This window comes from Podarcis gaigeae (genome assembly GCF_964106915.1).
Source record: "Podarcis gaigeae genome assembly, chromosome: 18".
Classification (NCBI taxonomy): domain Eukaryota; kingdom Metazoa; phylum Chordata; class Lepidosauria; order Squamata; family Lacertidae; genus Podarcis; species Podarcis gaigeae.
The window spans coordinates 144247-213088 of record NC_139696.1 but is presented as its reverse complement, the minus strand read 5'-3'; the positions used below and the strand labels follow the sequence as shown (position 1 = coordinate 213088).

The window sequence follows — 68842 nt, the reverse complement described above, 5'->3', positions numbered from 1 at the left end:
CAGCCCTGCATCTCTTTGGGGGAGCCCCTCACATTTCCCTCTCCTTGTCATCTTTCCTTTTTTGCCGCATCTTCCCTCCTCCGGCTGCGACTTGGCAGGGGAGAGGAGCTGGCGGATGGCTAGGGCTGCTGCGTAAGAAAAACTATTTACACCAGGGGAGAGATTTAAATCGAAAGCAGCGCCAGCAGCGGCCTCTGTGGCGTAGCAGGTTTTTTAAGCAGCTCGGCTTGGGTGCCTGTTAATCTTGGCCTGGTGCGGAGCGCTGAATCACCAGCTTGGCCCATAAATATATTTGCATGCTAGCTGGGAGGGAAGGCAGGCCTGCAGGAGCAGCTGGGAGGGGTGTGGGCTGCTAGCTATGAGCCTGGCCCCCCCTTGGCTCCCCATTGAGGTCACCAGGGCCTCTGAGCCAAAAGGCTCTGGTGTGCGGCCGGCCTTAACCCTTTGTGAGCCAGAGAGAAAGCAAACAAACACACAGAGCTTCAGATCTCTTGCCTTTCTTTTTTAAAAAAATCCTTCCCCCTTTTCTTCCTAATGCAACCCTAATGTCTCAACAAATGAAACTGATCTGTAGAAAATGCAGCTGGAAAAAAGAGACAGTGCACATACGTCTAAGCTAAACAGGCTCTAGCTTAGGGCCCCACTCCCTTGGGGCCCCCCAAAAATTTAAAGGCAAAAAACCCCTGGATGTACATTTCTAAAATATAAGATAAAAAATGAATAAAATAAAACCTACATACAGCAACAGTGTTTTGTGTTGTGTAGGCTCCTGTTTGTTATGTGCAAATGGCTTGAGATACCTATTCGGTCCATAAATTACCATATAGCATATATTTAACATAAAAAACAGCTACAGTTTGTTGTTGACAAAGAACAGCTGGACATAGAAAGGGCCCCATTACCTTCAGGAGCTGAGGGCCGCATCAAACCTAAATCCGGCCCTGCACATACTTTTGTAAACCAAGAAATCTTTAATAATAAAAGGGGGGATCCACAATGAGGTGGTCAGTTAAGCAGATGAAAACATTGGCAGGATTTTAATCTCATTTGCAGTGTAATACTACGGACAAGATGGGTAGACATAAAATACAGATGTTTTATTACCCTCACATCAACCCTGTGAGGTGGGCTGGGCTGAGAGGCGGTGACTGGTCCGGGTCTCTCTCCTGGGTCCTTGTCCCGCATGCTAACCACTGCTCCACACGGGATTTTGCAAGGATTTTGTGCATGTTACCAGCTGCTGTTCCACCCCAGTCTGCAAAAGACAGTCTTACAAAGCTCAGAGGTGCCCTTGGTGTAAGCGCAGAGGCACTCTTGTCAGGGCCATTGCCGCAGGCCAGTCTGCAGATTGAGTCAAAGCAGGAGGGACATTTCCCCTTTTTAAAAGTCAGCAATGCCTGAGGGGCAGGAAGGGAAAAGATAAAGAGGCGAGCCTGACATTCCTCCCCCTAACAGTCCTCCTGTGTCTTTGAAAGCCGGGCGACAGGCAGATATTCAAAGGGTGCAGTTCTTGCCTATCCACCATGCTGGGGAAAAACTTCGCCTGGTAGACTTATTCCTTGCTGTTGTTGTTTCACAAATGCCTCAAGGGCATCGCAGCCTGAAGTTGTCAGAGGTCTACACAATATAAAAATAAGGTGGAATGAGTCAACATGATTACGGTATTTTCCCCTGTATAAGACTATATTTCCCCCCAAATTTTTTGAGTTAAAAATTAGGGGTGGTCTTATACATGGAAGGGACGCAGGTGGCGCTGTGGGTTAAAGCCTCAGCGCCTAGGACTTGCCGATTGAAAGGTCGGCGGTTCGAATCCCCACGGCGGGGTGCGCTCCCGCTGCTCGGTCCCAGCGCCTGCCAACCTAGCAGTTCGAAAGCACCTCCGGGTGCAAGTAGATAAATAGGGACCGCTTAGCAGCGGGAAGGTAAACGGCGTTTCCGTGTGCGGCTCTGGCTCGCCAGAGCAGCGATGTCACGCTGGCCACGTGACCCGGAAGTGTCTCCGGACAGCGCTGGCCCCTGGCCTCTTGAGTGAGATGGGCGCACAACCCCAGAGTCTGTCAAGACTGGCCCGTTCGGGCAGGGGTACCTTTACCTTTACCTATACATGGAATGTTGCAATTATTTGTTTCTTAATTTTGGGCTCCAAAAATAGGGGTTGTCTTATACATGGGGTGTCTTATACACAGAAAAATACAGTATTTTTTTTTTTTTAAGTAGAAAGATCATTTCTACGTACTTTTACATCCTGGCACAGCCAGGCCAGAGGTGTATAAAGAGGGTGGCAAAAAACAAGGAGATGGAATCCAACAGGTGAAGCATTCAGCAGAGACTTCACCTGATGAACTTCTGCAAACTTAAAAAAGAAGAATAAAGTAGAGGAGATTACAAATTGGAAGGGGGCCCGAAGAGGGAAGGATCCTGCGACTCAGCTGGGGAGGGGTGGGAGATGTTCTGTTTTTGCTCTATTATTTCTCATCTTCCCAGTTTAATGGAAAAAGAGAAATGACAAACGAAAGCGAGGCGACCGGGCAGGAAGGGGTTAAGGCGGCTGGGCGCGCGTCACGGGCGAGGGGGTGGGGGAGCGCGTCAGCAGTGACGTCAGGGGCCGGGCTGGTGCGGGGGAGGCGCGCAAGGGAAAGTGTCCTCCCCCGCCCACTTAGCATCGCCCCTTCCTCATTTGAAAGCCCCTTTCATTTCGGTTTCCTCCGCCTTTGGCATTTCGAGACTCCCGAGTAAACCCATCCAGCCCCAATGGACGGGGCTCACTTAGGCCCCCTTAAATTTGCAATGGGCTTCCTCTGGAGTAGCGCTTGATTGGAGGCATTAGCAAATTATTACAGATCAGTGCTTTTTTCCCTAAAAAAATATGGGTCCTCTCATTTTGACTCAAGAAAATCACCATTTTATAGTTCAAATCGGGGAAAATAAAAACAGTAAATGGATGAAAGATTCACAAAAGGTTTAGGGGTCTGCGTACCCCCAGAAAAAAAAGGCATTTTCCATCTTAGCCAATTATTATTATTATTACTGATTGCATTTATATATCCCTTTCTTCTCCCCGGCGAGTTTCCCCCCTCCTCCTTTAATCCCCACCCCAGCCTTGTTGGGTCTCTTCCAGTCCCAGCCCAACACTACTCGCCCTGCAGTCCTCAAAAGCCTTTTTCTTTGGGCATAATCTTAAAATAAGAACAATCCTGCAATAGCTTTTCCAGGGGGCGTGTGATGGCAGTGGGCGGGGCAACCATTCAAAACATTGCCTTTGGGACACTTCAGGTTTGTTTCTGGCCCCATTGGCGCAGAGCCCCTCGCTGTCCTCAGGCGGGCAAGCAAAGGGGGCTGGAAAAGATGTCCCTTGGGGGTCCCTTCCAACTCTGCAATTCCACGGGGCATGAGCAGAGCGCAAGGGCAGCCCGTTTGCAGCCAAGGAGAAGATGCGAAGGAGGGCTGGCGAGGCGGGTGGCCTGCGAGAGGGAAATTGGGGGGGGGACTTTTGGCCTCCCCACCCCTTTGCTGTGTTGGGGGGCAGGTCCCTCCCTTCTCAAAAGTGGGGGCCCTGCAGTTGTGCCCCCAAAGCCCTGCCCTCGCTGGCTGCCCCCTGCCATCCCAGGGGGCTCCTCGCCCAGGCAGGAGCAAAGAGACCTGGCCTGCCCTCTGCCAGCCTCACCCCCTGCCAGCAGGGCAGGAACGCCCCACGGCTGGGTGGGGGCGAGAGATTGGATCGCAGTGGGGCTGGCTGGCTGGCCGGCCGGTCTGCAGCAGCAGCAGCAGCAGCAGCAGAAACTGGCTTGTATCCCAAGCAGCACACGCCCAGGTTGGAGGGAGGGAAAATCCAGGCGCCAGATGGAAAAGAGGCCTGTGCCCACCCCAGGGCGAGAGCGGAGGGCAAACCCTCCTTGTGGTTTCACATGTCACTTGTGAATGCCACCAGGGTAAGGGAAGCTGGCTTGGAAATGGATTTATTATTATTCCCCCTGAGATCTCCTCTCTCCTCTCAGTCCCCTCCTTCTGAGGCTAAACATCCCCAGCTCCTTCGACCGTTCCTCATCAGGCTTCCAGACCCTGGACCATCTCGGTCTCCCTCCTCTGCCCACCTTCCAGCTTCTCAACATCCTCCTTAAATTGTGGTACCCAGAATTGGACACAGGACTGACCAAGGAAGCAGCTGGCGCCTCTCCTCAGATGGGGGAAGGAGAAACCTTCATCCCTCGGCTGTTGCTGAACTCCCAGCATGTGTGGAAGCAACACTCGGAGGGTCACAGGTGTCCCCCACAGGCCTCCTGTTTTGGGAAGAATTTGCCTGTTGTGGATCACATTTTGGCTTTTGTGAGCAGGCGCCTTGGGCAGCTTTGCTGGGCTCCCAGGAGTTCTCAATTTGCAGAGAGAATGGGGAAGGGAGGGAACCCCAGTCGCCAAAGATGAAGGCGAGGTTTGCTCAAGGCCGTGAGTCTGGGCGGGGCGCCTCGGGTGTTCTCCTCTGGGTCCTCCTTTGCTCCCTCCGCAGAAACCTTTCCCCTTGCAAATCAGATTGGAAACCCTCCCCCTTATGGGTCTGGCAGGCCTCCTCCCAGTGAGGGTCTCTTGCAGGGGGTGCCCTCCTGTGGGGCATAAGGAGGGCGGCACACCCAGTGCAGCCCCAGCCAGAGCCAAGGAGTCCCAGCTTCTAATTTGAGCTCTTTCCAAAGCCCTGCCCACGTTCCATGCAAGACTCCGTCAACCCCGTAATTAGTGGGACGGGACAGGTTTTGCGGCCGGACCGACTGGTTCAGACTTTCCGTGTTGATGAGACGCTCCTTCTTCGGATTCCGAACCATCATATCTACGTAGCTTGTGAACTGAAAGGTGACTTTCCTCCACCACAGGCCCCCAACCTAGAAGGGGTCCTCTCTGCCAGACCCTCCAGGTGTCCCCATTTTCCAGGGCAGTCCTGGATTTACAGGAGCCTTCCCGGTTCCTCATTTGATCCTGTTTTTCCTTAGGACGCCCCTGTTTTCACTGGAGAAAGGTTGGAGGTATAGGTTTGTCGTCAGCAAAGGTGCTGGATGCGATCCTCCTGCCCAAGGCACAGCAAAGTGGAGAAGATCCATAACTGGGGGAACCCAATTTTGGCCTCACACAGGGCACACCGTATTATGAAAGATGACCAAAGTCCGTCTGTCCCCCGTTAGCAATATGTTTTGGGAAAGCTCTCTGTGCATGCTCAGAGGCATGCGCCTTCGTTGTCGCACACTGCATTCAGCCAAAGGGGACAAACGGCCGTGCTTTAGAAATGATTGAAGCAATGGCAACTCTCGCACACAGAACAACTCGAGGCTCCCAGCAGAGAGCCTGGGCCAGGCTTGGGTGGCACTGCGATGGCAGCATTGTCCCTGCGCGGTCAAAGCTAGCTCTGATTCCCAGCGCCCTCAAACTACAGTTCCCAGGATGCGTGGCTGGGCTGTGTGTGTGTGTGGTTCTGCTCAATTTGGTCGCAGCCCCTGAAAAAGCCTTCAGCTGGGTGCCTCCCCACCCAGGGGAGCCTCTCCCCCTTTCACCTGGCCTGGATCTGGCCCCCTCTTCTGGGGTTGCCCCCCCATCTCTTTCCCAGCGGAGGAGGCTGCAAAATTAAAAGCAGCCTTCCAGGGCTTTCTAATCCATCCCAGGCCTCTCTCTGCTTTGGCGCTGTCCCAGGAGGGGGGAGCGAGGGAGAGCAGCCCTTCCCGGCTAGGGACGCAGCCAGAGCCGGCCTTGGCCTAACCCTGCTGGAGACTGCAGAGGCACCTGGCAATTAAAGAAGGGGGGGGCGAAGCACACGCAGCTCAGGCGCTCCCTCTCCGCTGCCCCCAGGTGCCCTTGGAAACCAGGGAAGGTGTCCTAGGCAACCGCAGGTTGTGACGCTGGGGCTTCACGCAGGTTTTGCACAGGGATGCAGGCCTCTGCGAATCTCATTTTTAAAAGAACATCGGAGAGGAACAAAGCAGAACAAAAGCTGTCAAGGAAGGAAAAGCTTAGTACAGATTTGTTTTTTGGGGAGGAAGATGAGGGTCAGGAGATGTCTTACACTTAAGGATGTTGAGTCGGAATCTCACTTGCAACTTGAAGCCACGGTTTGAGTCCAGCCCTCCAGAGCAGGAGAAAACCGACTCATGCGCTTAGAAAGTTGGCGTCTTCCATGCGGCAGGCCTTGAGATGTCTCTCCTCTCAGGCTCCTCTTTTCCAGGCTAAACACGCCCAGCTCCTTCAACCGTTCCTCATCAGGTTCCCAGACCCTTGATCATCTCGGTCACTCTTCTCTGCCCACCTTCCAGCTTGTCAAATTCAAATTCAAAATCCTTTATTAGGCATAGCACCCCACACATTAACACACAAACATTATATAAAAACTGTATAAAATACGGGTACCGCAAACACAATTTATCCTAGTCATATTCTAGAAATTAACCAGTGTACATAAATAACATAATACAGTATAATATAAAATAATAATACAACGCAACATCATCACCTACCATTAACAACCACTAAGTCTCCTTATCATGGCCCAGTCTCCTTATCACGGCCCAAACTTCCAGCTTGTCAACATCCTTCTTAAATTGTGATGGCCAGAACTGGACACAGGATTCCAGATGTGGTCTGACCAAGGCAGAATAGAGGGAGGACTTTCCTTGCTCTGGACCCCAGATGTTTAGTGTCCTCTTGATGCAGCCTAGAATAACATTGGCTTTTTTTACTGCTGCATCACACTGTTGGCTCGTGTTCAGACCCCCTAGGATCCTTTTCACATGTCCTGCTAGTGAGCCAGGTGTCCCCTATCCTATATTTGCACACCTAAGTGCAGAACTTGACATTTGTCCCTATGGAAATCCAGTTTGCTAGCTTGAGCCTGGTTCTCCAATCTGTTAAAGTCATTTCAAATCCCAATTCTGTCTTCTGCGGCATTAGCTACCCCTCCCAGTTTGGTGTCGTCTGCAAATTATACTTGACCCCACCCAGGAACAGCTGTGTCGCAGGATTCCTCAGGGGTCCCTAACAAATGGGCAGATCTGTGGTTCTAGCCCTGACCACTGAGCCTGCTGGCTCTTGTGAGGGTTCAGGTCCACACCTGCAAAGCTACAAGGGAAGAGGAGCTGCCGCTTCTCTGTTTACTCCTGAACATGTCTCTCTTTCCACCCCCCACTGTTTGGCCGCTACCATTTTTAATTGTATTTTTTTATTTCCCCTCCAATTTTTTTTGGGGGGGGGAATCAGAGCTCCCTCCCTGCATCCCAGCCCAGATTCTTCCAGGGGGCCTCAGAAGCCGTTGACCGTGACATCTCAGGGGAAAAGGAAACCTTAATAAAAAGAATATATAAAGGAGAGGCAACAGTGGGGGGAGCAGAGATTATTTTTATCCGCTGAGCAAAGGCCTGGAAGCATTTCTTCTGCTCCGCTTGGTGTGCAGCTATTCCGGAGTCGAGTGGCGGGGGCTGCCGTGACTCACGGCTCTGGAAGAGGAGAAGCGCGTCTCCCAGAGGGAGGGGGAGAGAGACACTTTGGCTCCCATGGGTGCTGGCATGAAACACCCGCTTCCACCCCACGGAAAAGGCCGTCTTGCCTGCTCACAAGGGCTAAGGGGAAAGAGCGTTCAGAGATAGTAGCGAGCGAGTTAGGGGGAGAGGGCTGTCCTGCCCTCCAGCCTGCAACCAGGAGACACAAGATCAAAGGAAAAAGGTTCAGGAGGGAAGAGGAAATGCTCAAGCTCATCACGTTCCAGGCCTAGCTAGCTCAGTATTGTCCAGACAGACTGGCAGCAGAGGCTCTCCAGGGTTTCAGGCAGGGGATGAGACCCCCTGTATGCACAACAGATTCTCTATATCGGCTGCCGCAAGTGAGGAAAGATGCCCTGCATGGGGGCTTTGCTTTGGGGGTGCCTGGCTGGCCTGGGTGAGACAGCTGCCTCAGGGCTCTTTGGATAATGATAATAATAATTTCTTATTTATACCCTGCTCATCTGGCTGGGTTTCCCCAGCCACTCTGTGTGGTTCCCAACATAATATTACTACTGATAATAATAAAGCAATAAAACATCAAACATTAAAAGCTTCCCTAAACAGGGCTGCCTTTAGATGTCTTCTAAAAGTCAGATAGTTGCTTATTTCATTGACATCTGATGGGAGGGTGTTCCACAGGGTGGGCACCACCACTGAGAAGGCCCTCTGCTTGGTTTCCTGTAACCTCACTTCTCGCAGGGAGGGAACCGCCAGAAGGCCTTCAGGAGAGGGACCCCGGTGTCTGGGCTGAATGATGGGATCCTGGGCCGTTTGGGGCTTTTAAGGTCAGCACTGACCCTTTGAATTGTGCTCAGAAACGTCCTGGGATGTCCTCATCCATTTAAGAAATATTTCAAAAACAAGCTTTGCCTGGGAATCCAAGCGCCACACCCGCCTCTGGATCCGGCCAGCTTCCAGAACCAAATTTCGCAAAGGGCAAAGTGTTCCAGGGTAGGAGCTGCCTGTGGGTGGAGGGGGCTGGGACAGGCCACTTCCACTAGCAGACTGGCCGCTCCTTGAGCCTGCCAGCTCAGGCGGGGCACTGCCATGATACGGATTTCTTGCAAGATAGTGAAACAGCAAAAGCAGATTTGCAAGCTGTGTTTTGAGAACCGAAGGGGAACGGGAGCTCTCTGGGGCCCCTCCGGCAGAAACGCAGACACCGAACAGCTGATTCCAAGTTTATTCTGCTCGTAAACTTAAAACTGGGTTACAAAGCACGTTTTTTTATTTTAAAAAAGGAGAAGAAAAGGAAAGAATGGTTGCAGCTCGTTTGTTCTGGCTCCGACCAACTGCTGGTGATATCATGGAGGCGGCCGATGCAGTCTCCCGAGAGATTCTCAGAAGGGTCACACAAACGGGATGCTTTAGATCTGAGGCTGAGGCAACAAATTCCACCTGGGAGGGAAATGGGTGTGTGGAGAATTTGGAAGCAGAGATTAGCCCGACTCCCTCCAGATGTTGCTGGATTGGAGTTCCCATCAGCATCCCAGAATATCGGCTGTGCGGATGGGAGTCGGAGTCCGGTAACATCCTGGGGGATGAATGGACGCAGATCACCTCCTGGTCACCAAACATCCCTGGGAAATATCGGGGGGGGGGGGCAATGGGCTGGGGGGAAGGGCTGAACAAGAGAGACAGGAGCAGAGGGAGGCTGGGAGACTGAACTCCGGCTGAAAAGGTATGTTCCCACAGGTGTGATGAGAGCCCAGGTGGAAGCAGCAGAATTCCCTGGCCCAGCGACACCTTCTCATCCAACCCCGCTCCCCAAAAACTGAACCCGGAGCTGAAGTTGCCTTCGACAAGTCCCATTTCCTAATAAAAAGAAAGCTACATCGTTTAATCCTGACACTCTGAGCGGAGAGCCTCGCTCGCCCTCTCAGTTACTGTCGTTCCAAAGGCTGGCAAAGCGTTTCTCTTGCCAAAACGATTCCAAAAAACAAAAAAGGGAAGAGGCGAAGTCAAATCGCCCCTCCAAAAGGTTACCTGGATTCTCAAATTAAGAGCTAAACTGTGTGTATGCGCTCGGGGGAGACGCTTTAAACACTCATTTCTAATAACTGGAACTTAAAAGCAAAAAGAGACCAAAACGTGAGGCCAGTGGCTTCCGTCTCCCCCGAGGCGCATGGAAACAGAGGGACCTAAGAGTTTCTTTTGTGGGTGAAGAGGGACGGCAGACCAGCCTTCCTGACATGGCACTTGAGTCCGGGGCGCCATCTTCGGCTCCTCACTGCTTGGCTGCCTGACGCCCGGGCTTCTTCTCCTGCTGCCCTCCTCGGCCGCTGCCTGGGATCCCCCCTCGTCCACGGCCGCCAAACACACCTGGGGGGGGGGGAGAAGAAAAGAGGAAGGGGCTGAGCTCAGGGGAATCCCTTTGCCACTCACCCAGCCACTCTGGGCGGCTCCCAACCGAATATTAAAAACACAATACAGCATTAAACCTTAAAAACTTCCCAAGACAGGGCTGCCTTCAGATGTCTGCCACGGGGGCCGGATTAAATTGACTGGTGGGCCAGATTAGGCCCCCGATACGGAGTTTGGACAAGACTGTGGCGTCTTTATTCTCTTAGGAGGGATTCAAGGGGTTTTACCAGGAAAATATTAGAAGGCATTTCAGTCGGAAGAAGCCAGACTGAATTGTGTATTTTCTGAAGAAACTCACACGAGTTTGCAACGAGTTTTCTGCTGCGTAAGAAGGGGAATGTACTCTGCGAAGTGGGGGAACTTGCTAGCATGAGTTAGGAAGGATATTAATAAACAACATCTCAAGGCTGGGAGCCCCCTGAAGTGGGAGATTCCCCTGCCGCCCCCGAGCTCCGGAGAGGGGCTCACCCCGGCCAGTGCCCCCAACTCCGCGCCCCTTCTGCTGCTTCTGCTGCTGCATCCCGCCGCGGCCTCTCCCCTTGGACACCACCTCCTCCTTGACCATGTCGATGATCTCATCCGGGATGCGAAGGTACTTGATGGTGCTGCCGCGGATGTAGCACTCCGGCATCCGCCAGAACTTGTCTCCGTCCTGCCCGAGAGAAAAGGGAGAACGGGGGAAACCAGGACCAAAAGAGATTAAAAAAGAAGACGACTCAAGACAGAAATAGACTGAAAAGAGCGAGTTCAATAATACAGTGGTATCTTGGTTCCCAAACGCCTTGGTTCTCAAACTCCAAAAACCTGGAAGTGTTCTGGTTTTCGAGCAATTTTTGGAGGCAGAACATTCGATGCAACTGTTGGCATTATTTCCAGGGTGCCTGCACCAATCAGAAGCCATGCCTTGGTTTTCGAACATTTCAGAAGTCACACAGACTTCCAGAACAGATTACGTTGGCGCTTTTGTTTTTGCTCTTTATTTTGCCTTTTTGTTTTTAAGTTGTTTTCGGTTCATTTGTTTTTGTGACTGACTGATTGATCGTGTGACCGTGGAAATGGATAAAAGCCCCCCATCCAAACCATGACTATCATTGTTTTTTTATCATCTACAATACTGTCCTATTTATTTTATGATACAGTGCATTGATTATTGCATTCACTTTATGGAGCAATGGTCTTGTTAGATAGTAAAATTCACGTTAAATGGCTGTTTTAGGGGTTGTTTATAAAAGTCTGGAACGGATTAATCCGTTTTGCATTACTTTCTATGGCACAAAAGTACACCTTGGTTTGGGAGCACTTTGCAACGGACTTCCGGAGCGGATTAAGTCTGAGACCAAAGGGACCAATGTACTGCTCTCTCCCTATCTTTCTTCCTTTGGACGTTTTCCTGCCCAACTGGAGGCAATCTCAGGCAGGCTGCCTACAGCCCCTTTGTTTTGGAAGCTTCGTGCTTCTTGTTGCAAAACCGGCTGACACAAACGCTGTCTTTTTAAAGCTGAAGGGGAAACCCCATTTCTAATCCTGCCCCCAGTGTGGTTTCTGCCAACCTGCTTAGCTCTGCGCTAACATTTACCTCCCTCTCTTCCGGAGGAGACTTGAGTTTTGTGCAAAAAGTGGCTCCTCCCCTGCTGAGCTGAAAAATAAAAGGAGTTTTCCCCCGCCCGCTTGCGACTGAAGTCTCGCCAACGCCAGAGCCCGGCCCTCCCATCTCCGAGAAGGTTGGGCTGAAAGGCAGCGCCACCTAATGGACAGCGGGCAAACAGCACCCCACCAAAAGGCAGAAAAGGGATGCTGGTTTGCAAGGCAGTGTGGCGCAGGGGTTAGAGAGGGGTTCCCAAATTTGTCAGAGCGCTCCCTGGGATGGCGGGATTGTGCTAAGAGGCCCCTAATGGGCTGGCGCCAAAGGTTTGGATGACCCTCAGACTGGGTTTTTTCTGCTTTTAACTTACCTTATTGAACTTTAAAAAATAACAACACAAAATGAAAATTATCCGTAACATCCATTGCCTGCTCTCAAACTTCTGCACCACACTTTTGGAATAAAAATCTGCTTGTGCCACAGTCATTCTCAAAATCATTATTATGGATAAGAAATACATTGGAAAACAAAGGGAGCAGCTCCTAGCTCTGCTTGATTTACAACGTAGAGCACAACTGCGTTATAAAATGGCCATTTGAAAAGTATTAAGCAATGCAATGCATCAGTCCCAAAATAAAATTATAAACAAGCCTCTTACATGTGTACCTTAAGGAGGTACACAAGCACAGGGAGAAGTTTGAGCTTGCAGCATCGCTTGAAGCTCTCATTTGGAAGATAATAGTAGTAATAATAAAAATAGTAATAATGCTCACCCTGGACGTGCAGATGACTTCGCGCAGGTTAATGTTCATCCAGTTATCACAGCTGACCAGGTGACCGTTGTAGGTCTCCCCATTCTTCAGCTCCACCAGCTGGAAAGAGAAGGCGGGAGATGAGATGAAGGAACTGGGCACCCAGAGCTCCAAGATATTGGGGAGGAGGGATGGGGGAAACACCTGGGGCCCTCCAGGGGTCGGGCAACAACCCCCCTCCGCATTCCAAAAACACCTCTCCGATCTAAAGAGGCATTTCCCTTCCTTCTCTCACAGCCCTGGAGGCCTTTTGGGCAACATTTGACACCCCCACAGCCCTTGCTTTGCCTTCCCAAAGCCCAGGACAGTGGGACCTTGGTTCTCAAATGCCTAAAAAACCCGGACGTGTTCTGGTTCCTCAACGTTTTTCAGAAGTGGAACATCTGATGTCAACGATTGTTTCCCAGGCACCTGCGCCAATCAGAACCCGTGCCTTGGTTTCCGAACAGTTTCCGAAAACAAAAATGCAAAATAAAGAGCAAAAACAAAAGTGCCAAACTTAATCCGTTCCGGAAGTCCGTTTGACTTCCAAAATGTTCAAAAACCACTGGGCTAAACTTTACTGCATGTAATGCTTTGAAAGAAAATATAATGAAAATGATATACAGATGGTACATGACCCCAGTTAAGCTTGCCAAAATATACCACTCGTCTGACAATAAATGTTGGAAATGTAAAGAAAATGAAGGAACATTCTTTCACCTCTGGTGGACTTGCCCTAAAGGGAAGGCCTTCTGGGAAATGATATATAATGAACTGAAAAAGGTATTTAAGTATACTTTCACTAAGAAACCAGAGGCCTTCCTTCTGGGTATTGTCGGCCAGAAGGTGTCAAAGAAGGACAGAACTTTCTTTATGTATGCAACAACGGCAGCAAGGATACTCATCGCAAAGAACTGGAAAACTCAAGATCTACCCACGCTGGAAGAATGGCAGATGCAGCTGATGGACTATATGCAGCTGGCGGAAATGACTGGCAGAATTCGAGACCTGGGAGAAGAAAGGATTGAAGAAGACTGGAAGAAATTTAAGATTTATTTACAAAATTATTGTAATTTGATGGAATGCTAAGAAGGATGCTTGATTATAAACAATTGGCCATCACTAAATTAGATGAGTATTATTAGACTATATTGTAATGATTGGTTATAAGATTACAAATAAGATGGTAATTTGCTTGAAAAATTTTATGAACAATGTAAGTGCGAGCGGATGACGCGAGGAAGTCCAAAGATGTTATGAAATTTTGTAAAGACACAAACAATGCTGTTTTTCATTTTTGTATCTCTTTTATTAAAAAAACCTAATAAAAATTTTGGAAAAAAAAACAAAAAACCAAAATGTTCAAAAACCAAGGCACAGCTTCTGATTGCTGCTTCTGATTGGTGCAGGCGTCCCGGAAACAAGAGCTGGCAGCCACATCGGATGTTCGGCTTCCAATTTTTTTAATCAAAAACTGGAAAACTTACTTCTGGGTTTTTGGAGTTTGAGAACCAAGGTCCCACTGTATACCCCACCTTTACTCATAGTCCTCCCCCCTTAAAAGGCAGGCTAGTCCAAGAGGGGAGATTTGAAACCTGGTTTCCCAGGTTTCAGTTCAATACTCTAACCGCTACACATCGCTGGCTCTGGTTTGGTTCTAGATTAGTCTCTTCCCCCTCAAAAGCCAGTTTTCTGTATGCAGGGATTTAAAAATGAATAAAACTGGAGGTGCATCCAGCCACAGTCTGAAATTGTACAGCTCAGCAGCGCGTCAGCCTCCTCCTCTGCAGTTTGACTGAAGGCTAGACGAGACCCGGACTCACCATGGGGTGGTTCTGCGCCGTCTTCAGCAAGGAGAGCGGAAGCTGCAAGAGGGGGGCAAATTGGGCAGGTTGAGAAACACACCAGGCAGGTAAAGGAGTCTTCACAGTCGAGCCGACCTTAATGGTTGCCATGCTTTTCAGAACCTAAGGAGAGCCCTGCTGGATCAAGCCAAAGGGTCCTGTCCTCACACTGCCCACCCAGACACCCCAAAGGGAAGCCCCCCATCAGGACTTGAGCATGCAGCCGCAACTCTCCCCGCTCGAACTGCCCTGAGACCTCCGGGTATAGGGCGGTATATAAATTCAATAAATAAGAAGAAATAAGAATAATTGTGATTCCCAGCTGAACCTAACCCTCAGCTTACCGGGCATCTAGGGAGCGCAGCAGCCCCCCCTTGGAGGAAGGGAAATAAGCCCCCCTTCCATTGCCTTCCTCTAGCAATCTTACCCCAGTAAAATACCTGGAAGATGTGGGGAGCGAACCACCTTGACTGTATCCAAGGGGGAGGCGCACAAACCCCCCTTCATTGCTTCACACTAATGCTGCAATCTGGTAAATGCTCAACGGGTCTCATCCCTAAAGGGGAGGCGGGGAGGAGCGAACCCCTTTTGCTTGACCCTAGCCCCCTCCCCGCGTGAAACCCCCACCTCCTGGTTTGACATTTGCACCGCCATCCAAAGCACATGCCTACTTGGGGCATTGAGCTGAATGGGTCCTGAGCGACGCGGCTTACCTGGGCAGGGGCAGCAAGAGGGAGCCCCCATTGCCTTATCTGGGGTGGGGAGAGAGAGGCTGCTCCATTGCCTTCCTCTAGCCCCCCAGGCTAGAGGATTCCCACTTTCCCCCTCCCAGGACACTCCATTGAGCTGAATGGGTCCTGCCCCATAGCCAATCCCCGTGTGAGCCCCCCCTGGGGCGGAAAAGCGCTTCCCCCGGGCTTACTCCCGAGTAGACCCTCCCGAGCCCCCTCCCCCTTTGCCCGGCCTCACCATCTTCCTTCCCGCTCACGTTGCTGCTGCTGCTGCTGCTGCTGCTGCTCCACCGCCCCAGCAACGTCGACTTCCGCTTCCGGCTTCCGCCCGCCGAAGGCTTCGGCCTCAGCGCCCGTCCAATGGGGAGCCTCCTGAGCGGCGGCCGTAAAGCGACGTCGGGAGCGGCGGGCGCGACAGTGTCGCAAAAACGCCGCTTTACCCAGCAGGCCCCGCGGCGGAGAAAGGGGCGCCTGGCCCACAATGCAGCGCGGCGGCTGCTTCTGCCTCTGGCAAAGAGGAGGAAATAGCCAATAAATCTTGGCCTCCTTTGATTTTGTGGTGCGGGGTTTCCTTAATAAAAAAAACAACTAAAATAAAAAATACTCCTACTTGGCATGAGCTCAGCTCATTTTCTTTTCTAAATACTTTTCAAGTAAAACCACAATTTCACTTTTTAGTGTGTTGCAAAATGGAAAAAAAATATGCACTACTGCATCATTGTGTGTGTGATTTTCATAGTTGTTTGGCTTTTTTGCAAGCGGCTTCCCATTGTTTTCTGCAGAAAAAGCAGGAAAATCACCATCATCATTTTTAATTTGTATACCGCCTTTCTATCTTGCAATACTCAAGGCAGTTTGCAAGCTGAAGAAACAAAAAATGCACATCTTATCCCAATCTAATGCAATACAAAAATGTGATAAAACACCTTTAAAATAGGCAGCCTACATCAAAAAAAGTAACATTCATCAATTAGAATAGTATAAAATATCAACATATAAAAGTGAAACAGAAATCCACTCAACAGTTACAATAATATCTAAACTAGAATCAATAAACATAAAACAATACAATACCCATGGAGAGGAGAAGCGGAGGGTGGGGCAAGGCAGGTGGAAGGAGGCCTTGCCTGAGGGAGTCTCACAAATCACAATACTGGATTGAATGTATCTCCCCCTCCTGTTTCAGTAGCAAACAGTGGCTGGCAGGGATGACCTGGGCTTGAATTCAAGGAAGGATAGACGGAGCGATATCCATCGGCCTTGAGCAGCAAGCAGGCGAGGGAGAGAGGAAAAGGACAAGGCTGACTCATGCTGTAAACAAAAAAAATGCCCTTCTTCCCTTATGGGGTATCCAAGAGCCCATATAGAGTCCTTACATAGGTTCCCTATTGGTAGGAGAGAATAACAGAGGCCAAGCAGAGAATATTGAGAAGCAAAGCGGCTAGTAAGCTTGATCTTTATTGATCTGTTGCAACAGGGTGCTCCCCTCACACGCAGGAGAGAGGAGGGACCCCGAAAAATGGCGAAAAATGACTTTTGAAATTGCCACCCTGTAGATCAAGACCACCCCCAGAAACATCATACATACATCACAGAAGGGGTGTAACCTAAGACCACCCCTCATATACATCATACCTACATCACAGAAACGGAGGTCTTAAAACAGAAATTTGAATGTTGTTGATCTCCTGTCTGGCAGGTTCCTTGATTGGATTGCCTGGGGAGCCTGGCCTGTCTTTTGTAGTGATAAATACTTAGTTCCTGGCCAGGTCACAGGCTCACACCCTATTCATATCTTAAATGTATCCTGAAGACAGGATTTGTGAGGAAAGAGACAATGGGGAGGTTTCCCACTTTGACCTTGCAGAGAAAACATTTGCTCAGTTTAGGAATCAAAATGGTTCCAGGTTGGTCTTCCTGTGCTGATCTATGTACGTGCTCGGTTGGTACACTTAGGAACATACCATATATCTAAGACCATAAAATTCCTATCACACTCACGCCAATTTAATGGCACCCAGAAAAGAACCCCACCTTTGCCGTGGGGCCTGGCACCTGCTGCCTGTCCTCTGCCAAACTGACTCCGCTGCCCTTTCGACTTAAGCGGCTCAGATAGTGGGCAAAGGTCTGCTGCCCTTGTGCTTGAATTATAATATTGACTGGATGAGAACTCTGGCAGCTCCCCTCAGCGGAAGGATGGAAATAATTCTGGATTGGCGTTCTTGTATAGTGGCAGAGGTACCAGCCATAGCTGTCAAGCGTCCCTTATTTGGTGGGACAGTCCCTTATTCCAGGGCCATGTCCCGCTGCTGTCCCTTATTGATGATGTCCCTTAAATAAGCTACTGAAGGTAATGGGGCCCTTTCTATGTCCATCTGTGCTTTGTCAACCACAAATTGTTGCTGTTTTTTTCTGTTGAATATATTTTTGCTTGCTTGCTTAGTCGTTTAGTGGTGTCCGACTCTTCGTGACCCCCTGGACCAGAGCTCGCCAGGCAATCCGCAGTTTGGTCAAACTCATCCTGGTAGCTTTGAGAACACTGTCCCACCATCTCATCCTCTGTCGTCCCCTTCTCCTTGTGCCCTCCATCTTTCCCAACATCAGGGTCTTTTCCAGGGAGTCTTTTGTTCTCCTGAGGTGGCCAAAGTCTTGGAGCCTCAGCTTCACGATCTGTCCTTCCAGTGAGCACTCAGGGCTGCTTTCCTTCAGAATGGAGAGGTTTGATCTTCTTGCAGTCCATGGGACTCTCAAGAGTCTCCTCCAGCACCAGAATTCAAAAGCATCCATTCTTCGGCCATCAGCCTTCTTGATGGTCCAGTTCTCACTTCCATACATCACTACTGGGAAAACCAGAGCTTTAACTACACGGACCTTTGTTGGCAAGGTGATGTCTCTGCTTTTTAAGATGCTGTCTAAGTTTGCCATCGCCTTTCTCCCAAGGAGCAGGCGTCTCTTAATTTCGTGGCTGCTGTCACCATCTGCAGTGATCATGGAGCCCAAGAAAGTAAAATCTGTCACTGCTTCCATTTATTCCCCTTCTATTTGCCAGGAGGTGATGGGCCCAGTGGCCATGATCTTCGTTTTTTTTGATGTTGAGCTTCAGACCATATTTTGCGCTCTCCTCTTTCACCCTCATTAAAAGGTTATTTAATTCCTCCTCACTTTCTGCCATCAAGGTTGTGTCATCTGCATATCTGAGGTTGTTGATATTTCTTCCGGCAATCTTAATTCCGGCTAGGGATTCATCCAACCCAGCCTTTCGCATGATGAATTCTGCATATAAGTTAAATAAGCAGGGAGACAATATACAGCCTTGCCGTAATCCTTTCCCAATTTTGAACCACCTTTCCCAATTTTGAACCAGTTGAATATATGCTATATGGTAATTTATGGACCTAATAGGTATCTCAAACCATTTGCACGCAACAAAATATGTATTTTATAAAAGTAATTGTTGATCCCTTATTTTGGCTGCTGATCCCTAATTTTTGAGGCTTCTGGTCCCTTATTTTCAAATCTGTAAGTTGACAGCGATGGACGCAAGGGAGAGGGAGACATGAAAAGGGAAGAGTGACACAGAATGCACACGCCCTCAGACGTAAATAGTGATGGGTTCTGGGTAGGGAAAGGGCTGTAAGGGAGGATAGAGGTAGGAAAAGGGTAGAGGGGTCTCTGAGGTAGGAAAGGGGTAGAGCTCTGTGGCCCCTCTGCCCCTTTTCTACTTCTGAGGCCGCTCTACCCTTTTCATAGTTCTGTGGCCCCTCTACCCCTTTCCTGCCTCTGAGGCTCCTCTACCCTTTTCTACATCTGAGACGCCTCTACACTTTTCATCACTCTGTGGCCCCTGTACCCCTGAGGCCCCTCTACCCTTTTCATAGCTCTGTGGCCCCTCTACCCTTTTCTACCTCTGAGGCCCCTCTACCCTTTTCATAGTTCTGTGGCCCTTCTACCCCTTTCCTGCCTCTGAGGACCCTCTACCCTTTTCTACATCTGAGATGCCTCTACACTTTTCATAGCTCTGTGGCCCCTCTACCCCTGAGGCCCCTCTACCCTTTTCATAGCTATGTGCCCCCTCTACCCTTTTCTATCTCTGTGGCCCCTCTACCCTTTTCATAGTTCTGTGGCCCCTCTACCCCTTTCCTGCCTCTGAGGCCCGTCTACCATTTTCTACATCTGAGATGCCTCTACACTTTTTATAGTTCTGTGGCCCCTCTACCCCTGGGGCCCCTCTACCCTTTTCCTAGCTCTATGGCCCCTATACCCCTTTCTTGCCTCCGAGGCCCCTCTACCCTTTTCATAGCTCTGTGGCTCCTCTACCCCTGAGGCCCCTCTACGATTTTCATAGCTCTGTGGCCCCTCTACCCCATTTCTACCTCTGAAACGCCTCCACTCTTTCATAGCTCTGTGGCCCCTCTACCCCATTCTACCTCTGTGGCCCCTCTACCCTTTTCATAGCTCTATGGCCCCTCTACCCCATTCCTACCTCTGAGACACCTCTACCCTTTTCCTAGCTCTGTGGCCCCTCTACCCCATTCCTACCTCTGAGACCCCTCTACCCTTTTCCTAGCTCTATGGCCCCCTCTACCCCCTGTTCCTACCTCTGAGACCCCTCTACACTTTTCATAGCTCTATGGCCCCCTCTACCCCCCATTCCTACCTCTGAGACCCCTCTACCCTTTTCCTAGCTCTATGGCCCCCTCTACCCCCCATTCCTACCTCTGAGACCCCTCTACACTTTTCATAGCTCTATGTTCCCCTCCAACCCTATTCGACCTCTGAGACCCCTCTACCCTTTTCCTAGCTCTATGGCCCCCTCTACCCCCCATTCCTACCTCTGAGACCCCTCTACACTTTTCATAGCTCTATGTTCCCCTCCAACCCTATTCGACCTCTGAGACACCTCTACACTTTTCATAGCTCTAAGGGTAGAGGGGGCCATAGAGCTATGAAAAGTGTAGAGAGGCCACAGAGGTAGAATTGGGGGCCATAGAGCTATGAAAAGTGTAGAGGTGTCTCAGAGGTAGAATTGGGTTGGAGGGGAACATAGAGCTATGAAAAGTGTAGAGGGGTCTCAGAGGTAGGAATGGGGTAGAGGGGCCATAGAGCTATGAAAAGGGTAGAGGGGCCTCAGAGGTAGGAACAGGGGGTAGAGGGGGCCATAGAGCTAGGAAAAGGTAGAGGGGTCTCAGAGGTAGGAATGGGGTAGAGGGGCCACAGAGCTAGGAAAAGATAATTACAATAAGGCGTAAATTTAAAAAGGAAAGATGTTTGGGAGTTGCTGGGAGCCGCTCTGGCCCTCCCCTCTCTATGGTGAAGCCGGAAAGAGGAAGCTGGCGGGGAGACCATCGAGAGGGGCGCTCGGGTGCCGCTCTAGGCTTCCCTCTCGCCGCGTCCTCCTCGGGGGCGGTCACGTGCGGGGGCGGGGCCTGGCCCGGCGGGGCGGGGCGCGGCTGGCTGGCTGGCTCAGTCGCCTCAAGTTGGCCGGGCAGGAGGGAGGCCGGCGGGGCAGGAGCCATGGAGAAGCCGCGGCGGCTCGTGGTGGTGACGGGTAAGGGCGGCGGCCTGGAGCCAGAGGAGGGGGCCGGGTTGGGTTTTTAGGGGGGGGGGCGAATTCCTGAGGGGGGGAAGCATTTAAGGGCCGAACTTTGTCCCCCCTGGAAATGCGCCCCCCACCTCCCGCGACCCCCGCCTCTGGTTCCCCCCGCCTTTGGTTCCCCCTCCCTCCCCCTTCCCAATAAACGAAAGTTCTGACTTGTCACTAACTTGCAATTTGTTTCTGTTTCTCTTCCTCCCCTCCACTTTTTTTTATTAAAAAAATCCACTCTTGCCGCGTTTAATTAATGCTCAATAATTGGCCCCTCCCTCTTCAGATCCGTCCTCTCTTTTTCCTGGTTTGTTTTTTTTTTTATAAACTTGGCTCTTCGGAAAATTCTAAAGAAATAAATAAATGGTGCGCTTTCCCGTTATGTGATTGAAGAAGCAACAGTTTAATTAATGCTAATTAATTGGCCCCTCCCTCTTTTGATCCTTCCTCTCTCTCCTGTTTTTTTTTAAACTTAACTCTTCTCAAAATTAATAATAAATAAACGCTGTGATTTCCCGTTATGTGACTGCAGAAGCAACAGTCAGCCCCACCCAACAGAGCCCTCTAGGATGAAACTCTTCCTTTTCTTCCATCCCCCTTTCTTTCTGCTGCTTCTCCAGCCCTTTTAACTCCCCTCCCCTGAATCATCTCCCTGAAATAATCTCTCCTTCCCTCTTGCTCATTTTCTTTTGACCCTTCCCCTGAATGCCTTCTCTCCTTCCAGCTTTACCAAAGCTCCTCCTCCTTAACCCCCCCCCCCCAATAACTATATTTATCATCGCCTCATTCAAATTGTTACCTACTGAAATTTTAAACCAGATCTTATGGGAAAGTGGTGTGAAGGGTGGTTTGGGGGGGGGCAGGAGAAGAAGGTTCCTAGTTGTGCTTTTGTGAAAGGAATCCCTGGGCAATTTAGGGCGATTGTGTGAGAATTATGTTGCATATGTGGTTGAGCAAAGCTCTTTTCGTTGTGTGTTATTGAGGGGGGGTGTCCTCTTGGCTAACATTCAAAAAATATTATTTTTATTAACAATAAAGGCGCAGTGTTACTGGCACCATTTTATGGTGGCATATAAACAGTCAGGTATTTTTGTTTGTGTGTTGGAAGAAAATCAGATTCCCGTTGTCATGCTCTGTGTTTCAAGGCTAGCTTAACTTGCCCTGGGAAAGTCCCATGGAAATTGGCTCACGTCTGTTGTTGTGTCTCTTGTCTGAGTTGGGGGGGGGCTGGCTTCTTCGCCAACTCCCCCTCTCTCCGCTTTCTGGGGGCGGACTCCTTTTTCCCTGCAGCTGCAGCAGGAGACCTTGGAATCAAATGCAAACTCCGACAAGTGGTTGAATGCACAGCCTCCTCTTAATTCCCCAGATTCTCCCCCCCCCCCAAAAAAAACAACCAGCTCTGAAATCACGCCTAGGGGAAGACGGGTTGCGTGTGAGGAAGCCAGTGGAGTTGACTTACAAGAAAGGAGTCCAAAAATGTTGCTCCCGGGAGTTTTCCTGCAGTGGGTTATTCGAAACAGCAGAGTTGTGTCTGAGAGAGAGGAGGGGCCGGAGAAAACTGGGGGGGGGGGGTTGAGGCACAAAAGGGGGTGGGATCTGGGGGGGTGAGCAGAGAGATGGGAACGGCCTCTGGACTGGGGGATGGGGCTCAGAGGAGTGACGCGCTTCTTCCCACCTGCCCTTCCCCGTCATGGGAGTCAGAGCAGCACCCTCTAGACCAGCTGGGGTGGCCTGAATTCGAACCCGAGATGCACCCACTTGGCTCCTGGCAGCGAAAGAGGTGCTGGTCTTTGGAGCCCCATTGCTGAGATCACCTGTGGAGCACGACTGCCTTGCAGACGTGTTGAAAGTAAAATTGGATTTATTTTTTATTTTTTTGCAGAGGAGACCTTCCTTTTCTTGCCGCAAGAGGAGAGCACTGAGTGCCACAGGCGTCATGTCCACAAGTGCACTCTCTCTCCCTCTCTGTGTGTGTCAAGATAATCTGGCATTTGGGAGCAGCTGGCTTCACGCTAATTAGCCAAGGAGGCCTCTGGTGAGCCCAGGCACCCAGAAGGACTCTGAAACACTCTATTGAATTCTTATCTGATGGCAGGCCTCTCTCCTTGGTTGTGGAAGGAAGAATGGAACACAAAAGGAGCCCTCTGTCTGGGGGGGGGGGAGAAGGGGGAGGGCGGCTGTCTTCCCTGCACACACAAACACACTCTCTGCAGCTATGTAGCAGCCGGCACCTGTAGGATTACCAGGCTGAAATTGTGCTCTCGGAGTTATGGCTGTAATTTTCCTTATTTTTGTAATGAAAAAGGGAGAGGAAAGGTTGACGATGCTTTTCTTGGAACAAATAGATCCGGTTTTTAGGTTCCCTGTTCGTCTGTAGGATGACCTTTGGGTGACCGGACTTGGAAATGTTGGCTAAAGTTTGGCTGTCTTTCTCCCTCGTTCTGGGTCAAAAATGGTGGGCAGGCAGATTAGAGCCATGTAACTTCCTGCAGTCCCTTTTTATGAGCCTGGAGCTGCGTTGGAACTGCCAGTATGAATTCCCTTCCTTGTATCTTAAGTTTCTGAAGAAGTGTGCATGCACACGAAAGCTTATACGCAAAACAAACTTAGTTGGTCTCTAAGGTGCTGCGGGACAATTTTTAAAACTTTTTTTTATTTCTACTGCGTCAGACCAACACGGCTACCTACCTGAATCTAGGTTTTTTAATTTTTATTTGGGATATCTCACTCCAGGAAACTGACACTCACCTTAATATCTAGCATCCCTTTCTCCTAAGGGTGCCCAGACCCCAATTTAATGCTTTCTGTAAATGGGTAACTGGTCTCCCCTAAACTCAATATCTTTGGGGGGGGGGAAGGCAAATTCTGGCACTTCTGGGCACACAAAGGAGGCATGCATGTCAACAGAAGCTTGCTGCCCAATCTGTGCGGTTTTACCAGCCTTGCAAATAGCAGCTCGCCTATGGTGAGTAGAAACAGGCCTCCAGATGATCAGGTACCAATACTTTGTGCTTGTAATAAAAAAATATTGTCATGTCAGCAAGCTCCTCCAGTACAGTAAGGAAAAATCTGACCTCTCACGGGCCCTGGGCGACTTAACCATTAGCTGGGGTGCAGAATCCAAGACGTTCTCATTCAGTAATTACAATTATGGGTTGCTAGTTAACTAAAGTTACTCATTACTGAGCCAAAGGAGCATTCTTCGCAGAATGCTGTTGTAACCTTTGCGTCTTGGGCCAATTCTTACGTAACACAGCTTTGTCAAAGGAAATGTTTACTATGTAAAAAATCTGGTCTGGAGGAAAGAGCGTTGGACTTCAGACCCCATCGACTTGAGTTCAGATTCCATCGGGGGGTAAGAGGCTCGCTGAGAAAGCCGGTCTCTGCCTGCCTGTCCTACCTTATAGGGTTCTTGTGAAGCCAGAGTGCAGGTGTGTGTTTGCATTCTTGTGTGTGGATTTGAGTGGCAACTGGTACAATCATGCCTGGGCTGGCAGAGCTTGACCACAGCAGCTGCTGACTTCAGGGTTTGATGACTGCAGTCCACTCTCTGGGAGGGTTTGATCCAGAACCTGCAGTTAGTGCAGAATGCTGCAGCATAGTTGCTGACAAGTCCCTGTCTGCAGGAACACCTCTGCATAGGTGTTAATTTTAAGACTGCATATAAAAGGCCATAGCTGCTTAGCACCAGCTTACTGCCTTGATCTCTTTGATCTGCTGAGTTGGCAAAGACTTGCTTTTGCAATTCATCATCATCATCATCATCATCATCATCACTTTTAATTTGTATGCCGTCTTTCTATCTTGCAATACTCAAGGTGGTTTACAAGCTGAAGAAACAAAGAATGTACACCGGGGGGGGGGGTCAGCAAACTTTTTCAGCAGGGGGCCAGTCCACTGTCCCTCAAACCTTGTGGGGGGCCGGACTATATTTTTTTTTTGGGGGGGGGGAATGAACAAATTCCTATGCCCCACAAATAACCCAGAGATGCATTTTAAATAAAAGGACACATTCTACTCATGTAAAAACAGGCTGATTCCTGGACCTTCCGCGGCTCAGATTGAGAAGGCATGGGGCCTACTGATGCCTTCTAACAAAAAAGTGAGAATAAAACATAACTTTAAAATAAGCAACCTACATCAAGAAAGTAACATTCAGCAATCATTAGAGTCATAATATCAGCATATAAAAAGTAAACATAAATTCACTCTTGACAATTACAATAAACAATTTCTAAACTACAATCAATAAAACCACGGCAAGCCACTGTGCATCAAATAATACAATACAAATTGAGAAGCAGAGACTGGAGGGTGGGGCATGGCAGGTGGAAGAAGGCCTTGCCTGAGGAAGTCTCTCCCCTCTTGAAAGAAGTGAATCCCTTGCCGTGGCAGGACCCACACTTTGACTCAGAGAACCATGGAGTTGAGCCGGAAATTGACCCTGAGGACCATCTAGTCCACCCCCTGCAAGGCGGCTGTCCCTGACGGGGACCAGACCTGCAACCTGGGCGTCATCAGAACTCCCTGCTTAAAACAGTTTTGGTTTTGGCAAAGACACTCCAGAGCATGTAGAAGTTGAGTTTTCTCTCTCTTTCAGGACAAAGGTGCTTCTGCTGGTACAAATAACAGTGTTTGTGTCCCCATCACTTGCATGAGGGAGGGGGGAATTTAAATCTCTCTGAATCAGTTTTGAGGGGGTATTTTTGTTTCGTTTGGGGGGGGGGCTGGGGAGGTGGCAGGAAATGTATTCCCAAATAGGGGTGGAAAGTGGTGTTGTCAGAGCTCTGACAGGTGTGTCCCAGGAGAATATCGAGGTCAACAGTATCAAAAACAATCCAGTGGATCTTACTTCAGAGTAGACCTGCATAGGATGGAGAATTTTAGCATGGTTTAGTGGTTAGGGTGTCACACTAGGACCCAGGAGACCAGGGTTCCAATACCCCCAGCACTGGGTCCCCTTGGACCCGTCGCCATCTCCTCTCTCAGTCTAGTCCTCCAAGGACTGTTGTGAGAATAAAATGGGGAGAATTCTGCTCACTGTCTTGAACTCCTTGAAGTTATGGGTGAGAGATGGGGAGGGGCAGCGCATGGTTGGGAGAGACCATCGGTGGCTCTGCCCATGTTGCTGGACTCCAAATCCCAGCATCCATCACGGCTTGGCGGTGGGATGGTGGGAGTTGGAGTCGTCCAAGATTTGGCACCCCCAGATCCAGGCTGCCAGCCGTGCTGGGATGTAGCCAGTGTGGTCTCGGACCTGGGAGAGACCCGAGTTCAGATCCCCACTCAGCTATGAGGTGGCCAGGTACTCGGCCAAGCCTCCCTGGCAGGGTTGTTCTGAGGATGGCAGTGGGAAAGGCTGGTGGGGGGAGAGGGGAGTCAGCCTTGCTGGGGGGCACTCAGACCCACCAGCGAGCCCAGAGCCACGTCGGTGAAACCTCTGCTTGTGTCGTTCCAGGGTTTGGCCCGTTCGGGGAGCATTCGGTCAATGCCAGCTGGATTGCTGTTCAGGTAAACGGCGCGAGTTCTCAAATTCTTTGTTCCACAGAAAGTAATGCAAAATGGATCGATCCATTCCAGGCTGTTATAAAGAACTCCTAAAACAAGAATTTAACGTGAATTTTTTTATCCAACGAGACCGTTGACCCATAAAATGAAAGTAATAAACAATGTACTGCAGTCACGCAATCATTCAACCAGTACCTGAACTGGGTTCCGCACAGTCGCAAAAACAAAACAAAAAGAGCCACAAAAACACAAAATAAATAGCAAAAACAGACTGACCTCAGCGTAACACTCAAAACGGAAGTGTGGCACTCAAAGTGGACGCCTAACACTCAAACGAAGCACATTCGGTTTCTGCGCCGAGTCCCAACCCCTGGGCCACGTAGCAACTGAGATTCTAAGTGAGGCAAATTGCAAAATTGCGCCTGAAAGCCTGGCTCCGAATTTAAGGCACAGCCGACCTGCTGAACGGGAAGTTGGTGCCCCCCCCCCACTCCATCCCGTTGCAGGGTCCCCTCCCCTTCTAAGTCAGGAGCTCTGGGAATATTCCTTTTTCCAAATGCTTTCAAATTAAACTCTGAGCCCGTAATCAATTGCAGCCGACTAATGGACAGCCAGCCAGATGTCTGGGCCATGACTGTGTTCGCATCTCTCTCCCCCCCTCTCCTATTCTGCCCCCTCCCCTCCTTCAAATCCAGCTTCTTGTATTTGGCAAGGCCCTGGGCTGCAGGTGAGACGGATCCTGGCTCCCGGCCTCTGGTGCAGAATGCCTGGGGAAAGGTGTTTTGACACCTGAACTTTGCCTCCTAGCTAGATGTCTAACAATAGGGGTGGGTGGCCTGGTGGGGGGGGCGCACCAAGAAGAGGTGTTGGGGGGGCGTTGTTCTGAATCAAGCCTTTGCCATACTGGACATGCGTCCTAGAATGATTCTTTAATGGAATACATCTTGACTTTAGTTTAGAAACATAGACTTGGAGAGGGCCATCTAGTTAACGCCCCCCCCCCTCAGCCTTGCAGGAATCCACCTTTTGCCCAGTGTAGGGCTCAAACCCTTGGCCCCCAGATTAAGAGCCGCCTGCTCTTCCCCAACTGAGTTGCGCCAGCCGGCAGTTCCACAGAAGGGACCACGGCCTGCCCTCTTAGGGTGATTCAGGCCCTCTGCCTGGTTCCCTGTTCCTGCAGTGAAGGAACCGCCAGAAGGCCCTTGGGAGAGGGACCCCGGTGTCCGGGGTGGAGACGCTCCTTCAGGTCTACTGGGCCAGCTAAAGAGGCAGATTGGCATTTGAGAGCGTGAGCTTGCAAAAGTGGCTCCCTTGAATCCCAGGAAATGGGTCTCCAGTGGGAGTGAGTTCCACAGTTCAACTGTGCATGAAGGAGGACTTTCTTTTCTCTCCTCAGTGCCGCAACTTCTGGTGTTAGTTGAGGTGTTAGCCCACGTTCCCCCATAGTCTGCTTTTTAAAATACAGAGCTCAATTTTATCAGCCTAGTTTCTTTGCCCTTGGGGAAACTCTATGACAAGTTTTATATTTCAGTAGCGGACACCAATCCTCATGTAGCCAAGTTCCTCGCTGTGTCCTTCAAAACGAGGACATGTTTGTTAAAAGGAAAGGTAAGGAGTCTGTATTTTGAAACTCCTTTTTTATTGTGGATTTGGTTACACGCTTGCGTTAAAAGTCACCGTCTGCGTGCATGCAAAGAGCGAGGGTGTCCCCTCTGCTGTGGTTGCCTTGATAATCGGAGAGAAATTTGGTTCAGCTCCCATTGAAAGGCGCCCCTTCCTCATTCCTGCTCCCCAGGTGAACTCGGATGCAGCCATTCTTCGAAATTTGTGCTTCTCAAACATTTTGCAACACAGTTCTTCCCCCCTGTGTTAAGGGGAAGGAAAAAGTTGCATGCCTTGGTATCGTTTACCATGAAACGTGTGCGTTCGGGAGACAAGAGCGTTCAAAAATGAGCTTCATTAGGGAAAATTGCTTTGGGAAAAGGGTGCAGACAAACATGTTACCATACTTTTCTGTGTATAAGACTAGGGTTTTGTTTACTCCAAAATAATGTTAAAAAACAGGGTCGTCTTACACCTGGGGGGGGGGTCGTCTTCCCCCATTTTCATAAATTTGAGTCCCCAAAAATATACACACGGAAAAATGTGGTAATTTGGAGGAATCAGCAGTAAAATGTTGATGAATTTTTGGGAGGGCCGTTCGCGGTTAATTTTTTAAGCTGAATTTAAGCCTGGGAAAACGAGAAACAGAAATGGAATGCCTGTCCCTAAATGTTTATGGCCCCCCCACGGAGAAAGATCCCTGACTGGTCTTGGGTCTCCAGCACCATCTCAGCCGAAGGTTTTCCCCTGCGTTGAGCTGCGAGGTGGGATTTTCTTTTGCCTCTTCCCCCGTCCCAGCCTGGAGGGGCCCCTGCAAAAAAGAGGCAGCCCACCCCAGGCGGCTTTTGAACACGTGCAAAGTGGACCTTTGTGTCTGTCTCAGACAGGACTTCATGGAGCTGACTGGACACAAAGACCTGTGTCTGAGTTTCTGAGTTCCAGACGGTGTGATCTGCATTTTAATAGACACAAAAATCAATTAAACAATCTTTGTAAATCCTCCCCCGGCTTTCGGGGGGGGGGGAGCATAGCATGCTAAGCAGGTTCCTGCTTTAATAAGACTTGGGCGTCCTGCATCCGAAAGCTTTTGAAGGAAAAAAGAACGGAGGGGCGGGGGGAGAAAGACCCCCCCTCCAATTCCTTTTCTCCTGTTTAAGGGATTTATTTTTTGTCTTCCCCTCCAGGGTTGAATGTGTGTCTCTCACCCCCCCCCAACCCAGCCTAGAACTGTCCCAACTTGAAAGTGCTCAGTGGATCTTGGGGAGATCCTCAAAGCCCCCCTGCCCCGCCTTGACAGTATTATGATTATTTTATAGAATATTTCTATTGCATTTCCATTTTTTAATATTAAAACACACTTTTATTGTTCACCCTACTTTTTGCTCATATGAGCTTATTGACTTCCCACCTTCTGGCTTTCAAAACTCATCTTTATATCATAGCAATCACACACCCTCCCTTTTCCATTTTTTTCGTTTCTGCTGCTCTCAATTTTAAATAAGCGTAAAAAGGTGTCAGTCTTTAACATTGCAAGACTTCTTACAACCCTGCTAGCGCCGACGGAATTATTAGAAAGCGCCCAGAGCCTGCTTGCTCCTCCAGGCTCTTTTAGCCCATTGAAGACGGATCTTTGCAGAGCGAAGGCACACAGCTCGCCGTTGGCAAAATCAAAATTCACAAAGGCTTGCACTTTCCCAAGCCGAATCTGCTCTTTTTTGCAGGGACACGCTTTTTGGCAAGCGGGCCGTTTCTTTTAATTAAAAAAGTTGGCCTGTGGTCCAGCAGGTTGCCGGGGGCCCAGGTGTGTCCTGCGGACTGTGAAGATGGGGGGGTGGCTCCTGCTCCCCTCATTTTCCAAATCCCTCAGAGGAGGGAGGTCAGAGCAGCGAGTCTCCCACCCCTCCTAGACAATCACTGTCAGGACGTCTAGACAGACCAGATAAGGATATTAGATTCGCACAAAGCGGCCCATTGTGGAGAGGTCAGGGAATCGGTCACACACGTGGTTTCCCCCTTTCTGCATTTGTCAGGTACGCCCAAGGCAGCAGGGAAGAATGTTTGGTGGCGGGGAATGTGGTCTCTTTCTCTCTCCCCCCTTTTAATAATCCACGCGTGGTTTTAAAAAATAAAATACAAATACGAAATAAAATACAAGTGTTGTTCCTTCCAGATTTTGCAGGAAAAAACAGCAGCAACCCAAACCCAGTATATCTTTCAGCAAGGAGTTAGTAAAGTACACGGGAGAGGAAGCCAAGTGTTCAAACCGGAAGGAGAGAGAGGGGGAAAGGGGGTTGAACTCTAAGCACCCCAGATGGGCTGGTGTTTAAAAAGGAGATCCCCCCCCACAAAAGATCCAGTTTATTTGATTTCACGAAATTCATATCCCGCTTGTAAAACGCACACCAAAGCAGTTCATGAAAATGCTGAAACAATATAATTATCCTTTAGTAAAGCTTTCCCCAAAAGTTAACGGAGGCTAGGAACAGAACAAATGTCCCGCCAGCTTTCTGAGCATCTGGGAAGAGTTGTCCAAACAGAAATCTGTTCCGTAATCCTGTCCTCACCGTGGCCGACCAGAATCCCCAACGGGAAATTTGCAAGCAGGATTTTGCAGAAGAGCACATCCCTCTCCTGCGGTTCCCAGCACCTGGGATTCAGCAGCCTTGCTGCCTCGGGGGGGGGGGGTTGGGGCCCCCTCCTTCTCCATGGACTGGGCTGGCCCTCTCTCAGAGCCAAAGCGCTTGGCGGCCGACTGCCTCCTGCAGCAGGGAGTTCCATAGTTTAACTTTGCTGCGCAAAGAAGTCCTTTGTCTTTTGTTGTGGTTGTTTAGTCCTTTAGTCACGTCTGACTTGCCTGCCCTGAATTTTCTGGTGTTTGGCTTCAAGTCCCAGCCTCCAAATGTGTTTGGGAGGGGACTGTGTTGACCTTCAGGCAGGGGAGGGCATTCTTGAGGCGCCCCCTCCCCAATTCATCTCCCCACTTGGCACTCCGGACCCTCCTTAAGCCGTGCCCCTTCTTCCCGATAGTGAGTCCTCGGCGTTCCGTCTTCCTCGGCAAACAAGCCACGTTTGAGTTTGTTTTTTTCTCTGCTTAAAAATGCCCCCCCCCCACGTTGTTCTCCTTTCCAGGAGCTGGAGAAGCTGGGCCTTGGAGACGACGTCGACCTCCACGTCTGCGAAATCCCGGTGGAATACCAGGCTGTGGAGCGGCTCATCCCTGCCTTGTGGAAGAAGCACAGCCCGCAAGTGAGTGAGTGAATGGCGGGGGGGGGGGGGGAGAGACGACACAGCAGCTGGGTGCCCACAGGAAGCTGCCTTACAGAGAGTCGTCATCATCATCATCATCATTTATTATTTATACCCCACCCCACTCTGGGCGGCTTCCAACAAGAGATTAAAAATACATTAAAACATCAGTCGTTAGAAACTTCCCTAAACAAGGCTGCCTTCAGATGTCTTCTAAAAGTCAGGTAGTTGTTGATTTCTTTGGCATCTTGTGGGAGGGTGTTTCACAAGGCAGGCGCCACCACCGAGAAGGCCCTCTGCCGGTTCCCTGTAACCTCGCTTCTTGCAGGGAGGGAACCGCCAGAAGGCCCTCGGGAGAGGGACCCTGGTGTCCGGGGTGGAGACGCTCCTTCAGGGATGCTGAGCCATTTAGGACTTTCAAAGTCAGCACCAACCCTTTGAATTGTGCTTGGAAATGTCCTGGGAGCCAAAGCAGGTCTTTCAGGACTGGTGTTATGTGGTCTCCACTCCCAGTCCCCAGTCTGGCTGCCGCATTCTGGATTAGTTGTAGTTTCCGGGTCACCTTCCAAGGGAGCCCCACGTAGAGCACGTTGTAGTAAACCATTGGGCCCACACTGGCTGGCAGCAGTGACTCTCCGTAGGTCCTGACAGGACATCTCTCCAAACCCTGCCGGAAGGTGCTGGAACCCTTTTCCCGTTTTCATGAAGTGTCCTGGGTGCTTTAGCCGAGATTCCAGCATTGCAGAGGGTTGCTGGGCTCTACAATTCCATAATTCATAACACAGCATCCATTTAAATAAGAATATAAGACGCTGTCTTCTTTGGCCCATCTAGTTCAGACCTGGCAACAGTTCTCTCTCTTTTTCAAGTAAGATTTTTCATAATACAGTAAGGAAAAAGAAACTAATCTAAATCAAAACCCAAAGAGAGAAAGAGAGAGAGGGGGGGGGGAAACACCAAAGGGAAGGAAAACCAAAAAAAGAAAATAAATTTAAAAAGGACATCCAGTTTTCTTCCTGCCAGTTACGTAAAAGAAAATATTTGCTCTATGAAAGCCACCCCCTTTTCCTGGCATCGGGGGAGGGAGGGATATTCCAAGCCCGACCTGGAGAGGCGGGCGATTGGCACAGCGCAGCTCCTGTTCCCTTGCAGCTGGTGGTGCACGTGGGCCTGTCGGGCATGGCCACCACGGTGACGCTGGAAAAGTGCGGCCACAACATCGGCTATCGCGGCCTGGACAACTGCCGCTTCTGCCCGGGCTCCCAGTGCTGCATCGAGGGGGGCCCCGAGTGCATCGACTCCGTCATCGACATGGACGCCGTCTGCAAGAGGGTCTCCACCCTGGGGCTGGACGTCGCCGTGACGATATCGAAGGATGCCGGCAGGTAGGCGGGGCAGAATCCCCGGCTGGCGACAGAAGGAAGCTCCCCTGGCTCAGTGGTAAGGCTGAGCCCCAAACCCTGGAGAGCCTCTGCCCCCCAGGGCAGGCAGAGGGAAGGGTCTGGTCCTTTCGAAAGCAGGTCTCTCTGTTCCTCTGTTGCGGCAGGGAGGTCCGTAGCTGAACAATTAAAATCAGTTAAGCAAAGGCCAAAGCAGCTCAGGACCTCAGTGTCTTATGGACCCCCTCTCACCGTGTGAACCGATGCTGACCCTGCGCTTGTCATCCAGGGACGCAGGTGGCGCTGGGGTCTCAACCACTGAGCCTCTTGGGCTTGCTGACTGGAAGGTCGGCAGTTCAAATCCCTGCAACGGGGTGAGCTCCCATTGCTCAGTCCCTGCTCCTGCCAACCTACCAGTTCGAAAGCATGCCAGGGCAAGTAAATAGGTACCGCTGCAGTGGGAAGGTAAACGGCGTTTCCGTGTGCTCTGGTTTCCATCACAGTGTCCCGTTGCGCCAGAAGCGGTTTCTCCTGCTGGCCACATGACCTGGAAAGCTGTCTGTGGACAAAGGCCGGCTCCCTCAGCCTGAAAGTGAGACGAGCGCTGCAACCCCAGAGTCGCCTTTGACTGGACTTAACCGCCCAGGGGTCCTTTACCCCTTACCCATGCCCCCCACTCCCTGAGAGGTCCAGAGGGCAGCAACACGAGAACAGGGTCTTTTCTGCGGTGGCTCCCCGTCTGGGATGCTCTCCCCAGAAAGGCTCACCTGGTTGCCATCACTGCATGTCCTTAGGCAAAACCAGTCCTCTTTACCCATGAAATAATCTATTGCCTATTAAAGCTGGGGGGACGGGGACTGTTACTATGATTATTTTATTATGCTTTTGGTTGTGTTTTTACTGCTATGAATTCTTAATGTTGCACCCGCCCTTGGATCTCTGAATAGAGGGCAGTACAGTCGTCCCTTGGTACTCTGCAAACCTGGAAGGAAGTGTTCCAGTTTGTGAACGTTTTTTGGAAGCCGAACGTGCTCCGCTTTGAGTGCCACACTTCCGTTTTGAGACTGCAGTACATTGTTCACTGCTTTCATGTTATGGATCGATGGTCTCGCTAGATAGTAAAAATCATGTTAAACGGCTGTTTTAGGGGTTGCTTTTAAAAGTCTGGAATGGGTTAATCCGTTTTGCATGACTTCCTATTGGAAAGCAGCGCGCTTTGGTTTCGGAACGGACTTCTGGGACCACTGTAAATCAAATTAACGCTAGCGAAGCGAGAAAGCCGTCTCTGCAGAGAGCCAAGTTCTGCCGTTTAGCTCCGAGTTCTAATCCCCGGCTTCTCCTCCTTGCAGGTACCTCTGCGACTTCACATACTACACCTCGCTGTACCACAGCCACGGCCGCTCGGCCTTCGTCCACGTCCCCCCGCTGGGGAGGCCCTACAGCGCCGAGCAGCTGGGGCGAGCCCTGCAGGCCATCATCGCAGCGATGCTCAGCGACTTGAAACACTCGGACAGCAACATCAATTGCCACAACGAGCACTGAGGCACGAGCCCCGCATCCCACCTGATCCCTCGCTGTTGCACTTCCGGGAAAAAAGAAACTTTTCTCACAGTACCTTGGGGACGGGGGGGGGCGGGTTTTCCTTCCTGATTTTGAGCCGCAGGGCCCTCTCTGCCTGGTGATCAACAATAACTCCCCAAGAATGATTTTGCACCCTCTTTCAATTCTCCAGGTCCCCCCTTTCCAGACACAACTGGAGCAGTATTTTTGGATCGCCCGGAGGAGTCAAAGCGTTTTGGTTTTTTTAATTGTGTGTCTAGGAATTTGGAGGGGAGGGGCTTATGCCTCCTGTAATATCCAAGAATCCAAGCCCCAATTTGTATGAAAATTTTTGAGTCCTGTCTCAACTTGGGTTTTTCAAAAAGGGCGCATACAAAAACGTTGTAGCTTAAAGCAGAGGGCAGCAGAGCGTCCTCCTGCCCGGGGGAATTTTCTAACCCCTCGTCAAGTGGAGCTTTCCACTCTGCCAGCCCCCAAACGCCTCTGATGCCCTCTTGGCAAATGCTTTGGGGCAGGAAAGGGGGTGGGGTGGAGAGAGGCCTCCTTTGCTCTGACCTAGTGTTTTTTTTGGGGGGGGGTTGTTGGAGCAGATGCCTCTTGGGGTCCCCTCCCATTATTATTATTTTTTTTAAAAAGAAAGAACGGACCTCTTTGCATTACTGCCTTTTTCAAACCTGGCAACTACATACCTCTGCATCTGAAGCGCACACCTTCTCTTCGGCTGGGTCTTGCTCCAGGAACTGGGGGCTGCCTTCTCTCCCCCCCCCCAACACACCCCTGGCCCTCTTTTCCAGTGCCTCGAAAGCTAGATGCTGCTCAGACCCCACCCCAAACACCACTTTGTACCTTAGAATCTCAGCGTGGTACTAGATCCCTTTTCTGAACTTTTTTTGCTGTGTCCTGGGGGGCCTCTGGAGTTAAACTGGAATGGTGCCGCCTCCTTGATGATACTTCCTAAGAAGATTTTTTTTGGGGGGGAGAGACACCTGAGACTGGCCCAGACTCCTTTTCTTGCCCGGCAGAGCTGTTTCTCTGCGGTTGGGGCAGAAGATCCAACGGTCCCTGTCTGAAAAGCATTCTGGATTCTGGCAAAGAAGGGCTGCCCTTACAAGTATTGCAGGAAAAAAATGCATATTTCCTCGTTTGAACATGGCAGGATGAGGCCGCCATGCTCAGCAGAGCTCAAAGAGTCTCGTTTTCAAAACCAGCGCGCCAACTTCGCTCTAAAAAAGTCACGGGGCGTCGCAGACTTAAAAGGAGATGAACCTGAGTGTTTAAAAATCCCGAATGGAGTTGGGTGTCGCAGACTCTCCCGTCAAAATAGAGCTACATGACTAATGTCTTGGCCTGGAAGGAGGAGGAGGAATCTGTTCAAGTGGAAATGTGTGGATCCTTCTCTTCCCCCCTCCCCTTTCTCTCTTTTTGTAAAAGAAAAGTTGATTGCTATTTGAATCTCTTAAAATCTTTAATTGGTTCTGCTTTCTCTAGTAACTCTCAGTGAGAGTTCCCCAAGGGCCGCCTGCTTAGCCCAGTGGAATTGTGTTTGCGAGCGAGAGCCACGGGGTTCGGAGCCGCTTTCTGGCCTCGCCAATGGGACAAGTGGTGGTGGGCGGCTTTCTGGACTGTGAAAACCCTTGTGTATCTGAAGTGTCTTGACTCTCAGCTCGTAGAGTCTACAATGGCTCCTGTTTTTGTTTAGTACAGGGATTTGGGTGGGGGGCGCGATCTGTGGCCGGCCAAATGTCGTTGGAGCCCATCTCCCCTCGTCAATATTGCCCCTGACAGCTGCCTGTCCAGCTCTCCAGTCCTACATGGTGTGACCAGGAAGTTCGGTGAAGGGTCACAGAAATCGGACAGTGAGAAATATTTGAACATACATGCCTTACCGGTCTTCAAAGTAGCCCCCTCATGGTCCAAATTGTAGTTCAGTGAGAGAAGACGGGGCCAGTTTCAAGCCCTGGCTTCTCCAGGCAGAGCTGGGAATTCCCACCTTCCCAAAATCCTGCCAGTCAGTGTAGAACTGAGCTTGATCGACCCAGGAATCCACCATGGAGCTTCTTCCTGGCTTCCGCTGAGCCACAAATTTGGGAGCGTGCTGTTGCCACTTGGGTCCTCCTTTTGGGCTCTCCTGGAGAGAGGAGGCTGGGCTGGGTGGGCCTGATCCGGCATTCTCTTCTTAGTTTCCTTGTGGAACCTCCATAGACAGAGCCAGCTTAGCCTTAGGACAGTGGAGAAGAAGAGCAGAAGGTAGCTGCTGCGCTCTCATCGTGAGGACAGGGTGCTGGGCCTAATCCAGCAGTTCATGGCTGTCTCCTACAAACAGGGCAGTCCTCATTCTCTCTGGCCTGCTTTTCCTGTGTCTGCCCATTTTAGTCCTGTGGGCTCTGGGTTTCCCGGAGAATTTCCAGTCTGCCACCTGTCTCCCTTTTTCCAGTGCCCTCAATCGCCCCCTTCAACCTTGAGAGTGCCAGATGTTCAGGAATCCCATCTCCCATCATCGCCAGTCAATCGGTCAACCCGTCTCCTTTAGTGGAATATGCCTACGATTGTTCAGTAGAAAGGAAACCATGGAGAAGTCGGTGTCATTTAATCTTGCTTTCAAGCATGAGGTTTAAATATTTCTTGTGGACTTTTGCAGTAAAACGAGACATGTGCAATGGGTTTTGATCTGTTTCATAGCATATTCCAGCTGGCAATTTCGCAGAGGCCATTTCTTGTAAGGGAAAAAGCTCTCGCTCCTGAAAGTCCCGCCATTTCATTCTGTTCCTTCCATTTCTGGGCCGCTTTTCACTCGTGCAAGTCACAAAGTGACTTGCAAACAAGAACAGAACATCACGACGACAGCGTAAATCACATAGAATAATTACCAATCGTCAGTAAAACAACTTTTTTCTGTAAAGCACTATTAAAACAACAATAAAAATTAAGCCAAACAGCAGCTACACCCTTCCTGTTCTGGCTGAGAGCTGAGGATCCAAAATGCAGTGCTGGGAATGTCTCCCTTTTGCAAACCCTGGAGAACAGCTGCCCATTAGGCAGAAGCGCTGAGCCCGACTTCTACAGACGCCTTCCTCTGTTTTTATGAAGTTGCTTCTGTTTTTCCATCTCAGGAATCCCACAAAAGCTCCACACTGCCCCCGCCTCACTTTTACATTGCTAGCTAGAATATGTAATTTATTTTATAATCTTACAGTTTTCACAAATAATTTGATTTGGGGTGGAGGAGGGAGGGAGGGGGAGGGGCCCGCCACTGTTTCTCCGAGGAACCTTCACTTGGGTGCTGATTTGTTTTTAAAGTTGCATTAAAAGTCATTTTTATTTAAGTCGTTACAGAATTAAATGCGTGTGTTTGTGTTATTTTCCCCTTCTCTCTCCTGTCCTGTTAAGTTTGCAGACTCATAAAGTACCGGTATCCCCATTTGAACGGAAATAAAAAAGCTGATAATTCTTCAGTTCTCCAACCTGAAAAATGTGTCTACTGCTGGAAAAGCATGTGTGAAAACGCATATATTGGTGAAAAGAACATGCCAATGATAATACAGTGGAACCTTGGTTCCTGAACTTAATACGTTCCAGGAGTCAGTCTGACTCCTAAAACAGTTTGAAAACCAAGGGACGGCTTCTGACTGGCTGCAGGAAGCCACACTGGGTGTTTGGCTTCCAAAAAACGTTCAAAAACTGGATCAATCACTTCTGGTTTTTGATCGTTCAGGAGCCGATTTGTTTGGCTCCAGAGACATTCAGGAACCAGTGCATTTCTGTTGTATTGCAGAGGGTTGGACTTGGTCGATCCCTTCCAACTCTGATTCTATGATATAAAAATAGAGGAAATTTGCTTGCAAAAATGTACTCTGGAAGGCATATGAAAATTAATGGGGAAACACAGCCAGATGGGCGGGGTACAATTATTAATTAATTTATTATTATTAATTATTATTATTATTATTAAGCCCATTCAGAAAATTTGCCAGCCTTTTAGAGTGGATATATCCTAAATCTCCATACAAAAATGTATATTTAGGAGAAATCTGTGCTGAAGCACTGTTGCATTTTGTGTGTCTGTGTGGACACTTAAAATAATAATAAAACAATAGCAAAAGTGATGCTGGGATGTGGGAGCGGAGCTGAAGAGTGGAGAAAGGAGAAGTTGAGAGGGACAGAGACTTGATTCAGACATGTTTGCCCGCTGCTACGTAATATATGCCTGGGAGCAGCCCTGGGAGGCTGGCAACACCATTCGTGGGGTGCAAGCGGACCAGAATCACGGGTGACTGGGAAGGAGACCTTTCCCTTTGGGTCTTTCTCATCCCCCTCAGCCTCCCCCCAAAATATTGATGGTGCAATGTGACTTGGGGGGGGGGAGGCCCAGCTGAGCCAGCCCCCCCCGCGCTTCTGCAAAAGGGCCAGCAGGCGCATCCCTCCGGAAGGATGCCAACCATTTCTGCGCATTCTTGCAGGACTTGATCCCCACGCTCGGGGGTATTTTTCTTTTTCCCCTTTCAAATTGAGGCTGGAGGGCTCGATCCCTGACGGAGTAGTTCGCATCACCAGGCGGTGCTGCGCTCCAGGCCATCCTCTTGGGCCCAGAGAAGCGAACTCTGCAGCTGCTCAGGAGCTCCCCTTCGGAAAGCAGGAGGGGTCCAAAGTTGGGTCCACGTAACCCAGGCCCCGTCCCCCTCCTGCTTTCGACAGGGGAGGCAGAAGAAAAACGCAAAAAAATGTTCTTTTTTTGGGGGGGGGGGGAAACACAATTAAAATCAATTCATTTTCAAAAGACAAAAACAAAAACGCCATGCAAAAAAGAGATTTGTTTCTAAATTCATTTTTAAAACAAAAACACCATGCGTAAACTTTTTCTTTCAAAATCAATTCTCGACTTTTTAAGCCAAAATAATGTCTTTAGGCGTTTAGATCCAGTGCCCCCCACTGGAAGAAAATCAAAGTTACGGGGGAGGATTAAAGATACATAAACGCAAAAACAAAATCAGAACGGATGTATTATATGCTGGTTCTACAAAAAGCAAGCACCACCCTCGAGCTGCTGCTGAATGAAGAGGCGCGCTCGCTTGCGCCCCCCCCCTTGCGCGCTTTCCGCGCACCTGCGCGCCTCCGCCCACCTGTCGGCCCCGCCCTCGCCCTCCATTGGCCCAGCCTGGGGGTGGGCGGGCCCTGCGCCCCCGCCGCGTCTCCGGGCGCCCGCCAGGTGCGCGCCTCTCTCTCTCTCTCTCTCGGCGATGGGCTCCGCGCAGCTCCGCTTCCAGGCCTTCCTGCGGCGGCCGGGCTGGGTGGGCGAGCTGCTGGGCCGCCTGGAGGCGCAGACGGGCGTCCGGAGGGACTACCTGGCCGCAGGTGAGGCCGGGGGAGAGGCGCCCAGGGGAGCGGGGAGGACTCTGTCCATGCTCAGAAGCACCCCTGTTCCCCCTGGGAGGGACCCCCTCAGAAGGCAGGCTTGTTTCACTTGTCTTCTTCTTCTTATTAAATTTCCATTTTATAGTATTTAAGTACATCCTTCTTTGTTATCTCTTTGCTCATAGGAGCTAATCGACTTCCCTCCCTCCCCTTCATGATTTTCGAAATTCTTTCTGTATCATCGCATTTGTACCTCTTCCCATTGACATTTCACTTATTACAATTGTCCCACATTTAAAAAAAGTTTTAAAAATTCATTAACATTACAAGTCCGTTTAAATCAACCCTGCTAGTGTTGTTAATTGTTTACAATTGTCCTTCAAATATTGTTTAACTTGCTGTCTTTTCGTACATACAGTACTTAATATTCTCTCCCCCCCCTTTTTTTTGAATCCCCGACATTGTTGTTTAAGTTCATTGCTTTCCAAACGTTGTTTGTCTCCTAGGTGAGTGGTCAGGAAACCCAGCCAGATGGGCGGGGTATAAATAATCAATTACTATTACTATTAATTACTATTATCATAGCCCCCCCAGAAGGCATGTAACTTCTGTAACCCAAAAATTCCTCAACAACTTGTCTAGAGGTCCAAGTTGGATATCAAACTGGGATAGAGCATTTTTAAATGAAATCACGCAACCCCTGTTAAACATGCCAGTGTTGGGGCGTCTGTGTGACGGTTTTGTCCTGTAGAGGATTGTGGGCCCAAGAGTGCCATGTCATTGCATCTCAGTAGGTCTACTCTGAGTAGATAGTGACTGGTCCAAGGTCAGCCAGTGAACTTTGTGGCTGAGTGGGGACTTAAACCCGTCTCCCAGGTCTAGTGCAACACCCTGATCTCTGCCCCCCCCCCCCACTAGGACTGGAGGGCAAAGGGCTGGCAATAAAGCAATGAAATATATTGTAGTAATGAATGTTTAAGCCCCTGGAGAAGGCTGCTCTGCTTCTGTGCCCCCAAACAAAGCCCTCCTTTGCCACGTTCCACCCCCTTTTCTGCAGGTGGCTCTTTAACTGATGGCTTAAACTGGGGTCCCCTATCTCCCAAATTCAGTAATTACCGGTAATTCCACAAGGTTAGTATTGCATACATGGGAATAAGCTGGCGGGTGGAGTCTTGGCTCTAACCTTTAATAATGGGAGGCGTTAAGAAACTCTGTAATTGCAAATTATGACAGAAAGATTTTCAGCACAGAGGTTCAGGTGTTGCTTCCAGGTATGGGGACATTGTGGGGTGTTTTGCAGTCCCTCCATCCTCCCGAAATTGGCAAGAGCCGACTTTTCGCTCCTTCCAGGTGCCAAAGTTAATCTCCTTAGCATGTGATGCAGTGGGAGAAATCTTGGGAGATCTTTCCCTGCCGCTGACCTACTGAGAGTTGTTTGGAGACCTCTGTATTCCCCTCCCAAGAATCTGTCTCTTTTTCCGGGGAAGAGGGGTTGATTGTTAAACTACTCTGGGAATTCTAACTCTGCTGGGGGAATAAGGGTCTCTAGACAACTCTCAGCACCCTCAAAGGAACGGCACCCTAAGCACCCTCAAAGCTACTGCTTTAAACATATCGTGCAGATGAGACAGCAAGTCACACTGAAATTACCACATCCCTTTATCAGAGCATCTTGCAATCTTCCCTTCCCTAGAGAAACCCATAAAAATGGTCCTTTTCATGTCTAATACATGCCAAGTGTGTGTGTGATTGTTTGCATCTCTGTTCCTTTTCTGATGCATCGCACTAAACAGACACCCACCATCGCTTGTTAAAACTGACCCAAGAAGTCCCAGATCTGTCCAAATTAGTGCATGGATAATCTTTTTGACACTTTCCAAAAATGCATTAGATTTTATTTAGTCCCTGAGGACACAGGTGCCTTTAGCCACAGAGCTGGATCCAGCACTTGCTCTGCCAGGGATCATGGCCCCATCTGGGGGTCAGGTGGCCCACTGCTCTGCCCAGGAATGCCACCCCCTGGTTCTTGGGGGCGGGGCTTTTCCTGAGCTCCAGATTAGTGCAAGGAAAATCACAAGCCCCCCCCCATTCAAAACTGACCAAGCTCTGCTAAGATACCCAAACGGTTCTTGCCGCTCACGACTGAGGAATAGCTAGGGGGGAACGGGATAATCTTAAACCAGAATATCAGGTTTGTCACAGAGCAGAGTCCTGTTGCAACGGCTGCAGGGCCATTTCGCAAATGGAGACTTTACAGAAGCCTGCAGCCATTGCGAGTGTGAGAGGAAAGTGGTCTGTTCTGGCCCAGGTTTGGAAACAGCCTTGTCAGGTGGATTATGGCTGCACACAAACACACGCTATACATTTAAAGCTTGTTGCCTCCAGCAGAAAGAGAATCCTGGGAACTCTGGGCTTTTTTAAAAAAGCATGTTGGGAATTGTCGTTTTCTGAGGGATAAACTACAGTTCCCATGATTCTTTAGAGGAAGGGGGGATGTGCTGTAAATGTGTAGTGTGTATGTAGCCCTGGCGGTGGTGTGCTAAGTGTGCCCCCCTTTATTTTATTGAATTCTCTTTTCCCCATACATTCTAAGCAAGTGAAAGGAACAAATAAATTCTCAGCATTTCAGCTGCCTGTTCCTGGCTCTTCTTCTGCCATGGAGAGTCGCTGGCTTTAGGGTGAAGCCTTGCTTTTTGTTCGTGTTTAAAATGTTTTAAGCTCCTTGCCACTACAAACTGAATGGCTTTTATTTGTTCTTCTATTTAGCTTCATTGTTTACTTTCTAAAAATGGTTTTATGGTTGCTTTATTATTAATATTAGTCATTCTTGCCAAATAGAGGCTTCTTGTACAGAGGCAGGAGAAGGCCAAACAGGTGCAATTTTTGTAGGAGAATGAAGATCTGTGACCCATGTATGTGTGGGTTAGTTATCAAAAGAAACAACAGGACACCTGCATTCAAAACATGGGCCGTTATACCCTCCAGCAGGAGAAAGCCCCCCAGCAAAGTTTAAAACAGGCAGAGGGCAAAGCAGTCCTGAACCCCCAGCTTACCTGGCACCCAGGCCTGCCTGCTGGCATCGACTGTATGTCAAGTCCAAAGTGCAGCAGTCGGGAAACGCCGTCGAGGGTCAATCCATGTAGCCAAAGTGCAGCAGTCGGGAGACGCACTCCAGAGACAAACTCCAAGCCAAGCCCCACAGCAGCCCCTCTGCTCCCTTTTATGCCTTGCCTGCTGATTGCAGCATCTGGTCCTGACGACCAGGCGAGCCTCACCTGCCCTGAGCCTCCAGCTGAGGAAGAAGGAGCCCAGGGCTCCTGGTTAGGGAAAGGGGGCTGATTTAAAGAGAAACAGGGAGGGCTGCCTTAGTTGGAGTCGCCCAGTGAAAAAGTTAGCAGCAGCAGCCGAATTCCTGGCCTTCACGGAACATTACGATAATGGTCATAACATAGCATGTTTATTAAACTCCTTTGTTTTCTTCTGCATGTGTTGCTTTGCCCACCTTTCTCTTTTCGAAAGGGACAGAGGCAGCGGCTCCCACCTTGGCCTGGAGGTGCTGGGACCAGAACCCAGGACCGTCTGCGCCCAAGGCAGATGCTGTGGTTCTTCCCCAATTATTAATAAAGATTATATCCTCATAACTGTGAATAAAGGGCGGATTAGACTGTTGTGGGTGCTGGACGCTTCTAGAGTTCAGGAACAGAACTGAACATAACATGAACTGAGCATAATACAAATACGTTTTGTAAAGAGGCAAGAATGAAGGGGAATTAATTCCTTTCTGGGAAATATTGGAGTGGGACGAATTCCTTTTGTAAAATGAACTTGCCAGGCTCTGAGTACGCCTTTGCTCCATTTAGGTGTAATTGCCTTTCTGGGACTCTACCTGATGTTTGGCTATGGCGCCTCGTTGCTCTGCAATCTCATCGGTTTTGTCTACCCTGCTTATGTCTCGTGAGTACCCATCTTGAGAGCCAGGCGCTCGTCTTCTCGTCTCCCTCCCTCCCTCCCTCCCTCTCTGGGCGTACTTTTGCTGGCTGGCGCTGTTCTGCAGAGCTGCTGCCCAAAAGCAGCAACCAATATTGAGATGCAGAGTGAGGCCCCCCTGCACCTGACATCCAAAGCAGTCCCAAGCCACCTCAAGAGTCGTGGCAGCCCTGAAAATCCTTGGAGTCGGGCTGAGAGTTCCCAGGAGACCCCTATTTTTCTCATGGAGCTACAATTCCCAGAGTTTTTTAACCGTCAATCCCTCTTCCCAGTTGTAGGAGCAGTAGGGGGTCTCCGAACAACACTCAGCATCCTTAACAAGGTCCAGTTCTCAGGATTATTTTGGGGAAGCCATGACTGTTGAAGTGGGACTGTACTTTAGAAGTATAGTGCGGAGATGGCAACATGCAGCTTGGCTCGCTTGCTGGAGATGAATTCATAGAAGCTGAAAGTCCAGATCGCCAGGATGATTGATTGTGTTCTGTTCTACGCTGCATCTGGGCTCCACCGTTGCAGAAGGGCATTGCCAAAAAGGGGTGTTCTGGAGAGGAGGAGCAGGCCTTAGAAACCTGAAGAAGAGCCGTGGGAAGAGCTGGGCATGTTTAGAAGATTATAAGGAAGCCATCTCTTGAGGACTCTTCCAGCTCTGAAAGGCTCCCCTTGGCCCAGTCGCCCAGCCCTCCGGCCCCTGGCTGCTGTGGCATCGCTCGCGACAGAGGCGTCTTGCGGGTGAACGTGGTTGGGACCGGAAGGGATGGGGGTTCCTGGGGGGGGACCCAAAGTGCTGCATAAACGAGGGACGTTCTCCTTGCCGTTCTTTTCAGCATCAAAGCCATTGAGAGCTCCACGAAGGATGACGACACGACATGGCTGACCTACTGGGTCGTCTATGGGCTCTTCAGCGTGGCGGAGTTCTTCTCGGACACCTTCCTTTACTGGTTTCCCTTTTATTATGCCGGCAAGGTAACGTCGTTCATTTTTAAAAAGTATCTGTATCCTGCTGTTCTTTCAAAAAATTAAAATAAATCAAAGTTATATATGGTTATTGCACATCACTTTGATTTCATTTTTAAGAACAGCAGGATAGAGATACAAACACATATACAGTACAAACATATGCATACAAACCACTTAAATGTCTAAAATTGAAGAGCAATTATTTATCATAAGATTTATCTGCTACTTGACTGTAAAAAAAAACCCAAAACCCTCAAAGCAGTTTGCAGAAAGATAAACTGGGAAAAATTTACAGCTGTAAATTTCCCCCAATTTTCCTTATTTCTCTTTTTGCAAATTGCTTTGAAGGTTGCTGGTTTTTTACGGTAGCAGATATAACAAAAAAAAAATTAAAGTGCCATTTGGGTTTCTAACACTGGTGCGACCCTAAGCCGTTTAAGGGTGGGTCACACACACACACACACACACACACACACACACAGAGAGAGAGAGAGAGAGAGAGAGAGAGAGAGAGACTTGTTAGGGAAGTTTTTAATGTTTGATGTTTTATTGTGTTTTCAATATCCTGTTGGGAGCTGCTCAGAGTGGCTGGGGAGGCCCGGCCGGATGGTCGGGGAATAATAATAATATCATCTCAGATGCCCATGTTCCAGGTAAAGCAGTGGGAACGGGAATGGAGTTTCCTGGGAAAGTGTATATGTGGCTGGGCCCCTCCAAGTGCACGCCTGTGGCTGGTGGTGATGCGCTGCGCCCCCTTGTTGCAGCGCCCTGCTTTTTGATGCTCAGCTGCCCTCCTTTCCCCCGCCCCGCAGTGTCTCTTCCTGCTGTGGTGCATGGTTCCCGTCTCGTGGAACGGCTCCCAGGTCCTCTACTGCAACGTCATCCGCCCCTGGTTTCTGAAGCACCACCAGACCGTCGACAGCGTCCTCAGCGACCTCGGCGGCCAAGCCGCTCACGTCGCGTCCACCGTCTCCAGGGAAGGTAATTGTGTCAATTATGGCTATGGGTTTTATATCTGGGGTTGCATCGTGTTTGAATTCCGGAAGCTGCTTAGAGAGAGAGGGTTTGGCCCTTTTGGAAAAACGACAGCCCTGAAAGCCTTTTAAACAGGCAAGATGAATGACAGCAGCTGAGCTGCAGCTGTGCCTTTAAGGGTTTGAAATATTCCCAGGGGGTAAAAGCTGTTCTAGGCAAACTCTGAAAAGCAATGATCCTGGAAATTTGTCGTGTGTGTCCAGACCAGTGCCGGATTTATGTATAAGCTAAACAAGCTATAGCTTTGGGCCCTACTCTCTTGGGGCCCCCCAAAAAAAATTAAAGGAAAAAAAACCTGAAAAGCAACCATCCTGGAAATTTGCCACTCTGCTCTTGTGCGTAAGCAGTCGAAGGCCTGGCCTCCTTTTTCTTTCGCAATCTCTCGCTCTTTCTTCTGCACCTTTTCATTCCCTCTGCTCTCTTCCCCGTCCTTTGTCTTTTGTCTTCTTAGTTCTGCAATCTCTGGCTGACAGCTGACCTCCACCTGTGCGCCAGGCAGCTTTCCACCACCGTCTTTACTCGCGAGTAGGTCACCCTCCCCAAAGGATAACATCAGCCGTCATCGTTCAAGAAACCATGTCTCTCAAGTGGCTTTTAAGGGGCTCAAGGCAGGGAAGATACGATGAGCGTTTATTAAGATTTCCTTAAAGCTTTCTGTCCACAATGCAACAAAATAAGAGAAACCAATCTAAATAAAAACTAAAGCAAAGAGAGAAGAGAAAAGAAAAAGACCCAAGGAAGAGAAGAGAAATAAAAATGACTTGTGATTTTCCATCTCTCAGTTACATAAAAGACTCTAGAATGAAACCCAACAGATCTATTTTCGATTAGGCGATCTTTTCCCAATCTTCTGACCCCAATATAATTAATTTTCCTTTTTATTTCTTATTAATAAATGTCAGCAATAGTTTCCCTACTCCCAGATCGGCTTGATGAGCGTAATATTCCACTCCCTTTCCTCTGCAATGGGGATCATGTGCTCCTGTCTCCAAAGATAAATTCAGATTCCACCACTATCTGGTGACAGGGAAATGGGCTCCCCAGCTGCCAGCTAAGTTTAGATGTGGCTTAGCCCATCTCTCTACCTTTGCACAAAGTGGATTAGAGGGTGGCGGAGCTCTTGGCTGCCAGCAAGAGATGGAGGCTGGGATTTCCTGGTGGGGAAAGAGGCTATTTTTAAGTCTCCCCGCTGCAGAAAATCTCAGCTCTTTGCCTGCTCTTGGTTGGCAGTGAAACCTCTTGCTCTGATTCCAATGGATATTTTATGGGGAATATCTGTGGCTCCGAGGGAGAAGATTTGCCACATCCAGAGGGCTAGGAGAGAAGCCCTTTCTGGATTCCTGGGGAGCTGCTGTCAGACGATACTGAGCTTTATGGACCAGGGTCTGACTCTGCATGAGACAGCCACACCATTAAAATTCAATAAAAGAAAGAAAGACAATACCCAAATATAAGCCACTCCCTTAAAATTCCACAGGCACGCATACCAGTGAATGACAAATGTAGAAGAAAATCCAACAGCGATATCCTAAAAGCCCATTTTTGTAAGGTTGCAAATTTAAGCTGCACTCGGAATTTGGGGGAAAGTGCGGTTTATATTCAGGCCAATATGGTAATGCCTAGGACTGCATTAGGGGAAATGGTTGGCAAAAATGCATGTATTGGACAAAATTACATACAAACCTGCATGTGAACTTTCAAGGAAGGTTTTAAAGGAACCCACAAGGTCTTATTGGAACGGGGAGATCTGAGCTTAAGGACTGAAACAGTCCCTTGTTGTCTTGTTCTCATGAGACGCCATTTTCTCTCGGTTTATTTTCAGCCTCCAAAGAAGCCATGAGAACAGTCCTACGGACAGAGGACTGAGCAACGGTCGTTTTGAACTTCCAAGCAAAAGTAAAGATGCCCACATTCTGGAATATCCCTGGAAGCTTGGGAAAGACTTTGGGGGTTTTTCTGCACACCTACGAAAAGATCATTCCTTTGGCTCCCCTCCCTCCTCGCCGCCACCAAATTCTGGGAATGTGTGGCAGTGCCACCAATGCGATTTGATTGCCTGTTCCCTGAGCACCCCAAGATATCCTTGTTTCCTTTCTGAACTCCAGCAGAGGGTGCTGTGACTTCAGAGGTTGCCTGGATTAATCCCCATCTGACACTCCAACCACCTTCTTATTTCTTTGGTCCCACAACGTGTGATCAGTTCCAGAGCAGAGAGATCCTTCCATCCCTGAATAGTCTCCCTGGCAATTGCAGTTGGCTATTCTTGGGTGGAGAGAGACCTGACGAGGCTGCCCCCCCCCCCCATTTGGATCTCGGGCTGTGCAAAAAAAGCTTTTAGAGGCTGCTGCTTCTGAGCTTTGGGAGAGCTGATGCCAGGAACCAGCTGGTTCACAGCTTCCCTACTTCCTAGTACGGCCTGGATGCAGATCTGTGCGTGAAAACCTGTAACCACGAAAAGGTGGGCTCTTTCGTCTGGAGCTTTGGGGGTCTTGGCCTTCTGGTTTGGGTCTACATGGGGAAGCAGCACCTAGCAATCCAGATTTGATCCCCCCCACCACGATAGCATCCTAAATGCGTCCCTTGTCCTCCTCTACATTTGAGTCCTGAGCTCACATCTTGCAATGCATTAAAAAAGCAGTGCAAGGCCTGGTGTTCTCTCCATCTTCTTAATACACAGCTTGGGAAAATGCCAAGACTTGCAAATAAAAGCCAATGTTCGACCTCCAGTATTGATGGCGAGCTTAATGGGTTCTCCAGACCATCCTAAGCTGCTACTTCCTTAATGTGTCGCTGGTGGGATGAGGTGGGTGGGAGCAGTGATGGGAAACACGCCCTGACAAATTCCAGAAACTCTCAAGTTGGTACCACTCTCGTTTCTCGCTCTGAACTTCAGTCCCAGGAAGATCTGCCAAGAAAACACATCGCCCTGAAACACCCACACAACACTCCTGGCGATTTTCTACGTGGTGAACTTGAGAGATTGCGAGCTTTGTACTTTCTGCTGATAAAGTTGGAGTGATCCAGTGTCCTCCCCCCATTTGTGTCTGGCTGCTTTTTATTTTTTAAGAGATAGATGCTTGCCAAGTCATTTGGCACACTTTTTGCTTCTGTACAATCACTTAGGATTATAGAAAGCAAAACAACATTATGGAAGTCTCTCTACAAATCACTGAATGCAAATTGCAATGCGGCTGTGGATATTGGGGGGACGGGCCACACAGGTGTGATTCCTGCAATGACTGGTTTCGCTGTCTCCAGAAGGACCTCTGGCTGCCCTGGGCTGAGTGCAGGTGCGGTGGAAGAAGCAATGGTTGGGCATTGCACCCGCCTCTGCTTTTCCACAATGGGAAGGTGTTCTGAGCAGTGTACTCCATCTTTCTTGCTTGTTTCTGTGTCTGTGTGTAGAACCATTCAACTCTTGTGTGACTGAAATGCAGCCTGCCAGGCAACACTTGCAGATGCTGAGGCTCAGAGAGGCTTGTCTCAGCTGCCCTGGGACCCCGAGCTGCTTCTCTCATCCCCCCCCCCACCTGGCCATTCCTGCTCTGTGCTGGCAGGCCACAACCTCTCCAAGGTTTCAGACAAGATACCTGAAGGAGCGTCTCCACCCCCATCATTCAGCCCGGACACCGGGGTCCAGCTCCGAGGGCCTCCCTCCCTGCGAGAAGTGAGGACCTGCTAGGTGGTGGCGCCCGCCCTGTCGAATGCCCTCCAATCAGATGTCAATCAGATCACAACTATCAGACTTTTAGAAGACATCTGAAGGCAGCCCTGTTTAGGGAAGTTTTTAATGTTTGATTGAATTTGTAATATTTTGTGGGGAGTCACCCAGAGTGGCTGGGGAAACCCAGCCAGATGAGAGCAGTATGAATGAATAAATAAAATTATTATTATTTATTAGTTTTTCCCAGCCCTTTTTGGACCCAGGGACCTCCTGCATGCAAAACGGCCCCCCTGCCCTGAACTATAGAGCCTGTTTCAATTTGCCCCCCCCCCCCCGGAAAAAGGTGTGCCTGAGGTTCCAGCCTTGAAGGAGTGTAGGCTCCTTCCCAAACTCCTGAGTCTGGGCCTGGCCCAAGCAAAGCCGTGACCTAATTAAGGTGCCGTTAATTGGGGAAGGGCCAGCTGTTGAGGGGACACGCCACCGAGCCGCCTCTTTTGACGAGGTCTTGACAGGCTGGACTCTGGCGCCAGATGTACAAAGGCCCTCCCACCCCCTTTTCATGCCGAACCCGGGAGCCCGCTCTGGCTGTCAGCAATCAAACCCCATTAGTGCCGCTGGGGTGGGCGGGTGTTCCTCTCTTCTGCGCCCCCCCTTCCCAAGCACGTATCCCACAGCAATCGGTGAAGGGAAGAGCTACCTTGCTGGCCAGCCTGGACAGGGGGTGGCAAAGGGCGGAAGGAGCGGGCATTGAATTGCTGTGCCATTTAATTGTCTTGTCCTCTAACGGGGCCAGGGAGAACCACCAGCCTTTCAGGAAATTGAGGAAATGATTTTTGTCACGGTGGTGTTACTGGGAAGGCAGGCAACTGCAAGTAGATATGTTGGTCACAGAACTTTTTTATTATTAAGTCCATAAGAAGAGCCCTACCCGGACCCTGAGACCATCTTCTGAGGCCCTCCTTCGTGTGTCTCCTCCTTGAGAGGTCCAGATGGTGGCAACACGAGAACGGGGCCTTCTCTGCAGTGGCCCCCCGCCTGTGGAATGCTCTCCCCAGGGAAGTTTGCCTGGCCCCTTCATTATACACCTTCAGGCGCCAGGCAAAAACATTCCCTTTGGTTGATCCGATTTACATCCTATGCCCTTTTAAAATGTGGGGGTTTTTTTGGGGGGGGGCTATTGGGTTGTTCTTTTTAGCTTTATTAGGTATTGTCAGGGGTTTATTAGGTATGGTCAGTCCTGACAGGTATTTTGTGGTTTTATATCTTGATTTTATTCTGTGAGCCGCCCTGAGACCCCCGGGTAGAGGGCGGTATATAAATTCAATAAATGACCAAAATGATACTGTTGGTTTAGGCAAGGCCCCTTCTACTCCAGATGACCCAATGGGAAACCAGGAAGCAGGACCCCCCCCCCCCGCAGTTTCAGCAGCTGGTTCTCAGAAGTGTGTCTCCCTCTGGAAGCCGCTGAGAGCCTCCTACTTCTCAGTGTCTGCCTCTTTTACGCCGCACAGGTGGGTTGTGTATCTATAGCCCCCCCCCTGCCACCCTGGATCCCAGGCAGCCCCCACCCCTAAGCACTGGCTGCAGACCCAGCCCTGTTTCGCCGCACGGCTTTCCGGCCCCATCCCCTGCTGGGACCCTGCTGGTCTGCTCCCCATTGGGGCACCTGGTGCAAAGCAGGTCCAGGTGGGACTTGGGCCTGATCCAGCTGCTCTCTTCGAGTGAGGCAGGTCCAGGGCCAGACCACAGCCGGCTGCTGCCCCCTCCCACAAGGGATAGGGGAGCTGGGCAGCTTCCTCCGGGCCTTCAGAACACCAGATCCCTGCCGGATCCCTGCCAGAAGGATCTGAGCCCAAGAGCGCTCTCCCAGCCCCAGGTTCCCAGCCCCCGGCCTTCAGAAGTGGGAGCCCTTGGCAAGGAAAGTCGCAACCCGTTTGGGCCTCCCTGCCCCACCTGGGAAACTCCGGCAGAGTGATGGGTGAGCAGATTCCCCCTAACGAGCCAGCGCCGTGGGGCACCCCAGAGTCTCGCATCTGTTGCAAGACAACAATAGTGGCCCGGGGGGGGGTCGGTGGGGCTGGGGAGAAGCAGCCCTGGCCAGGCCCCTTTTGTTGGGGGGCAGCCAGGCGTGCAATATGGAATCGGGTCTGACGCCCCCCCACCCGGTGCAGGGGAGCCGAGGCGAGAGGCGGCAGCTGGACCGGGAGAGGAAGGAAGGAGACTCTGCAAGGGCCGGGCTGAGAAACAGCAGAAGTGGGGGGCTTACAGGCATGAGGAACCCGCAACCTTCCTGCTCCCAGCAACAACCAGCATGCCCAGTGGTCAAGGAGGGCCTGAGTTTGTCGTCCCCAGCTTCTGGAGCAACCGCACTGCTTTGCTGCAGCCGTAGACCCTTTCTTCAGTCGCAAATGTTTCCGGCGGAACGGGGGCAATTTTCATTAGGATTAATAACAGGGGAAAGGTTAAGTGGGATTGCACTCCTAATGATGATTATAGCCCCCCCCCTCCATACTCTGCAATCTAAGGGGGTGGGGAGCTGCTATAAGAGCAAAGATTGGAGCAGTTAGCATGTGCAAAATGCAACTTTTTGGGTAAGCCCTACACCCCACCTTAAATGAGAAATGAGGGGGTTGAGGCAGCCTTTAATTCCCCCCCCCGCCCCCCAGCTCCCGTTCTTTTGGGGCAACAAGCACCAGTCAGCACCAGTGCTGCTAACTGCATATTGACAGATTGGGAATGTGAGCCTGGGGAGCAAACCGCTTGCTGAAGGCAGGTAAGGAGCATTTTGCAGCCTGAGTGTCTCATTCCCTTCTTCGCTGCGGGTGGAGAGTCCCAGGGTGGGTGAAGGCAAAATGTGTGGAACAGCGGATGTCCCTGGTACCTTTGTACAGGAAGCGAGTTTCAAGACATGCACAAACCTCTCTGTCCCGCACTGAGACCAGCAAAAGGCGTCAGAGTAGCAGACTGAGCAGACACCCGTCTTTCTCACTAGGCTGAGATGGATTGAAAGAAGTGAGAAAGTGAGAAATTATTAAAGAAAATATTTTCCCCTCCTTCATTCTGTTGGCTGAACTCTGCTGCATAGAAATCACACCAAATGTGGCAACACTGAGACAAACATCAGAGAGAAATGTCTACCAAGAAAAAGCAGAGCAAACAGAAAGTGGTGGGCCCACTTTGGAATGCAATCTGCTTTGCAGTAAAAGAAAGGGCCTGCCCATCTGGCCTGGAGGGATTTACGACTGATGGGTGCCAGTCGGGATGGTTCATAGTCATTTTGTTCTCCTGCAATCAATACAAATCAGTTGCTCCAAGACTGAACCTGCCCTCTATGAGGACTAGTGACTTGGTGCAATGTCACAGCCTTGCCAAGGGCATATCTGGTTCTGTTTTCTTGTTCTTGATATCCCCTTTCCAGGGGGTGCAGGAATCACTGAATCCAACCAGTCTAATCCACAACTCAGAATATCCCCCAAATATCTGCTAGAAGAGGAATATGGCAGAGCCCAAACTGCCAAACTTCTGTGGAGAGATGTCCTTCATCCCCGTAACATCTGGAACCGCCTCCATGCAAGGAGAAGATTCCCTGTGGGGAATTCCCTCCTCCTAATCCCACTGCCCCAACCAGAGTCAGAGGGAAAGTGGGGAGAGCAAGAACTTCAGAATTTGAGTCCCAAATTCTCTCATTCGAGGCAACGCCCGACTATGACAGCGAAACCATCGCCATTAGCCAGCGTAAACCCAGCTGGCTTGAAGCGGAAACGGCGTCTGCAGGGCCCGAGAGGCCACGTCATAGTCATTGGCCGCGATGGAAGAAGCTGAGAGCCGCCTGGCGAGAGACCACGCCGTGTCGATTCCTTCCTCTGTCCCCCTTCCTGGCCAGTGCTTGGCACGGTGGGTCACCTGCCCCGCCATCAAATGGGCTGCCACGTTTTGTCAATGGTCTGGATGTGCTCCTTGGCCTTCATCCGCAGCGAAGCGATGCTGGAGCTGCGCTGGTCCACGTCCTCCAGAGGGTACTTGTCCACAAACGTGGTGGCGCACTGGTAGGCGGCCGGCGCCATGGGCTGCATGCTCTGGGGCATGGCGGGCGGGCTGTTGAGGAAGGAGTGCCCTGTGTAGGCCGGCTGGAGGCCTTGCGTGGGGCCCATGAAGCCCGGGATGCTGTGGACGGCCGTGGCGCTGGAGATGGGCGAGGTCAGCCAGGGGTCCAAGGGGAGGGAGTTGCCGATAGGCCCCACGTTGGGGGCCATGGGGGGCCTGTTGAACGACAGCATGGGGGCATCGTGGAGCTTCATGGAGTTGGCCTCCATCTTCTCTTGCCGGCGCCACTTGGCCCTCCGATTCTGGAACCAGACCTGCGAAAAGGAGAAGCACCTTCTCAAAGCGTCCAATGCATCATCATCATCATCATCATCATCGTTGTTATTCTATATTTATTGGCACCCTGCCTTTTCCCCTGATGGTGCTCAAGGCAGCTTACATTACAGATAAAAACAAGAATTGCTAAAAACAGAAAAACAATATATATATTAAAAAAACACATTGATAATTGCAACAAATTCAGCGGGCAGAATTCAGCGGCCAGGTTGCTCACCGGAGCAAGACGGTTTGAGCAGCTTGCACCAATCCTGGTCTGACTGCACTGGCTACCAATTCGTTTCTGAGCCCAATTCGAAGTGCTGGTTCTGACCAAGAAAGCCTTAAATGGCTCAGGACCACAATATCTCAAGGACTGCCTCTTCCCATATAAACCTACCCAGACCCTGAGATCATCCTCTGAGGGCCTTCTTCATGTGCCTCCTCCTCAAGAGGTCAGGAGGGTGGCAGCATGAGAGCGGGGCCTTCTCTGCAGTGGCTCCCCGTCTGTGGAATGCTCTCCCCAGGGAAGTTCACTATACATTTTTAGGCACCAGGCAAAAACGTTCCTTTTTAACCAGGCCTTTGGTTGATCTGATTTACATCCTATGCCCTTTTAAAATGTGTTTTTTTTGGGGGGGGGGAAGCTATTGGGTTGATGTTATTTTTATTATGCATTTTGTGGTTTTATATCTTGATTTCATTCAGAGACCCCCGGGTATAGGGTGGTATATCAATTCAAAGAAGAAGAGGAAGAAACAGCCCAGCCCCCTTATTAAAAGCACCCAGTTCCCCTAACACCTGGAGACCCACGGTTGAGAGAGGCTGCTGTCGATGGACCAGTGGTGGACTCCATCATGGCAGCACCCTCTGCTCCACCGCTTTGTCCCCCGAGGTCCTCGTTGTTCCTGCTCACCTGAACCCGGACCTCTGGCAAGTTGACTTTCATGGCCAGTTCCTCGCGGCTGTAGACGTCCGGGTAGTGAGACTTCTCAAAGGCCCTCTCCAGCTCGTGCAGCTGGTAGGTGGTGAAGGTGGTTCGGTTCCGGCGGTGCTTCTTCTTGGGCTGCTCCTCGTCCAGGTTCTCCGGCGTGGTCCCCGCGCTGTCCACGCTCTTCGGCAGCTCCCCCAGCTCCCCCTCGCACTTGCTGAGGAACATCTCGCCCGTCGATCTGCGCAGAAAAGTCAGAGAACTCCGGATGGTTCTGAGCAGTGTACTTTTCAGGGGCAGATCTAGTGGGTCACATAGCGGTGGCCAGGAATCCCCGGCAGGCAATTAGGAGAGGAGATGGGTAGAAGAGCGATGGGTTGCTTGGTTCCTCCTTCGCTGGTCAGTGGTGGCTGCAGAGCCAGTGCCGAAATTTAAAGGGCCTGCCAGAGGCCAGTCCGCTTTGTATATGAATGATTGCAATTAGCCAAGAGGTTTAGTAAACTGAGCTTCTCGTTTGAATTTTTCCACTTACCCGAATTTGGCAATGCAATGCAGGAGCCAAGCAAGCTGTACAAAAATGTTTGTACTGAGCTAAAAGTGTGTCTCAGAAATTCACAAACTAGTGAAAATAACCCACGAAACCCATGTTATATCAAAAGAAATCACTTTGGATTTTCATGAAGACTCACTTTAAACAATATTTTTGCAAACTGAGGTGGAAACAAGGAGAACTGAGCTTGAGATTGGAAAATGAGAAACGGAGAGAAATCGCAATTAACACATTAAGGCGCGCCACATTCTGTGTGCAAAGCAAATGTTCTAGCTCTGAGCTAGTGATCTTTGCCTAAAAATGAAATAGTATTCTGGTCCTCATAACTCTGTTGCCCACACTGACTGGCAGCAGGTCTCTGTGCTTGGAGATGCCAAGGGTCAAACTTAGAGCATGTGTCTCCCTTCTGCATCCCGACCCCCCACAACCTGAAATGTCATCTATGACTTTATGCTAAGGATACATTTGATGCATTGAAAGAGGAATCTATCTGATTTGCAATTTTCAAAGCTGTATGAGATCCGCAACACCCTATTTTTGATGCAGTTCTCCAACCAACCAACCTTTTAAAAAATGAACATATTACAGGAAAGTGTGCATAAAATTGAATATATGCATATGAAAACAACATTCAATGATACATTACGTTAGGATAAATTTCTTTCAAAAATGTGTTTGTTAAGTAAAAACTGCATACCAAAATATGATTATTAGCATAAATTTGCATTAGAATGCTAGGGAATTTTCATGAGGATTAATTTTTCTCTCTTACAAGCTGTGGCAGAAATGTGGAAAGCTGAATTTAAAATGGGAAAGGGTCTTTCCATCCCTCCTTTAGGGCTGCAATAAGGGAATCCTTAGTCCCCTAAGGAGAGGGCAAAAGAAAAAAATGCCCCTTTTGCAGATAATAATTAACAACAATAAAATATCAACAGTTTGGGAGTAGAATCCCAGACCAGCTCATTGCCTCGGGTACAGTTTAGTGCAATTTAATTATTCCCAAAAGTTGATTGCAGCTGTTTAAAAGCAGGGTGGGGTGCTAGTACCTCAGGTTTGAAATCTTTCGGTGAAGAAAATGCAGAAGGCAGGAGAGGAAGCCATACCTGGTCTCTTTTCCTGAGATGCCAGGTCCAAGGGGGATGCCAGCAGGTGGAAGCGGGCAGAGGCTCCTGGTCTGCCTGCTGCTTCCCAAGTTGGCACAATGCTGTGTCTGCCAAGCTCCACTACAGGAGCCCTGATCCTGGCTAAATCCCTGGATCAGGCGGACGAGGAGACACCTGTCTCGTGCCACTACTTCCTCCCCCCCCCTCTCTCACACATCTAGGGGAACCTTCTACCAAGCCAAGGGATGGTCCTGCCCCAAAGGGCAAGGATTCTAGACCTCATGGCCTTGAGTAAGGCAGTTGTTTCATAGAGGAACTGAGGAAGTGGCCATGAGTCCCTCTCACTCTGTGGGGCAACAGGGCCTGCAGGGCTGCAGACAGGGAGTCCCTTGGCAGCCCCACCAGGGATTGAAGCTCCCATGGGAGTCCCCTTCTCCCGCCTCCTTCTGAGTTCTGCAAGGGGGACACTGAGCCCGTGGAGCTTGCAAGGCAGGAAAGGGGGGCGGCTGGATGAGAGTGGACTGAGGCTGGCGGGGCAATGTCCCATTGAGGTGAATGGACCAGCCTCTACCGCCAGTTTGTGCCCTTGTAACAATGTCCCCCAAACTGTTAGGGAGAGGGTTACATAGCAACACAAACGGGACCTGCCATCAGATGTCCTGTTCCAGCCAGCCAGAGATGTTCTCCTTTTAAAATGAGTTTCTGCCCACTGGCAGAATGAGCTGTTAAGGATTTTGAGCCTCAGTTTCCCAATGGCATGCTGTGGATTGTTCTTTCCCTTCTGCGTTTTCCCCCAGGACCTCCGCAGCCAACTTAATTATGGTGATAGGAGGGTGAGGTATAAAAGGAGAGAGGGAGGGAGGGTTGTGGGAGAGTAGCAATCTTTGCAGTTTTGAGATACAGAGAAAGTGGGGGCAGGATTGTGTCCCCCTGTGCCGTACGAAGAGCAGGCTCAGTGGTGCATTGATTTCAACGGGACTTCTCCTGTCACAGTGTGGGAAGGGACATGAATCTCCCAATCCCCACATCTGGGTGGGAAGCCCCAGTCCCAGGGGCCAAATGCCTCCCCCAATAATTCTGTGGGGCCTTCAGGGCTCTCCCCTTCCTCTCTGGCCTGGCCCTGCGGCGTCCTCTGAGGCTGGTGTGTGTGTGTGTGTGTGTGTGTGTGTGTGTGAACCTTTGTGCGGCTGGGATGTAGCTGTTTGTGCAGAAGAGTCACCCAGTTTTTCTTCTGAGCCCCTCCCCCTCCCCAGCACCATGTGTCCTGCTGTTCCAAAGACTGCCTACGATGACATTGCGGCTCACTGGCTGAAAACTGTCCCCGGTCCCAGCTGCACAGGAAATGATTTTTGGAATGGGGAAGCTTTTCTAAAGTGGCCTGAAATGAACGCTGCTGGGGGGGGGGGGGAGGCTGGGGGGCGTGTTTGTGTTTCTGAGCCATCATTTTTGCTCCCTACAAAACTGGCCTTGCACACCTTATTGTGGCGTAAGCATTTGTGGCCTCCTGGGATTATATTGATTCGGGAGGTGGCGAGTAATTTGCATGGGCCCTGATCCAACAGGAAATTCTCCTATGCAACCCACATGTGTCGCTCTCACCAGCTGCCACTTAGCGACCTACTGGGCTAAGTTCAAGGTGTAAAAGGCCCTATAGAGTGTGGGATCAGGAGACCTGAAAGGCTGTCTCCCCCGCTATAGTCCCATTTACTCTGTAGGTGATGCCACCTTTTCAGGAGTCTCCTTCTGTACAATGTAGGCCCTTTGGAATTCCCTTTCCCTTAAATGTCTTTTGGGCACCTCCTCTTGCAACAAGCCTTTGAAGTAGAGATCTTCCCAATCTGCATCTGCATCAGAATTGCTTTTTGCAATTCTCTTAAAGACTGTTTGATCACTGTTACCCCCCCCCCCGCCTGACCCCGCTCCTTAGTAACATTAGGAAGGAAGGGTGGGATATAAACATAATTGCAAAAAATAAATGTATAGCCCTGTTGTTTATGCAGGAGAAGTCCCTGTTGGGTCTGCTATGCCTTTCCCCACTCCCTGGGCTGGATCCATCACCCTCAGCGATGCTCTGGATCCTGCCCTCAGGCCAAGCTACCTCTGGATCCCCTACACAAAATTAGAAGGGGGAAGGAATCTAATTTGGTTCATGTTTAAAGACAAACCTGCCTAAGTCACACTCCCAAAAACGAAACAATATTTGCTCCGCCCAGCCACAAACTGGAAATCTGGAGAATCAAACTTAAGAATGGAAATGGCGCACACACCCCCCCCCCGCAAAATATGAGAAACTGAAATTAATGGATTTTCCCCTCCCTGTACAAAATTTCACACTGCAACAGAAAGTTTGTCTCTTAGGCATCTTCCCTTCTCCGCCCCGCCCCAACAAAATTCTTCTGACACCCTGTTGCATTTCCATCAGTAGCCCCCCGCCCTGCACTTCCTTCCACAATTCAGCCTCTTGGCCTTCCCAATACTCAAGAAGGCAGAGGGGATGTCAAAAGATGTGCTGAATTTATTTATTTATTTTCAAACCCTTAACAAAAGGTCTTAGCTAAAATTTATGTAGTTAGAAAAATAGACAGTTTATTTATCCACTTTTTCCTGCCTGATTGTCCTAGCCAGGCTCAGTATGTCTTCTCCCCCTCATATCCTTTTTCTTTTTGAAACAATCAACTCCACCTTATCCACAGCAGGTTTTTTTCCCCTTTTTGGCTTTAAGTTCTTAAGCTCGAAGATTGAAAGGAAAAGCATCGCCGAGACGCACAATCTCTTGGGGATTTAGTTGCTATCCGAATGTTGATTTATTCTTAAAAGACACTTTTGCTTTCCGGAAATGTTACAGGGACTGGAAAGGGGATGGGGGGCAAAAAGGGCATTTTGCTGGGCCCACTTGTGGCAAAGGGGGAGCAGTTCTGGAATATTGGGGGGGGGGTTCCCCATGCCCTCCTTATATGGTCTAATATTGGGAGGAAAGTAATAAAAGTTCCCAGCTGTAGAATTCAATGAAGCCAGCCCTCTTGGGAAGGAGAGAGACACTTCCTGGAATGTAGAAATCAGGTCAACTGGGGCTGGGTGTTATATTCTTGCTTCAGCTGATCAGCTTGAACTGCCTATTGATGACCTTAATTTGTATTATTATTCACATCTATGTTGGGATTCCGTGATTTCAGTGGCAATTTTATTTAGGTGGGGTCGAGGGGTTAAGGTTGGGCCCCTTTGCAACTTACTGCTATGCTCTCCTTCCTCCCTTTCAAACTGTTAAAATAAAAAAAGCAATTGTCCTCTATATTTGCAGCCCCTGGTCCAGGGGTTGGGAGTCATAGCAAACCTCTAGCACTCTCTGGAACGGAGAAGAAAACAATTTACTTGTCTCAATTTTCTTTCAGGATTTGGTATGAATCTTTGGCAAAATCCCCCAGGGCAGCAACATTAACAAGCGATGGATATAATAATATTGAAAGGAAACAAGAGAAAATAAAGATGGTTACGAAGGCTCTGTTACCTGCTCCCGGCCCTACTTGGATTTGCTCAGAAGTATTTAACTTTGACGGTCCCCTTCAGGAAGCCAAACAAGCGGCTAACTCGCTCACAATCTTCTCGCTTGGCAGCCAAGATGCTCAGTGCTCGCCCTAGCTGTCACGGAGCCCACCTCGCCTAAAGCCCCAAGGAGATTCTTTATTTAGTCTTGCAGATGTCACTGGACCCTTGCAGATTGGAAATGAGTCCAGCGGATTAGGACGAGGTTATTAATTGGAGGCCTTCCCCTTTAAGAATGATTGACAGTTACTTTCTGGCTAAGTAATTGCTCTAAGTGTCCCCTTGGTTCAGCCACTGGGCTGGGGGCGGCTGGCGGTGCGGAGGGGACACCGAGGCACCCTAATGGTGGGCCAAGCGGCGCCCCCCCTCCCCACTTGGATTGTCTTCCACACAAAAGCACCCCGCTGCAGTTTCCCCTCGTAATCCCCTCATTACAGGAGAGGGAAAGAATGATTAGACACAGAGAGAAGAAAAGAAGGGGCACCACAGAAATGGAGGGAGGGCGGAAACAATGGCCTTTGTCTTTGGGCAGCAGGCTGAAGGGATGGATCCCAGGGCCGGGGGGGGGGGGGCAACTTCCTAACTTGGACTCCTTGCTCTGCAGCCAAGGGATGTGTGAACTGGCATGGCAGAGCCTGGAAGCATCACCAAGGATGCTTTTTTTTGGGGGGGGGGGTCAGGTGCGAAGCTGAATGTGGCCTGTGGCGTAGTGCCACTAATGAACCCTGGGCACAATCGGGCAGGAGGTTCAGCCGCCCTAAGGTGTGTCGAGGTGTAGGGAGACACTGCTTGAAGGAACACATGCGGCAGGAGAGAAGCTTCTGGCAGGATCATGGCCCACAGGCCTCCCCCTCCGCCCCAGTTCCGTCCTCCAAAATGCAAGTGACCAGGCCTTATGGCGGGCCTCCCTCTGACCCCCCCCCAACCTGGGCAGCTTGCCTGATGGCTGGCTGTGTGTGGCCAGGATGGAGAAACGATTGTGGCCCTTGGATTGGAGTCTGTTATCTGGAAAGCACCTCTTTGCATTTGACACCAGGCATGGCAACCACAGCCTCGGCCTCCAAAATGTCCTGAGATACTTTGACCATTGTGAAGAGCCCGGCTGGGTGAGAGGCCGGTATCCTGCTCTCAAACATGCATCTGTGGGAAGCCCGCAAGCCAGGATCTGGCCCACGTTTTGTCCCTCAGGAGAGAGAGAGGGGGGGTCACATCCACAGGAGACCTTTGAAGCACCTTGAAAGTGCATGGCTCCCCCCAAAGACCCCTGGGCCCTGAGCTCCCATTTGCAGGACCATTAACAAACTACACTTCCCATGATTCTTTGGGGGGAGCCATGCGCTTTCAATGCAGGCTGTGGGTGGGAGCTCTGTCTCTCCCTACGCAGCTCCCATTCACCTGCCATGACTAACAGATGCTGACTATGGTGGGGCAGCTGAGTCCGTTTGGGCTTCTCTCGCTTTCTCACTTTTCCCAGTCTTAAGTTCGGTTCTTCAAATTTCTACATCAGTTTGCAATTATTGCTATTTCATCATGAAAATTCATGAGTGTTCTAGTGCAAATTCCTCCAAATGATACACAAGTTTTTATGCAGTTTTCCTAGTGGCCTTTTTCAGTGTGAGGGCCAAAATCTCTTCCGTACAGGCTTCTGGGGGGGGGCAAAGGGGGGGGGCTCTGAGATTTCCCAGCCTTGTTCTAGACTGGGGAAGTAAAGAATCTGATGGAACTCATAACATGATTGCTTTTTAGAATGTAAGCTTTGAAATGTTCTATTTTGTCTAAACTGTGAGCATAGGATTTAAAACGTAGTTACATTGGGTTTGTTGTGCTTCTGTGCCTTTTACACACACACACACACACACACACACACACACACACACACACACAGAGAGAGACATCACGCTCAAAGCGGCTTACAGCAAAGAAAACACAAACACATTTGCAAAAACAATTTAATTATTATGTAATGAAGGCAGCAAAACAACACAATAGCAAATATAGTCTCATGCAAAAGGCAACATTTTAGTGCAGCGCTGTAAATATAGCAAGAGTACATAAAGGGCCCCCAGCACCCCACAGCAAAAATAATAAGGTATCTTCGCAGGTTTGGCCTGATCCAATAGGTTCTGATTTAAAATGTGCAAGAAGAACCCTGCATCATTTTCTAATGCCGCTCATTGCACCTCCTTCTCCCACTCCATGTTTGTGCTGGGACTAGCAGGCTTTCCCTCTAATGTCCAGCTGGGGAACAGAGTGCTTTTGAGTTTGTACAGCGCCCCCCCCCACTTAGCCAGCAACGGAGGCTGTCACCCCTAGAAGTGCAACGCTGGCATTCTTTCAACCAGAAGGCAATTTTGTCTTGATTTTACCAGCCCTGAGCTTCCACCATCTGTCCCAAGTGGAGTCGGGCTCCTTTAAATTCATTTCATTAATTAAATGACATTTCAATTAAATCAACTGTTTAGGCGTAATAAGCAGCCCACCCGCAAAGCTGAGAAAGAGCAAATGCGCCATTGTTATTCACCAACTGCGACACATGCATGTGCAAAACAATTTTTAAAGAAGGAAAGTTATTTTAAAAATAATCGTTTTATTTTATTTTCAAAGGGAAGCATTTAATGTCACAACAAAGAGAGACTGCGATCCAAGCTAGATGCTTCCTCCTTGTTCTGGAGGACTTGAGAGCCCCCAGGGCCAAGTCTTTCAGCATAAGGCTGACACCATTTACCGGGGGGGGGGGGGTGATGGGAGCCAACAACAGGTGCAGCATGACCAGGGAAGGTGAACCTTCCTTTCTCTCCGATTCTCATTTTCCCAGTCTTAAAATTCATTTTTCCATGTTTCTGCATTGGTTTGAGATTCATTAATTTGTAAAGTCCTCCTAAAAACCCACCTGCATTTTAGTGTACATTTCCCCCAATATATAAATGTTTTCAGATGCAATTTTGGCCAATATACTTTTCCTGCAAGGCGATATAAAGATATTAGAATAACTTGTAACTAAGAACTTAAACCTGAGTTCACACATTTCCTCTTCCCTCCCAACCTACTTTGGAGTCGTTCTTCTTAGATTGTAAGCTTGAGAGTCAGTTAAAAAGAGAGGAAGGAGCTGCCCTTAGTGTCCCTGGAGACGGAAGGATGAGCTGGAAAGATGCTTGCAAGCTGCCCTGCAGAAAATGCTGGTCTCCTAAGCAGCGCTGCCTTTCCCCTGACCAAAGCGGATACTTCCACAGCCTGACCCAAGGTGGGTTCCAAATACATGGCAAAAGAGGAAGAAATCTCCTGCCCCCATGCATGTTTTGGTTAAAAGTGGGTTGTGGTTCTGAAAAGGTTGAAGATTGGACCATACTGGGGAAAACAGAGGGCTTCCCAGGTCCCTGCCCATTCAGAATCATGAGGACTAGCACCTGACTTTGCTAGCACCACTAGGAAGCTCTGGGGAAGCGAGGCAAGCCCTCTGCTGGGGTGCAGGGCCTGTGAGGTGCTTCACAATGCCCCTGATGCAATGCTGCTCAAATTTCACCTGGGGGTGGATCTGCTGCGGATTGGGACCAGAAAGCACAGTGGTTGATCTCGGGGTAAAGGGAACTGTCCTGGAGCCACGGATCTCAGGGCTCCGTTTCTGGCAGGAAGGAAAGCGGCTAACCCAGCTGCCCTTTGCCAGCCTGAGCGGTGTGAGGATTTAGTTTTTCCACACCCTGCCAGGCTCCCCCTCCTTGCCCCCCCTAACCTCCTTAAGGTGTCTTCAAAGGAGGGTGTTGAGCAGAGAGGAGGAAGAAATCGGAGGGCGATTATTTGCCCAATGATGATAATTGCCTTCCCAAGACGCAGATAGCAAATTGATTTCCTTCCTAGGCCGGGTCCTGTAATCACTTCATCACTTTAAAATATTAATGCTACACTTCTTTCCTCGTTTCCCAATTACCCTAATTGAAGCCAAATTGGCTAAAGAGGTGCAAGGCAGGGGTATCAAGGGGGTTTAGTTCACTCAAATGACAGTTTTAAACTTGACTAAGCCTATTAGACACCAAAGCTGATAACACTTAGAGACGCTGTGTCAGCTTACTGGAGGGGGGACAAAGGATTGGGGAGATGGGGGGAGGACTAAGGCCAAGAGCTGGATGGCCGGGGGGGGGGGGCGAGGTGGCCACGTGACCTGCTCTTAAAAGGACTTAGCACTTTTTCAGATCATTAAGAGAACTTTGCTGGATGGGGGCAAGGCTGGATCAGGGTGGGGTGGAATGCAGAAGGGCCCCAAAACACCCAGGGGCAGTTTATTGGGCAGAAAGGTGAGCAGCAGGGAGAAAGAAACTAGTTAGAGGGGTTCAGAGGTCCTTCAAGGCTTCCTCCCACCACAATACTTCTGCCACTGCATTTAGAAATCATAAAAATGTGGAATGCAGTGAGGAATGCTCCGGTTTGGGGTGCCAGCCAGCCAGCTGCCCCTCTTCGGACTGGATGACCCTTGGGGTCCCTTTCAAGTCTACAATTCTATGCCCTGGAAAGGGGGGGGGGTAGTGAGGGCCTAGGAAGAACCTGCTAGATCAGATTCAGGTCAGCCCCACACCGCACATTTAATTAACCCGTGGCACCAATCCCTGTGTCAATTAAAACACCCTTGGACAAACACTGAAACACAAAAAGGAGATCTCAGCAGGCTGCTGTGGATCCCTCTCGTAGTCACCAATTGCCCTCTGCAGACCAGAAATCCACTCTGCCCAGCACCCTCCTTCCAACAGTGGACAGCCAGGAAGCCCACAGCCAGCCCATCGTTCTGCACCCCCATCTCTGACCAGAGCACCCACCGTTTTGAAGGGACTGTGCCATTCCGAAGAAGGCCTGCCTAGGACTGTGGCTACCAAATCGTGCTCTTCATGTCTGTAGCATCAGAAAGGGAGACACAACTAGCTTTGATACCTCTGGCCAACTGCACCCAGAAGAAGTCTCTGTACCGCTCTTCTTCCTGACATGCACCTGGAACCCAAAGCCGCTAGTGTGGGGCATTCCCACATGACAATATGCCCAGTTTCCCTGAGTTATGTCTAAGCCCCGCGAGATTACACTGGGAAATCAATCTGATTACACGCACCCCAGCCCCATTTCCGCCACATCCAAGGCTAAGCTGGAGGTGACAGCTGCATGCTCCAAGCGCTGGCACAGCCCTGCGGCCGTCCTGGCACAGTTGTGTCCTGGAGAGGTGCAGGTCAGATGGTGAAGATGTGGGATTGTTGCATTGAGCCAAGGATCTCCCAGCCCACCCCCAACAAACTCACACAGACATGCACACACGTTCAGTTCCCCCGCTCCATACCCTCTCCTGGCACAGGTGCTGAGGCTGGCCACAGCCGAAATAATCCCCAGAGGCAAACAGGTGCCCCTATTGGCTCCATGCGGCTGCTCTGGGTGCAGGCCGAGTCCCAAAGCAAACCTGCAAGGCCTGAGCAGGTGGAGCTGGTCTTGCAGGTGTGGATTCCCCCTGCACTCCATTCCCATCTCCGCAGCAGCCGGCCATCGTCCCCAGAGCCTGAGCTCCACTGCAATCCAAAACCGTCGCGCAGTCTCCCCTTGCAGTGCTTGTGTTGTGAGGAAGTTAACTGGGCTTAGTCAATTAATTAATATATTGCTGACGTGCTTTGGGGACCTTTGGACGAAATGGGCTTGGGGGGGTGAGAATGTGTTATCATTCTCAGTAATCAATCCCATCAGGTCTTATTAACTAGCTCATTGTTTCATTACGTTTCTTAATCTTGGGTTGTTTGGTGAAGAGAGAGAGAAGGGTCGGCAAAAGGGAGGCCAGGGGCCCCTACGTTTGGATCGACAACCGAAGAAGGAGCAGGATCCTCCACTTACTTTGCAGAAACTAAGCGTAAGACATGGGCTGGCATTTTCTGAAAATGCAGTGAAATCAGGGGCGAGCCAGAAATTGGGATTTGCAGAACCTGCCCTCCAATTTCCCCCAGTTGATACCAAGGAAAGTGCTCTTGGGCCCCGAGAGAAGGGGCAGTTACGTCCACGTGTGGCAATAGTACATGCTACTAGCATCTACTGGCTTAATCATGAGACACAGCTACTTTCTTATTTTTCCTTCCATCCTGCTTCCTCCAGAGTTTTAGCAATAGCTCCTGCGCACGTGTCCTTCTCTCCTGGTTGCAAACACAAAGTTCCTATTCCAGCCTTTGCTCTCTCAGCCCTTTCCTCACACATTTCAGTTTTCATTCAGGCTCTGGCAAGGTCCAGGTCCAGGTGTAATAGATCATAACGTTGTTACAAACATCCCATTTCTGCAAGCCAAGAGAGGTGGCCAAGGAGACAGATTTGTCTCAGAAGGGATCAGATCCGCCTTCCTGACTTTAGTGGCAATTGAAATTAGGGTTTGGCAAATCTATTAATTTTGTTTTCTCTCAGCTTCTCATTTTCCCATCCCTTAGTTCGGTTCTCCACATTCCCACATCCGTTTGCATTTTAAAGAAAAAAATAATGAAAGTTCAGCAGCATTTTACTCCAGATTTCTAATACACGTTTGTGCATGCAATTTTGCACAATGTGTACATCTTTGCAAAGCAATGTCCCCTAGTATAATGCATTTTTGCATGTTGTTTTCACTCATATATACAGTCTTATGTACATGTTGGGGTCTATGGGGTGTTAGGGGAGGGGTGGTGCCTCTGGTGGGGGGGCATGTCCTGCTCCTTCTGGGGCAGTTTGCCCACCTTTGGTCCTGACCTGCACTCAGCTCTCACCTGCAGCAGTGCCTAGAAGCTGCCAGGATGCCACAGTGGCCACAATCCCCGGAATGGCTTCCACTGGTGAGTGTAGCCAATGGGTCTCAAACCCTCAGGGGGCTAGGGGCTTCTCCTGCATGCAAAGACAGGCTCTGGCAGATGGAGCAGACAAGACCAAGAGGGGGTGCAGCGGTCAAGAAGGCAGTTTCTGCATGTGCTGGAGAGGGAAGGGGGGGGTAGATAGGGCTTTTCCGCCTGGGAAGGGAGGCCATCAGGGAGAAGGAAAACTCTGATCCTTTGCAATTCAACCATAAAACACTGCAGCAAACTGATAGCTTTTATATCCACTCATTCCATATCACTTCATTTTTGCCCCTTCAAGTTGCATTTAGAGCAGTTGATAGTCTTTTATAGAAACATGGCAGGTTGTTGCCCATCGGGAGAGGGGTCTAGAATGAAATCCCACACCCCACCTCCTTCCGGCCCAGTTCCACGCTCTTCTTCTGGAATCCCACAGTATATTTTAAAAGGGTTCATCTGGCTTAGTCTGCTGGGGACAGAAGTTCCAGGCAGATTAGACCTCACAAAAATAGGCAGGCATTAAGCCATCTGAGTAGCTGGCAACCTCCTGTGAACGCTTACCTTTAAGCCTCACGGTACCTGCGGAGAGCGAACGTGTCAAGGGGACGCCTGGCTTCCCCGACAACAGGCAAGAGTCAGGGCTGCAGCAGGGCCTGCGCTAAGCGAAATGCCAAGCCCCTTCCCTGGAAAGTTTGGCATTATTAGTATTATTATTAGCTATCATTACATTGATCAGTCATTTTGCATCACAAAGCAATTGAAACATTAAAAATATATATAATACAATGGACAGTACAAAAAAATATGAAATGCCCTTCCAGCAGTGCCCCCCTAAAAGATGGGCCTCCACCTGCATAGGAGGCAGTGAAAGGTCTGGGCAAGCTGACACCTGAGGAACCTGTGCGGTGCAGTGGCTAGAGCGTGGGAAAAGGAACTGGGAGAGACCAGGGTTCAAATCCTGCTGTGATTCCTGCATTGCAAAGGCTTGGACAGCATGACCCTTGGATCCCTTCTAACTAACCTTTTCAGATGCTCATGAAGGTCCCTGGGTGACTTTGGGCCAGTCAGGGTCTCCTGGCCTGATTCACATCACCAGGCTGTTGTGAGGATGAAAATGGAGAGCGTGAGAACCGTGTACACCTTGGAGATATAGATATAAACATAGCCATCCATCCATCCTCTGGCTAATTATTACTGTATCAACAAGTATGTTTCTATTCCTCGTTACTTGCGGGCATGTCATGAAAAGTGCAGGTGCAGGATTCAACCCAACCGTCCAATAGAAGCAACCCTCTTGCTGCCTCCCAGTGTTTTGTCCAATGAATGCAAAGTCAGCAGGGCTGGGGCGGTGAGGGGGGAGACAGACCAACGGGAGGCCTCTCTTCTTAACTGCTACAAGATGAACTGAATGCAGCTAGACAACTGGACATTGGTAGCATTAGCCTGGCCGCAAGGTTTGTGCTTCATAGCCTTGAGTCTTTCCCATCAGCTAAGCTGGGTTCCCACTTCAGAATCCCCCCCTCTCCCTCCATGGCATGTGCTGGCAACAGGAGCAGGAGCCAGAATACCTTGGGGTTACCAAGGTGCCGGAATCCAGCTCAGAGGGAGACACAAACAGATTAGGTCGAAAGACTTGATCAAGGATCGAAAGTCTGGATGGGAGACAAGACAGGGATTGGAAGAGAGGAGAGGCTGCTTCCAACAGACACACACACAGCTGCCTGGACTGATTTGCTAATCTTTGCTTGGCTGAGACCACAGGATTGTCAGCAAACGCCTTAGCTCAGTCTCCTACCAGGGAAGTAGAGGCAGCTCCTGGGATGATGGAACCTGGAAGTCAGGCTCTGGTTTCAGGAAGCCTGGATGCTGCCTCTGGCTGAGTCAGGACATCAGGAGCATCTTGCTCAGTGCTGTCTTCACTGGCTGGCAGCATCTCTCCAGGCATCTTTCACAGTCCCTGCAGGAGACGCCAGGGATGCAGCCTGCAACCATCTGCATGCAAAGTGGGTGCTCCGCCATTGAGCTCGTCTGCCCCTAAAATATTCTAGTCTTTGTGGTTTTGTTATTTTTAAAAAGAAGCTGCCAATGAAATATTTGAGCCCCCCCCTTAATGGACATTGCCATCCAAATGCTGTGCATCCACTGCATCATGGGATCAATTATGTGGGGCAGGGCTTACCTGCCCCCCCCCAATATTTTACTCAGGTTGCCAGCCCTACCTCAAAGAATGAGTGCTTTGTTTGGATCTGAGAGGAACTGATGCTTTTTATGGATTTTGAAAGATAACACAGATCAGCTCATTGCCAAAAGCAAGGGTGAGATACGCTGCTGACTGGATGGTGCTTGCAAAGTCCCCCAGAGCTTGATTTCATTGTGATGTCAGTGGGGCTGACAGGTGGGCGGCCCCTATCAAAGCTGGCCAGCTTGGAGTGGAGAACGTAAGGATCCAGTCAACAGGCCAGATTCAGTTTTCTACTAATGGCATGCATAACATGCACACACATCAGTGCAAATGTAATGCAAAACTGCCTTATTTATAATACGGGAACATTTAGTTGTGAATCCTGCATTGCAGGAGGTTGGTCTAGATGGCCCATGGGAGTCCCTTTCAGCTCTACAATTCTATGATGCTATGAAATGATAGAAGCAGAAAACGACTGGCATGGGAACGGATTGCTGGGAGAACACTAGTCCGAAGGTACCAGGACTACTAAGGCAATCAGGAACAGCTTGGGCCCAGGATACCTTAGGAGCACCTGAGTTTCTCTGTCGTAGTCCAATCACTAAAATGATCCAGAGGACGGCTGAGGGTTGTCGCCTGTGTTGCACGGAGGCCCAGGGAACCTCAACCAGAAGCTAGCCTTGCTG

At 49.9% G+C, this 68842-nt stretch overlaps 4 protein-coding genes across 5 annotated transcripts; 2 read left to right on the top strand and 2 right to left on the bottom strand.

Annotated features, from left to right (window-relative positions):
* Window positions 1–8674: 8674 nt before the first annotated feature.
* On the bottom strand, window positions 8675–15168 carry LSM4 (LSM4 homolog, U6 small nuclear RNA and mRNA degradation associated). The gene is made up of 5 exons (XM_083720107.1): window positions 15059–15168; window positions 14069–14110; window positions 12225–12323; window positions 10338–10521; window positions 8675–9827 (listed from the first exon to the last, which is right to left on the bottom strand). The coding sequence occupies exons 1-5, from the start codon at window positions 15059–15061 to the stop codon at window positions 9733–9735; spliced, it is 423 nt and encodes a 140-aa protein (XP_083576233.1). The 5' UTR covers window positions 15062–15168; the 3' UTR covers window positions 8675–9732.
* Window positions 15169–20235: 5067 nt separating this feature from the next.
* PGPEP1 (pyroglutamyl-peptidase I) lies at window positions 20236–37039 on the top strand. Its single transcript, XM_083720783.1, has 5 exons — window positions 20236–20368; window positions 25863–25915; window positions 30644–30760; window positions 31913–32145; window positions 33489–37039. The coding sequence occupies exons 1-5, from the start codon at window positions 20335–20337 to the stop codon at window positions 33679–33681; spliced, it is 630 nt and encodes a 209-aa protein (XP_083576909.1). The 5' UTR covers window positions 20236–20334; the 3' UTR covers window positions 33682–37039.
* A 1865-nt stretch (window positions 37040–38904) lies between these two features.
* REEP6 (receptor accessory protein 6) lies at window positions 38905–48064 on the top strand. 2 transcript variants are annotated; one of them, XM_083720119.1, is made up of 6 exons: window positions 38905–39048; window positions 42909–43002; window positions 43860–43998; window positions 44805–44973; window positions 45479–45552; window positions 46850–48064. In XM_083720119.1, exons 1-5 carry the CDS (start codon window positions 38934–38936, stop codon window positions 45502–45504), a joined length of 543 nt encoding a protein of 180 aa, XP_083576245.1. In that variant the 5' UTR covers window positions 38905–38933; the 3' UTR covers window positions 45505–45552; window positions 46850–48064. The 2 variants fall into 2 exon arrangements, with proteins under 2 accessions (XP_083576245.1, XP_083576244.1); XM_083720118.1 differs by lacking the exon at window positions 45479–45552.
* Window positions 48065–52087: 4023 nt separating this feature from the next.
* On the bottom strand, window positions 52088–59246 carry LOC310835477 (retinal homeobox protein Rx1). Its single transcript, XM_083720104.1, has 3 exons — window positions 59140–59246; window positions 53967–54222; window positions 52088–53049 (listed from the first exon to the last, which is right to left on the bottom strand). Exons 2-3 carry the CDS (start codon window positions 54207–54209, stop codon window positions 52606–52608), a joined length of 687 nt encoding a protein of 228 aa, XP_083576230.1. The 5' UTR covers window positions 54210–54222; window positions 59140–59246; the 3' UTR covers window positions 52088–52605.
* Between the last annotated feature and the right edge of the window lie 9596 nt (window positions 59247–68842).

Excerpts from the sequence above, each read along its gene's own strand:
- PGPEP1 (XM_083720783.1), top strand. The coding sequence starts at position 20,335 with ATGGAGAAGCCGCGGCGGCTCGTGGTGGTGACGG. Across the intron at positions 30,761-31,912 it reads GGAAGAAGCACAGCCCGCAA|CTGGTGGTGCACGTGGGCCT; the intron begins GTGAGTGAGTGA and ends GTTCCCTTGCAG. Across the intron at positions 32,146-33,488 it reads ATATCGAAGGATGCCGGCAG|GTACCTCTGCGACTTCACAT; the intron begins GTAGGCGGGGCA and ends TCCTCCTTGCAG.
- LSM4 (XM_083720107.1), bottom strand. Across the intron at positions 10,522-12,224 it reads AAGTCATCTGCACGTCCAGG|GACGGAGACAAGTTCTGGCG; the intron begins GTGAGCATTATT and ends TCTCTCGGGCAG. Across the intron at positions 9,828-10,337 it reads AGTTGGGGGCACTGGCCGGG|GTGTGTTTGGCGGCCGTGGA; the intron begins GTGAGCCCCTCT and ends CCCCCCCCCCAG.
- LOC310835477 (XM_083720104.1), bottom strand. The coding sequence starts at position 54,209 with ATGTTCCTCAGCAAGTGCGAGGGGGAGCTGGGGGAGCTGCCGAAGAGC. Across the intron at positions 53,050-53,966 it reads TGCCAGAGGTCCGGGTTCAG|GTCTGGTTCCAGAATCGGAG; the intron begins GTGAGCAGGAAC and ends TCCTTTTCGCAG.
- REEP6 (XM_083720118.1), top strand. The coding sequence starts at position 38,934 with ATGGGCTCCGCGCAGCTCCGCTTCCAGGCCTTCCTGCGGCGGCCGGGC. Across the intron at positions 39,049-42,908 it reads GAGGGACTACCTGGCCGCAG|GTGTAATTGCCTTTCTGGGA; the intron begins GTGAGGCCGGGG and ends TGCTCCATTTAG. Across the intron at positions 43,003-43,859 it reads GTCTACCCTGCTTATGTCTC|CATCAAAGCCATTGAGAGCT; the intron begins GTGAGTACCCAT and ends CGTTCTTTTCAG.